The sequence below is a fragment of the Cupressus sempervirens genome, chromosome 3, assembly GCF_028749045.1.
Source record: "Cupressus sempervirens isolate cs-2001-9-10 chromosome 3, ASM2874904v1, whole genome shotgun sequence".
Classification (NCBI taxonomy): domain Eukaryota; kingdom Viridiplantae; phylum Streptophyta; class Pinopsida; order Cupressales; family Cupressaceae; genus Cupressus; species Cupressus sempervirens.
The window spans coordinates 288297534-288369622 of NC_143120.1; the positions used below are offsets into that span (position 1 = coordinate 288297534).

Below are 72089 nucleotides of genomic sequence, written 5' to 3' on the forward strand. Positions count from 1 at the left end.
TATCAATGGTACTTCTTCTAAATTTTTTAAACCATCCAAAAGTTTAAGACAAGGAGCTCCCCTTATCAATGGTAGAATGTCCAATGGTAAGATTATGGGCTTAAAACCACCATTGGAAAAACTTGTGTGTTCACATGAGCAATTTTTTCATGATATGGTGATGATGGGAGAATATCTCGATGTCTACACTAAAGATTTGGGCTAGCTCATCAACTGGGAAAAGAAATTTCTTTATTTCATAAACATCTTAGTCCATAGACAAGATAGGATTGCAATTATATTGGATTGAAAAGTTAATAATTTTCCATAATCCTATTTTGGGTTACCCTTAGTCCTTAAGCCCCCAGATTCATTCTAGTCATCTTTGACACACAAGGTTAATCATAAATTGGCTAGTCGATAAGGGAAATTACTTAGCTAGGTTGGTAAACATTTGTAAATCAAGTCAACTCTTCAAAATCTCTTGATTTATGTTTTGAGTTTTTTAGGATACTTGGAAATTTTGTGGATACTTGGAAATTTTGTGGAAGCCATCAGGAGAAATTCCAAAGTAATTTCCTCTAGATTAGAGGGGAGGATAAAAATTATTGGCCTTATTTTCTAGGGATAAAGTTTGTACAACTAAATCCAATGGAGGTTTGGGTATTCAATCCATTAGAATGATGAATGCTACTCTCCTAGCAAAGAAAATATGGTAAATTTTTTTATGATAAAAAATACTAGAATAAGATAATTAAGAGAAAATATTTATTTGGTAATCGAAGCTTAGGGGATTTTTTGGGTTCAATTTTTTTTAGGGGTTGAGTTTCTTGAATTGCATCCACTAAGAAATGTCACCTAACAAATTACAAGCCATAAGGAAAGTTGGCAATGTTCAAAGCATCAAATTCTGCGAGGATAAGATGCTTTTTGAGTATTGTATTTCTACCTATTTTTAATTTTCCCCCTTTAAGGAGAGATGCATAGATTTTTTTGGGAGTTTAGTGTGTAACTATTTGCAAAATGACAAATGGGTTAACATTTCATTGATTGATGTGATGTTTTCCCAAGTAATGATTGTGCTCAACTCTATAGTTATTAGAAGTGCATAAGTTGATCAACTTATCTAAGATTACAATGCTAGTGGTAAGTTTTTAGTGGCATAAATAGTTGTGGTTCTCCAAGGTTCAATTTTGTTCTCCTCTATTATGGATTCTATTTGGGATAAGATTCTTATACCAAAAAAGCATCTTCCAATGGTTGGCTATTTAGATCAAAATCTTGATTCTAGACAATTTGGGAAAAAGAGGTATGTTTTTTACTAAGAGTTATTTTCTTTGTGAAGGAGATTTGAAATTAGTGGAACAAATTTTCCTACAATCACCTTTTACGTGGAAATCTCAATGTCTAACCTTCAAAGTTGAAATCTATGTTGGACACTACTAGGGAAGACAACAATTTTTTGGGTGATGTGGAAATTCCATAAATTTCTTGTGGATAGGAACCCATGGTTATTTCTTTCCCTCACATAATATTGAATTTGTGAAAGGAGTGGAACAATAGGGTGTTTAGGGATGTTACTTGTTTGCTTGCATTGCTGGCTGAAAGAATAAAAATGAATGTAGTTAAGAATTTCCAAAGTACTCTTTAGGGGAAACATTTTTATTTTTTTATGAGGGGGAACTAGAAGGAATCAAAATAAACAAAAATAAGTTAAACATAGATAAATTTAATACTTTAATATGGAACTACCCACCTCAAGGTATGCTTAAGATGAATTTTTATGGAAAAACCAAGGGGAACCGAGGGGTTGCTAGTTGTGGTGTGAAAGCAAAAAAAAAGACAGGCAAAAAAGAAACTCCAAGATTTAAGACTAGTGTAAAAATGTGGTAGTAAATGGTTATCAATTGAGAGAGATTCCTAAAATATTATAAAAGGTTATTACTTTGTGGACTATAAACAATATTATTTAGGAGGCTAAAATTATTATTAATAAAATGGACAATGTTATATTAGCCACTTGTATATAGACAATCCAACAGGATCATCAACATGTTAGATAATGTGGTGGTTGTTAATAACTCTTCCATACATTTGAATGATAACATGGAGAGTTTCAAAATTCTAAAAGTGCTCATGGATCATGACAAGACACTCAATACAATTTTTGGTATCACGGATATTTCTAAATTTGAAAGATAGTTTAAGGGACATGATTTTTAATGAGTGTGGTACTTTCATAAGTGTGAATCATATGAATTGGAGACATTACAATGATTTGTGGGTATTTTATTTGCTTCTAGTTTATCTCGAATATTTCTTCTCTGATGCATTTTATGAGCTAAGTGCTATTCTTCAAACAATTTTTTATAGTGACAAAATCATGGGTGGTTCTTTGAAGATGTGTGAACTAGGGAATTGTGATAAGTGGAAAACCAAGTTGGGAGTCTTGGAGAAGCTTGAAAATGGTGGTTTGGTGTTGTTTCTATAGAGAATTAAATGCTCAAACCCTAAAATTATGGAGGGATTTATCTATGGCTAGGAGGAGGGGACTAATGGTTGGAAGATGTCCCAAGATGAGCATAGATATAATGACAACTATCACTAGTCTTTAAACTAAAGGTATGAATTTTTACTGTAACAAAGATATCTTTGGAGGAGTTAAAAAAATATTGAAAATGAGGATGTGGTTTTAGTTAAAGAAAAAGTTAGGGTTTGTACAATTTTGTCCATTAAAACCCTATGGAAGAAGGTCCTCAAGGTCACGAGTTAGTAAATAATGCTAGGTAAATGTTATGATAGAGCCCGTAGGGTAAAAGTACAAACACATGTCAGCCTTTTATGAAGGAAAAGGCTAAGAATAATAAAATGTTAAACTTCAATGATGTAAAAGTGATATTTTTGTTTTGAATTTTCGGTTGGTGTAAACTGATGAAGTGTATATAAATGGATGAAGTTTGTGTCTCCTATTAAAAAAATTAAAATAAAAAATTTAAAGTATTATTTTGTTTTAATTTTCAATGACCTTTTTTGACTATCTAAAAAATTCAACAAATTAGGGGTCATAGTTCCCACCAAAAACTTAAATACAAATAAATGTTTTTGCATCTAATTTTAAAAAATATTTTTGATGACATATGTACCTAGAACTATCAAAAGGAAATATTAAAAAATATTATATATTTTATCTAGCATAGCTATTAAAAGAATGACTTTTCAAATTTAACTATTTTTTGTTCCCACCATCTTTTCCCTAACAAATCTATGTTAATATATAAAAAAGTTACATATTGTTAGAGAGGACTTTGTCCTCTAGAACAATTGATCATTTAAAAAAAAAAATCAGTATTGGCCACTAAATTTTATCTTCTTTCTGAATATGCATCATCTTCAATGTTGAAATGCCTTCTTACAATATTTTTTAATTATTGTAAATGATATAGAGTCACCTTTAAATATTTTTATATGTGTATAATCTTGACTCTAAGAGCTCTATCTAGAGATATTTTTCCTTTTTTTGAAACCCTAATTTTGATGTTGAAATTGGTCTCTAAAGTATTTTTAAATTTTTTTTTACAAAAACCATGGGAGAAACTATCACATAGGATGACATAGAGACAGATTAAGCTGAATTGGATCCAGTCAAACTGAGTCCGACCCAATTGGTTTTTACTAGAACTGCACAGGAAATAGAAGGTCACATGTGTGACCTATCACTTAGAAAATTTTAAATTTTTTTGATTGATTTAAATCAATTATATTGTAGACATTTTTCTATATTAGGTTTTTAAAATTATTTCTGTATTGAAATCAATTAATTAAATTTATTATTTACTTCAAATTTGTTATTTTATTTGATTTAATTCAGTGTGTTTGATTTAACTCACTTATTGGATTTAATTTAATTATTTTAAAGATTTATTAAAATTAAAGAAGTATCAAATAATTAAATTAATTAATATATTTAATCTTTTTCTAAATTTAAATTTAGCAACACTTTAATGTAATTATTTAATCTCAAGATTTTCTAGTTTTATAGAAAGTCAAATATAACAAGCTTCTAAACTTGATAGTTTTTTCCTAAATCATCTATGATCTATATTATTCTTTATGTAGGTGAATTTGGAAGTCTTTTGTATGTAGGTGATTTGAAGCTCTCTATTTTAGGATTTTGTGTGATGGGGAATAAAACAAAAAGAGCAATAAGAGATGAGTAGAAGAAAGGATGGACAAAACATAATATAGAGACACCAATGGAAGATCCATTAATTGAAGTTGAAGATGATCATGTTGAATATGTAGAAACTAGTAGGAAATTTAGAAATTTTCTTTAGGGTTAGAAAATTTGATGGAGATGGATGAAGAATCTATTTTTAAAGAAATTGAATCATCTGAACACATGATGCTTGAAAGTACAATCAAGATACGTCTCAAAACTATGTGGAAAAAATGTTTTAAAAACAAATATCTGATTGGTAAAGCACAACTATTTTTCAAATTATTTAGGAAAAGAGAAATGAGTCCTATTCTAGAGTTGTTAGTTGTGACAATTAAGAAAAAATATGAAGATCATGTAAAGGAAACAATAGTTTAGAATTTGATAGATGCATTAAATGCTATTGATAATAAAAGTCTAGTAGTTGACTTAAGTGCTACATGGAGAGAATTGATGACCATGATTACCAAAATTGATTTTTCATAGAAAAAGAAAGTTCAAACAATTTCTAAATTGCTGAATTTATATAGAAGAACTATTCAAAGATATATAAAAAGGAGGAATTTGCTAGATGGGAACATTAAAAATAGTTGGGTTAGTATTGCATACTTCGTTGAAAAGATAGAATTTTTGAAGATGTTAGAAGATATGTTGTTGAATATTGGACCAGCTACTCACTTGTTTCTTCTAATAGAAGAGACACTATACAGATGAAAGATGAAGTGACAGGTGTGAAAATTGCACATCCAAAATGCTTTGTGGACACAACACAAAGTGAATTGTTTAAAGCTTTCAAAAATTACTTTTCAAATGAAAAAATGCTAGAGAATGTTTGAGAGGTTGCAACCTTTTTTTTGTGCACATAAATAATGTACGTGAATCTTGTTATTGTAGAAATCATGTTAAGTTTCATCTTTATTTGTAATCATAAAGAAAAGTTATGGTAACACTTAAGCCATGTGTAATAATTCCTAGAAGTACAACATAGTTTATCAAGTCTATGTCATGTGATATTATGAAGAGTTAGATTAATTCAATGTATAATGCATTTAAATAATGCATGCACAAATTTTGGAGAGTTACAAAAATTTCCCATTGAAATGGACAATATTAATGTTTCAACACTAGTTGTGTGGAATATATTTGAGTCTAAGATATATTGAAAAAAGAATGGAGATGAATCTAAAAAACTAACATTGAAGGAGAGAAATTTTCCATATGGTGTGCTTATGGACCAATTCAAGACTATGATTTATCCACACATCTAGAATTGTCATGGTGCAAGATGACAAGCTAAACTGTTTAGAGATTCAAAAAATTATTTCCCACTAGGATGCATTTTGTCAATTGTAGACTTTTTTGAAAATTTTACATTTTCCTCAATCTGAAATTCAAGCTAAATAGTATTACTCTACTCAAATTGCAATTTTTGTACAAGTTACCTGTTGAGATGTACAATTTGATGTGAATGGGGTAGAAAGTATTGTTCCGAATGAACACATTATCATCAAGGAGGTCTATTTTTGTATCAATGATGATAGGGTTCACAATAGGAGCTATGTAGCTCATTATTTTGGAATGTACCTTGATGATCTTGCAAATCATGGGATAAATGCTTCAGAAAAATGGATTTGGTTTGATGGTTGTGTAGGTACGTGTATTTGAAAGTTAAATTTTAAAATAACATTTACATATTTAATTAAATGAACAATTATGTACATATATTTGATTACTAATAAATTTTTAAAATTTTTTTTCATGGGGAAATTTAAGTCTATAAAAGCATTGAATTGGCTTGCAACACAACATGCTAGACACAATGTTAAGTTTATTTGGAACTTCTTTGAAAGTTGTCATGGAAAAGGAGAGCATGATGGAGTGCCAACATGAACTTTTAGGTATAATAATGATATGTACTAATCAAATTTGATGCATACGAGAATCTTGTATAATTATTTTATATTTTGTTAATATTCATACAATTTTCTTTCCTACACAACCACAAAGATAAAGAAAGAAAATTAATTTATTGAATGGTGCAAATATCATTTTTCTCCTCAAGAGCCAACATATAATAAAAAAAAATTTAGGAAGTGAAAGGTAAACTTGATATTTTGATTTCATCTAATTTTTTTCAATATTTTGAATTAAAAGTAAGATTATTGACATAGAGATTTACAAATTTAATGTGTTACAAATATTGATCAATAAAATCCTTACAATTCTCAACCAATTTTTAGAATTAGAAGATTGTATCAATGGATGGCTAAAGGACAACACAAACCTCCAGTAGTTCAAGTAAGAGAGAAAACATATTTTTGTGATGTCTGCATTTAGAGCAATGCAAGAATATTGCAAATGGGTATGTATCAAAATATAAGTGGAAAGAGATAATTAGAAGTTATGCTTATGAAGAAGATGACAATGACATAAACAATCATAATCCTATGTATCTAGGTGATATGAGCACATTTTTAATTTAGTTGTTCTAGGTTTATTTTTACATACATGTTTCATTTTAATATTTAATTGTCTTCATATTTATTTATTTGTACTTTCTATTTTTTTTTACATCTCTAGGTGACATCTTTTCTATGCATGTGGATCCTAAAAATGTGGAAGTTGTAGATTATTATGTACTAAGATGCACATAGGTGAAATTTAAGTTGATTTAACCAACTAGAGATGATGATAACAAGTCATATCCAATTGGTTTAGTTGTTATTGAAGGTATAAATCATCCTTTTATCAAATCTATACAAGTAAAATTTAGATAGAGAGATTAATTATGAATATTTATTTCTTTTGTATATTATTAATAATATTTAATGAAGTCAATCTTATTTTGTAGGAACCTATTATCTACAAAAAAATTTGGACCACAATGGTGTTCAATTTGTTGAATACATGTCCAACAAGAAAGTTTTACATTACATCCACTTGATTATAGTTGCAAAGATTCAATTTGATTAAGTGCTAAAAAAAGGATGTAGCAAACAAAGGTGGAGGTTAGATATTGAGGAGCATAAAAAGTTGTTGAAGATAATTAAAGATCTGGAGAGGATCCATACCATATGTATTAGGATCTTTATGTTAAGAAGAAGTGGTTATATTACATTACTTTAATATTTTTCTTATATATCTGTAGTACTTTGATCTACACATGTACATGTTACCTATACTCATGTACATGCATTTAAGCATTATACATGTTAATCTCATTACTTATTCAATATATACACATGTTTATATATTTTTATATATTTCAATATGTATTCTCAATAATTTTTATGTTTATATAAGTGTACATACATACACATTTCATTTCTTTATCTGAAATAGTTATATGTAGGTACATATGAATATTTCAAATATATATATATATATATATATATATATGTGCGTACTTTTCTTATTTATATATATGTATGTGTTTATATATGTATTTCAAATTTATATATGTGTGTATGTTTATATATGTAATTTTAGACTTTACTTAAGGGTATGTGTAGGATCATGGTGTGCCAAAAAGTGGTGATTTGAAAAATCTGTAGTTTTGAAATATCTCAAACCATTTCAAAATCTATTCCAACTTTTTTCTCACCCACCCTGATACTAAATGAAAATAATTAATATCTTTATAAGGTCTACTATATCTTTTGATACCAAACCTATATGGTCAACTTTAAAAACATCCTAAAAATGTACTTTTGGCCTATTTTTATTTGATTTTTACTTCAAACATGTAGTTGATGACTTTTTTTTCACCAAAATTTGATGAAATGAAAAGGGTTTCTTAAGAATGTTCTTATCTCTCCATAAATATAAGGTTTTTTAAATTATGAGTTTGGTAAGTAATTATTACTTATTTTCTAATGGAGTTACATATAAAGTGTTAACTGACACACTACTTGAAAAACAACTATAACTTTCAAATGATACAACATTTTTTAAATCCAAAAGATGCATCACATTCTATGTTTCTTCTACTATAAGGAAAAATATTGAAAAATTGAATTTTGCAGAGTTTTGAATTAGTTAAGGTGGTTAGACACGAGAGTTTTTTTATTCCAAAAATACTAAAGTCAAAAATTAATTATTAATTATTTATTTAGGATAAAAATACCTAAAAATATGTGTCACATCTAGGCATGAGTCTACTACTTATATCTAGAATATTATTAAAAAAATATTATCATTCGATTTTGATTAAGGTGGTCAGACATACATCTACTTCTTATTTTTGTTCTAAAATTTTTGTAATATTGCATTAAAATTCAAAATTTTGACCAATCAATTTTTTTTTTGAGATAAGTCCTACTAGTTTAGAAACTAGATTCAATTTTCTAGAGATTCTTTCCTCTCAAATTTTTGATATAATTTTAATAGCAAGTAGAAAATTGCATTTCAAGTTGATATAACCCTAATTTTTTGATTTTTTATTGCCACTTAAAAGCATAGTTTGGTTGACCATGATCCTGCACATACACTTAATTGTAAATTTATCACACACAAATTTATCTAAAATATTTTCTATACAAATTTCCAACACATGTAAATTTATCTAAAGCATTTGTATACAACTTTCTAACACATGTAAATTTATGGAAAACATTTTCTATAAAAATTTCTTACACACATGTAAGTTTATCTAAAAAAATTTCTATACAAATTTCAAACACACACATAAAATTATATAAAACACATTATGATACATTTCTACAACATGTAAATTTTTCAGACATTAAAAATTATCTATGAATTTCTAAAATATTATTACAAATGTATAAATTTCTAAGACATGTAAATTTATATGTAAAACATATTCTATACAAATTTGTAAAATATATGTAATTAAAATTTAAATATCTAATCCAACAGGTACATAAAAAATGAATATCAAATATGTCAATTATAAATGTAAATTATGGTCACATAACTCATGCAAATATCAAACATGCCAATTATGAGCACTAGAAATATAAAATATCCCATAAAAGGTGTGTCTATATGAGATATAAAAAAAAACAAGTACTATAAATCTAAATGATCTTATGGCAAATGAATATCAAACATCTAAAACATGTGTTCCAAAGTCATGTATATGACATGTATAACTATCAAACATGATCTTGTCGTGATCCATGATGTGATTGATCACCACAAGATCTCAAACGCTACATGCAATATAAGAAATAATGTATCATGTACATGTGTATATAGACAATAAATGAAATGTACTCCATTCTTTATAAATGCTAACTTACACACAGACAAATTTACCTATGATTTAGAATGACTTGGTTGGATAGGCCTCTCTACATCTCCACCCTCCTAAGCTGCAAATGCAACCTATATGTGATAGAAGAAACAAATATGTGTAAAGTTTTAAAATTTATCTACTATTTTTAATATTGTCTAAAGTTTACTAAAATGAAATATATTTTTTCTAACTTGTCTAATATTACACAAATCTAAAATAAAATATTACACATACTAATTTAAAAAAGAAATTAAAAAAATATATATTATACAACCAATTTATAACTAAGAAAATATAAAATATAAAATAAAACATAAAACACACTAAACTATTGAAAAAATATTGATGCACCCAATCTAGCCAAAATGCTCTTGTAGCCCATCCCCATTCCATAATCCTTGGAAATTATTTCATACAAATGAGAGGTGCACTACTCGTTTCACTATTTATATAATTTTTTTGGGTTTCAGCTAAAAAAGTTTTTGTTGGAAGCCACCTCTAAATGTACATGTCATGTGGCACCTAATCAGCACCACACAAATGTGACCTAACTCCTTTCAGCTGAAAATAATCCGGTCAGATTCATTCAACTAGATCAGTCAAGTTAGCTGAAAGGGTGACATAGACCTGTGCTTTCACCCCATAACTATCATTTTATTCTTTTAAACCATTTTATGCGTAAGAAATGAATTTCATTTCATTTATATTTTGTTTGTTCTTTGTTTCCCAATATCAAGGCTTATAGAGAGAAGCTGAATAAACCTATTCTACACAAATGGTTGATTGTTTTAATCTTTGAGTATATGGTGGAAAATGTAAAAAGAATCCCACCCAAGGACTATGATGATATAAAAGGAAAATAGCCTTAAGAGCCTTGCTAGTAGGAAATATCAGGGAAAATGTATGATTGTAGAACAACATGATGTTAATCTAATGAATCAATTAAAAGGAAGAAGAAATATGTGAGTTAAAAGGAAATGGAAATGGACTTAGAAGGAGAGGGTGAGAAGGATGTAAAGAGTTTGGAGATGGTGGAAGAAGTGGAGAGTGAGTATTCTGGTGGTTTGGTGGAAAAAATATACAAGTCTTCTTGTAATTTCCCTTCACCTATTTTAACTTACTCATATGATAAAAAAAGTCTTCCTTACAATGACATGGAAGAGGAAGAAAAAGAGGTTAATGAGGAGGAAAATATAGAGGAATATGATAAAGAGGATCCTTGTCTTGATGATTTTATTAAAACAATAGATCACAATATGCACATTTCTAGGAATGTCTCAATCTAGAAAAATGTGACTAAATATTTTCATAGTTAGGGTAAGGATGATGACAAAAGGAACTTTCCTATGACCAATACAATGGATATATATGAGGTAAATGTAAAGTTGGTTGAAGATAATCACAAGGATTTAAGTGTCAAACCTCCCTTTAGTGTTTTGTAGACCATGAAGACCATTCCTCTATACTCTTTTTGCATAGGAAAATGGTCCTTCAATGCCATCAAACACTTGGATATTACCAATAGATCCTTTCATGCTAAGATGGTTAAAATTCTAAGCAAGTTTCCTGTTATATTTGAGAAAGAAAAACAAGGGAGCCTAATGAAAATGATAATGCCATTCTGACTCTAATTGAGAGAATTGAGGAATTGGAAAATTCCATGAATGATATGACCAAAATTTTCTAGGGGATAATGGAGTATAGCATTGAATGTTTGAATAAACTTGTGGGAAATGTGGATCATAATGTTGATAAGTTGCTAGTTCTTGACTTAGAGAACCCTAAGTATATAGAGGAATCCCTAGGGAATATGCAAAGAACTAGAGAGAGCATAATGAAATCAAAGGCTATGTATAAGGATCCAAACAAGGAGGACATCAAGGTGGGCATCAAAAAATTCAAGGAAATGAAGGAGGAATTGGTCAAACATAATATTTGTTATGTAGATTATTTCTACTTCATGTTGTCTTATTCTTTTTTCTTTATTTATAGTCTTAGTTTTCTTGCAATGTTTCTCAAGTGTTGGTCTTTTCTTTTTGCAGCTATTTCTATTTTGGGGGTGTCGGTCTTGTACACCAATATTTCTTTTTAGAACTTTAATGACTTTTATGCTGTAATAATTTTCGGGATTTGTGTTCCCTATAAAAAACATGTTTTAACCCTTGATATTAAATACATGGAAAAATAATCTTTGTAACACATAGTAAAATAGAGGTATAAATCCCAATGGAATTTATAATGAAAAATAATAATGAGGTATTTAATCTATAAGTTTGTAACTTCACTATATTTGGTGTATTGCTCACGAACTACACGTTCATCAAGAAGGAATTAGTTGCTTAAATTTTTAGTACATCAAATAAAAAAGATTCATAAAATATGTACCAATCATTAGTTTCTCTAGGTGACATCTTGAGGATTTAGCACTAAAACATAAAAATTAGTATATTCATAATTTTTTATTGATATTTAATCTAGTTTGGAAATAAAATTGTATAAATAATACTTGAATATTTTGAGGTTTAAGCCATATCACCATATGATTTATGTTATTAGTACTCAATGCAAAATAAATACAATATAAAGAATGACATAGTTTATATTTTCTTGACCATATTCTTAAAGGATCCCATGCCATAAACATTTGGGTTAAAACATATTGATTGGTTAGGAATATTTACATCTAGTATTTTTTTTGAATTTTCTCATGGATTTTCACAATTGCAATAGGAAGTTTGTCTTCCTTTTATGTATCATAGAAATAACCAATATATCAACATCTTCAATGAGGAGTAATAAGATTCAAAAGGAATTGGAAGTAAGGGCTATTGATCAAATCTAATATCATGACATCTCACGAGATGCATTGCATTCTTAAACTGTTGATGGATTATTTTTCAAAAAAGATGCCAATGTGAAGGAATACATTTAATCCTATTTAAGTAAACACTTTGATGTCATAGTCATTAAATAAAGATAAAGTGATCGATATAAATGATCAATAACACTACTTGGTTGATCAAGGCCAAATCATGAGAAGACCAAACATGTTGTCATGGAATATAGAAAGTTAGAACATCTTTATAACAATAGAGCTATAAATCCCAATAGAATTTATAATGAAAAATAATAATGAGTTAGTTAATCTATAAGTTTGTAAGTTTTCTACATTTGGTGCATCATTGAGAAGGAATTAGTTGCTTTGATTTTTAGTACATCCAATAAGAAAATTCATAAAATATGTACCAACAGATCATTGGTTTCTCTAGGTGACATCTAGAGGATTTATCATTGAAATATAAAAATTAGTATATTCATAATTCTTTATTGATATAATCTAGTTTGAAAATATAAATTATATAAATAATACTTGAATATATAGAGGTTTGAGGAATATCACCATATGATTTATGTTTTTAGTACTCAATGCAAAAAAAAATACAATCTAAAGAATCATATAGTTTATATTTTCTTGACCATATTCTTAAAGGATCCCATGCCATAAACATTTGAGTTAAAACATATCGATTGGTTTTTAATATTTGCATCTAATAATTGTTTTGAAGTTTCTCATGGATTTTCACGATCATAGTATGAAGTTTGTGAACCTTTTATGTATCATAGAAATAACCAATATATCAACATCTTAAATGAGGAGTAATAAGATTTAGCAAGAATTGGAAGTAAGGGATATTGATCAAATCTAATATCATGACATCTTGCAAGATGCACTATGGTCTTAAAATGTTGATGGATTATTTTTTCAAAAAAGATGCCAATGTGAAGGAATGCATTTAATCCCATTTAAGTAAACTCTTTGGTGTCATAGTCATTAAATAGAGATAAAGTGATTGATGTAAATGATCAATAATAGGTCACTTGGTTGATCAAGGCCAAATCATAGAAGAACTAACCTATTGTAATGGTATATAAAAAATTAGAACATATTTAAATTTTATTTCCAAAAAAATTTAATGCATGATTGTTAAAAATATTAATACTAAATTAGGCAATATTTTAAGATAGTGCATTGCAAATAAACTATATCATGTTATGTGTACTAACAAGAGAGGAATGTAATAATGACTAATTGATCCATGACATGACTTGGTCAATTAAGGGTAAATTGCAAGAAGCTATGAATATATTATGCACATATACATTTATAAAGCGTAACCATGCACAAATATCTTTTATTTAGAGTACATGTTCTCAATCATTAAAATTGTTCATGATTATGTGCATGTTGTATAAAGTAATTTTAAGAACCTTTCAAAAGATCTACAAGAACATGTTAGCGACATGTAACTATGGAAGTGCATATTCACCTAGATAGAGATCCATAGTATGGTTTGTTAGAAAACCTTATATTGTAGGGTTACAAGAACATGTGTGCAACTAAAAAAGACTAGAAATTTTTAGTCTCTATTTGTTCTCAATGCTTCTCAGTGCATTTATAATATTGGTTTTCCTATTTGTGTAGATTTTTATTAAGAATAACAATATTTTATTAAAAGTTATAATATTAATTTTCCCACTTATATAGATTTTTATTAAGAATAATGATTTTTAATTAAAAGCTATGGCTATTTTCATGATCATTTAGCTTATCCTCCATACACAATAATTTGGAGAACTGGAATTACATTATTTAGTAGCATATCTCTAACTTAACTTAGATTTGAGAAAAGAATATAATATTTTCTAGAATCTATAAAACTTCTATTGAGAAAAGAATACATTTCACTTAAATAAACCTTTCAAACATAAGATAGTGAACATTGTCATTTATTTGTCTATTGTAGATCCCTATACAATTCTCTATGCACATATAAAAAGAAATATAAAGTTTTTAATCTATTCTTACTTGGACCTTTTTGAATGATCACTTATTTTCTTCAGTCTATTGGTAAACAGATTTGTCACTTTAGAAAATACATGATTTAGCCCAATGGATTATGTGACAAGTCAATTTCTCCAACAGTTGGATAGGTTCTTGATATCTAGCTTTCCTCTATGTTTAGGGGGCAGCTCCCTCATAAGATATAATTTGGGTTATCAAATAAAGATGATTATAACATATAATATAGAAAGGAAACTATCGATGATGAATGCACCACACGACTTCAATACCTCCATAAAGTTGATGTAAACTACTAATGAAAAGAAACAAGGAGTATGTTTGAAAGCTATCATTAACACCTTGCCAATTCAACAATTCATGAATATTTATACAATACAATGAAAATACTCATTATAGGGAATCAACATAAAAAAAATTTAGAAGTATGGAAATGGAACCCAAATGCATGTTCCTTTATTTCCTTACACCAAGAACAAAAACAAAAACTTTGATTACAAAGACAACCTCTATACACACTTTCCAAAAATTGTCTTATCACCAAACTCTAACATAAATCTTCCCTTACTCCAAAATCAAAAAAGTCCTCTATTACATTGAAATTCATGAATTTATAGCTATTCCAAAATAGCCAACTTTTTGGGTTCATAACTACTCAAAAAATTAGAGTTTGGACTACTCTGAAGATATTTCATAACCAATTCTAACTTTCAATGCTTAATTACAGTTAGAAAAGGTTAACACATTGACCAAAACCAAAATTTATTCTAAATTTGACCTCTTTAAAAAATATATAAACATAAATTTGAGAGAACTTTAGACACGTCCACTTCCAACTTTCAACTGTGATCACTGATATATCCTGTGCTTGCTCTTTGATCTGTAGTTGTTGTGAGTAGTTGAGTTAGGTTTGGCTTTTATGATCTAAATTATTTAATTACTTGTTCTAAAGACTTGTTTTTGATGATATTAAACTCTATATTTTCAGCTTGCATAAATCGTGTCTCTTTCTAACTTCATCAATCTCTAGGATGTAACCTAGTCAGTTTTGAATATAGGAGTCTAATGCCATTGAGAGACTACTTAATCTCATCATAAAGTTATCATCTAAACCTTGTTTACCACCAAGTTTGGTGTTGATCTTTACCTCTATGCTTTCCAAAATGGAAGATATGTCTAAATCTTGAGTGTGTTCACTAATAGGGATACCTTCTACCATCATTGGTATATTCCCCAATGCCTTCTTTTTTAGTAGTTTGCAAGAGTTGAAGAATTGTTCTCCTTCATCCAATTGTTGATTCATTCTATCCTTCTTCAATCTAATGTTTTCTAGCCATCTTTCAGTTTGCTTTTATTCTCCACTAGTGACAAACTTCAATGATTTGACTATATCACTGTCCATTGCTTTAATCTCTAATAAATTAGCATCAATTTCTCTCTAGAATGTTTGTTGTTCCTTGAGAGTTGTTAACTCTTTTTGAATATTTCTTTGTATGTGGTCTACCTTAGCATATGTAACCTTGACTTCTTGAAATAGGCTTGATGCTCATTCATTCATGCATTTTATCCATGTTTTCACCATCTTAGCATAAATTTGGCATTCTACTACATCTTGAATGGCTTATTCATTAAACATCTTCTTTGGATCTCCTATTATCTCTATAGATTAACTAGGATCTGAAAAGGAATCACCAACCATCAATCAGATGCATGAAGAAAGGGCTTGAACTTGATACTTGAGTTTATTCTTAGTTTGCTTATCTCTCCTTAACTATTCCATTAGGAAAACAACTAACATTTGGAAATTAAGCTCTCTTCCTTTGTGAGTGGTCCAACATAGATATACTTTAGTTATGCTAAAATTAGCTTCATCCACCTCATTTATGTTCTTCTCAATGACTAGTTATGTAATTTCAACAAATAGGTTTCTTGAGATAGGATTCACCGCTAGTCTAGAATCTATTCTAGTTTTCTTTACCTTCATACCTTTATGCACTAGATCAGCTGCAACATCCAGATTTTGTGTTACCAATTGGATCATTATTTTCTTCTTTCTCTCCAAACTTTGTTAGAACCAAGATGTTGAGATATTGGTAGATGAGTTGATTACTAAAGGAACTTGTAGGACTATATATGATAAATCCAAGTTATTTGCATTCTCTACCACTAGCACCTCTTGAGTTGCTTCCACACTTTCAAGAGACAATGAGAGTGTAGGGGATGCTATGGATTGAATCATCTCATCTACAAATATTTATGGTAAAGAATTCATCTTGGGAGCTTCATCTATCATTTTCTAGATTGGTTTTAAAGTCTTCTCTTTGGGTTTTGATCTTTTCTTCTTGGTGACTATGTTAAGCTCGCATGTTGAAACCAAATCAATTCTTGTATTTGGATCTTTTCCATCATCTCCACTTTGTGTGCTATGTAAAGAACTAGAAGAAGTAGGAATAGGAGATGGAATGACTAAAATAGATGTACCTTCCTAGGAATTATTACTTTTCTTTGCACTACCTCATCTTGTTGATCTAGTAGCCATGGCTTCTTTTAATTTATTCTTTAACCAATTCTCAGTACATTGAATCACAAAGAAGGTTCTTTCCTTAAGGTCTTTCAATTTTGATAGAGACCAATTAATGTATGGCAATTCTAATAGTCATATCTACTCAAAGAGGAAAGGATTAATTAGGTTCGATCCATCTTCTTTTATGCCTATCACATCCCATCCCATTTAGCAATTAATATTTTTCTACACTGTGAATCTCATTCTCACTTCAAAGTCATTTTCACAGTTCCCCTATAATCTTCCACTATAAGAAAATGGAGATAGTCAGGTCCTAGTGTCAAGTTGGTTTTAACATACCCATTGCCATGAAATTTGAAATGACTATGGAAAGAGTATAAAGTCATCTTCTGTTGGAAATATAAGAGAAGTAACTAAGAGGGGAGGGGTGAATCAGTTACAACAAAAATAAATCTAGATCCCTTAAATTTTAGTATAAAACAATTTTGTCAAAACTTAATTCTATTGATGCTTGGTGAACAAAGAAATGCTATAACTCAATAAACACTTAGCACAAAAAAATTATATGTTATCTGTGATTACTTTAACTTTAACTTAGTTGCAAACATATAAAGAAAATAGCATGAACACATTTGACACCAAGATTTAATGTGGAAAACCAGTTTGGGAAAAACCACCAATTACAACTAGTTATTACTTTTTACTCTTTTGAAGTTTTCCTTGTTACGAGCCAACTCTATTAAAGGTTACAAAACACACTATTAGGTGTAACCCTATTAGAGGATTTAATCACCCTGTTAGAAGTGGCCTTGTTAGAGGTCTTTAGACAATTCAATAGAACTGCCACCTTGTTAGAGGATTTATAGATAATTGTTAAGCCAACTCTATTAAGAGATTTAAATCACTACTACAATGGTTAGAAAGTAACAATTACATGACCTGATTTGAATGCAACTAAATTGTTGATTATCAATCTCAATTATGGCTTGTACTTGATGCTTCCTAATCGAACGTATCCTTTCAACTTCATGAGGATATTCTATTTATCCTTTTATTTCACTTCCCTTTTGCATCATTAAATCTTCAAAAATCTTCCATGTATTCACACTTATAACTTTCTAGACCACAACTTGACCTTTTATTTTGTCAAGTCAGCTCAAATATAACTTAGGCTAATTAATATTTATCTTCTCAATCGGCTAGAACCAACAAACAAATCATTTGAACTCAATATACCAAAACAAGAAAATCCTTAGTTAGTTGACCCTGCTCAGTAGATACTAACTCAGAAATGATTTTCCTATGTTAACCAAGTGAACTCCATTAACACTGGATATATGCAAAGTTCCTTTGGTAACCAAGTGAGCTTGGTTAACACTAGTTTCATTTAACATTTCCTTTATTAACTGAGTGAGCTCAATTAACAGTCATCTTCTGCAAACTTTCCTTTGATGCCCAAGTGAACTTGGTAGAAACTGCCTTCTGAACTAGGCAAATTTTGGAATGCTCAATAGATGCAAAAAAATATCTTTATAGCCTAAGTGAGCTTAGAATACACTAACTAATAATGATATGACATTTGTGTAACATCAAAGATAATACACAATTAATCAATTGTATCCAAAAATCTCCCTCTTTAGCATTGATGGCAACACAACATGTCATAGCACATTGAATTTTTGAACTAGGAACATATCTTTATTTTCATTTTGATTCTCATTCATGAGAACTCCCTATATCAGTGTGACCTCTTTCTATCTTTGGTATCTCCCTCTATTAGAACAATTTTGTCCATAACAACTTTTGCCAAGTTCATTCTCCCTCTTTAGACAACTCTTCTCTTCTAATCTCCCTCTTGGACATCTCTTCACTATGACAGCTCAAACTTCTCCTTCATTACAACTAAAATTTCTATGAGATATGGCGATATAATTCTCCCTCTTTGATTACATATGCCAAATATAATACTTGGTGAATATCAATGTACCTCAAGTACTAATTCATTTGCAATAAGCCCTTGTCAATTTTGCATCAATTGATTGATCTTCAATAATGCTCTAGTTGATGCATCACTAAACTTCATTTAATGAGCTTCATATAGGGGAATAACCCCTAGCTTACTTCTTAGATACATAAATGCATGCTTAGGTAATGGCTTGGTGAATATGTCTACAATTTGTTCTTTTGCATTTACATATTCCAATCAAACTTCTTTATCTTGCACCAACTCTCTTAAGAAATGATATTTTATAGCTATGTGTTTTGTTTTGGTATGCATCACTAGATTCTTTGATATATTGACTGCACTGGTGTTATCACAACATATGACTATTGGATCCTTGATCTCTATCTTCATTCTTGCCATCAGTTGTTTGAACCAAACAATGTTAGAATAATTAACTATTGCTACCACATATTTTGCCTCTACTATGGATTGAGAGATACAATTTTGTTTCTTGCTTTTCCAAGACACTAGTCTTTTACCAAGGAAGAATGCTCCACCACTAGTGCTTTTCCTTTCATCAATACTTCCTACCAAATTAGCATCTGTAAATACTTTTAAGTCCAAATTGCCTCCTATTTTGTATCATAAACCATAGTCTTCAGTACCTTTCAAATATCTAATGATTCTCTTGATTTCCATCATGTGATTTTCTTTGGAATTTGCTGAGAATCTTGCCGCCATACCAACTGCTAATGCAATATCAAGCCTTGTATGCACTACATACTATATTTTTTTAATCATTGATCTATATGTGGTTTGATCTACCTCTTTAGAATCATCATTTTTTGAAAGACTATTTCTAGTAGAAATAGGGGTTCCAAGTGGTCTTGAATGTTCCATTCCAAATTTCTTTATTATTTCCTTGATGTACTTAGATTGATTAATGTAGATACCATTTTTGTTTTGCTAAATCTATAGTACAACAAAGAATTTTATCTCACCAAACATAGACATTTCAAATTCTTTACTCATTTCTAATAAAAATGCCTTGCACAAGTCATCACTTCCCATGAATAAAGTATCATCAACAAATATTTCTACTAGCACAATCTTCTTGTCTGGTCCCTCTTTGATATATAGGCTACTATTATCATTTGTTCTTTGGAAACCAATCTATACCGAGTAGTTATGTACTCTTTCATACCAAGCTTTGGAAGCTTGCTTGAGACTATATAATTCCTTGTGTAATTTGCAAACCATGTCCTTTTTGCTAGGATCTACAAAACCTTTTGGTTGTTTAATGTAGGCTTCCTCATCAAGAATTCCATTCAAGAATGTAGATTTTATATCCATTTGATAAAATTTAAATCCTCTCTGTACTCCATATGCTAGCAATGTTCTAACACCTTCTAGTCTTGCAATAGGAGAAAAAGTTTCACCATAGCCAATACCTTCTTCTTGAGAATAGCCTTTACATACTAACCTTGCTTTGTTTTTGGAAACTTATCCATCATCATTCAACTTGATTCCAAATACCCACTTTGTGCCAATTACATTTTTGTCCTTGGGTCTAGGAATAAGAGTCCAAGTTTTGTTCTTCTCTATCTATTCTATTTCTTCATTCATTGGTTCAATCCAACTTTCATTATCTAATGCATCTTTAATATTTCTAGGTTCAAATTCAACAAGTAAACATGTACCTTTCAATTTGCTTCATGTCATTATTCCATCTGATTTGTCTCCAATGATTTGATCAGGTGTATGATTTCTTTTGACATATCTTGTTAAAATAGGTTCTTTAGATTTGGAATAAGTTTCGTTGATTTCATCATGAATTTTAGTACCAAGCTCAGGTCCCATTGTTTGTGACTTGGGTCCATTAGACTCAGTTTGCTCTAGCTCGGTAGCCTCTAACTATGACTCAGGTCCTTTAGATTGTGACTCCATAGCTATTAAAGATTTTGGGGACTTGGGAGGTGAAGCCACCTTTCTTTTAGATAGCTTTGGCAAGGTAGCAGGTTCATAGTAAACAAATCTTCTGTAATCCTCTAGCTCTTTGTTGCTTTCTTCTTCACACTTTTCTACAAACTCATCAATTCTCACATGTGCACTTTCTATGATTTTATGAGTACACAAATTCAAACATTTATGTGCTTTACTTCTGTAGTCCATATCCTAGAAATATGCCTTCATCACCTTTGACAATAAATTTTCCTTTTCTACATTCTTTCAAGACATAACATTTTCTACCAAATACTTTCAAGTAACTTACATTAGGTTTGTAGCCATACCATAGTTCATAAGGAGTTTGATTTGAATCTTTCTTTAGTTGTACTCTATTCAAGGTATGAACTGCACTACTGATAGCTTCCTTCCACTATTTGATTGTAACATTCTTTTCTATCATTCAGGTTCTTGCACAATCCATGATGGATCTATTCCTTCTTTCATCTATACCATTCTGCTAAGGTGTACTAGGGGCCGATACTTGTCTTTTGTCCTTGTGGTCCTTGTAGTTTTTGAATGCCTTCTTTCCTTTTTACTTTTAACTTTTCTTTTCATCCTTGATTTCTCTATTTGGGCATCTAGCAGCAATGTGACCAACTTCTTGACAAGAACAATAGATTAGAGGAATCTTACATTTGTACTTTCCTCTGCTTTTGGAATATTTTCTTGCAAGTAGAGTTTCAACAACTTCAAAATCACTATCAAAACTTTCTTCAATTTCTTCTTCACTTCTTGATTGATTGGTCTTTGATTTCTTACTTTTTTATTTTAGTGAGGGTTTGGCTTCAAATGTAGACTCAATATTTTTGGAACTAGGTGTTAGATTCTGTTGACTGATTAGGAAAGTACTATACATACTTCATAATTAGTGGAGTCCAGGGTATCACCCTGAAATTATTAGTTTTTGGTACTATTTGCCAATTGTTTTGGTACTATTCTCCATTCGTAGATTCACCACTAAAGTTATGGCTAATTATGGCTGACATGTTATAACCCTAAAGTGATTTAATACTTGTATAAAAGGGTTTAGGGTTGGGTATTTTTCATTATGTTGTGATGCAAAATTGGTTCTTGTGGCGGTACTGAGTTGTAAGGGATTATGGATTGTAATTAGGTTGTAATCACTGGATTGTAATAAGATCGAACTTGCTATTTGGTGGACGTAGCCCAGGGATTGGGTGAACCACGTTAAATCTTGGTGCCTTGTGTTCATTTCTATGTGATCTATTATTTTCTATTATTGGTTATATTTGCATGTAGTTTTTATTTCTATCTGTGGTTTACCCTAACACTAGGAACATAGTTATCATAGTTATCCAATTCAAAAGCTATCAATCTTCTAACTAGAGCATCCAAAGTTATTTTGTTATTTGGATCACATCTCATTTCTTAAATAGTAGACACTCTAATTTCATAAATGGGAAAAGAGTCCTGAGTACCTTGCTTACAATTATTTTTTCATCAATGTCTCCTCTAGATGCTTTGATTGCGCTCACACTTGCATTGATTCTTTTCACATATTTTGCAATGTTTTTATCTTCTCTCATTTTCATATGATCAAATTGACCTCTAAGACTTTCTACTTTCGTGCTTCTCACATTGTCATATCCTCTATAAATGTCTTTCAATTTAGTCCACATTGCATGAGTTGTTTTGAAATCTTTTACATCATCAAATTTAGCATAACTAAGAGTAGATGCAATATCAATCATGATGATGTTATGATTTTTCTTTTCAGTAATATATTCAACTAATAATGCTCTAGTGGGAGTCTTGTATTCATCATCAAGATATTTGGAACCTGAATCACTAATGTTTGTTAGATGTAACCTCATAAGTCCTTTCCATGCTATAAAGTTGTCTCTGTTCAGCCTAGGAATCTCTCTTCTATAAGACATCCTGATCTTTAGCTTAGGTCCTTAAAACCTTCTTTGCAAGAACCAAGAGCTCTAATACCAATTTTTGGAAATATAAGAGGAGTAACTGAGAGGGTAGGGGTGAGTTAGTTACTACAAAAATAAATCTAGATCCCTTAGATGTCAATAAAAGACAATTCTATCAAAACTTAATTATGTTGATGCTCGGTGAACAAACAAATGTTGTAACTCAAAAAACATTGTAATTAATTGGTAAACACTTAACATGAAAATTTTAGATACTATCTATGATTATTTTAACTTTAACTTAGTTGCAAACATATAAAGGAAATAGCACAAACATATTTCACACCAAGATTTAAGGTAGAAACAAAATTTGGGAAAAACCACCAATTATAACTAGTTATTGCTTTTTACTCTTTTGAAAAGCCCTGTTAGGAGCCAAACCTATTAAAGGTTACAAAATACACTATTGGGTGACCTTATTAGAGGATTTAATCACCCTGTTAGGAGTGGCCTTGTTCAAGGTCTTTAGACAATTCAATAGAACTGCCACCTTGTTAGAGGATTTACAAATAGCTGTTAAGCCAACTCTATTAAGAGATTTAGATCACTACTACAATGGTTAGAGAGTAACAATGAAATGACCTAATTTGAATGCAACTGAATTGTTAATTATAGATCTCAATTCTAGCTTTTACTTGATCCTTCTTGATCAAATGTATCTTTTCAGCTTCACAAGGATATTCTTCTTATCCTTTTCATTCACTTCCCTTTTGCATCATTAGATCTTCAAAAAATCTTCTATGCATTCACACATACTTTTCACTTTCTAGCCCACAACTTGACCTTTTATTTATACCTTTATTTTGTCAAGTCAGCTCAAATACAACTTAGAATAATTAATAATTATCTTCTCAGTCAGCTAGAACCAACAAGTAAATCAATTGAACTTAATATGCCAAAACAAGAAAATCCTTCATTAGCCAATCCTACTCAGTAGATACTAACTCACAAATGATTTTCCTATGTTAACCAAGTGTCAAACTCAGTTAACACTACATATATGCAAAGTTCCTTTGGTAAATGAGTGAGCTTAGTTAACGCTCATCTTCCATAGACTATCCTTTGATGCTTGAGTGAACTTGGTAGATGCTACCTTCTAAACTAGGCAAACTATGGAATGCTTAGTAGACACAAAAAATTGTCTTTACTGCCCAAGTGAGCTCAGCATACATTGATTGATAATGATATGACATTTGTGTAACATCAAAGACAATACACAATTAATCAATTGTATCTAACAATATTCACCATGGATCTCTTGATATTTTGAGAATCTGAAGAAGAAAGACATCCATAGTGCCCAATAATGATTGGGAAAGGAATTGATTCTTTGTTCCTATAGTTCTTGTTTACTTGACCAATCTACTTGCAAAATTTTGAAAGAAAAATTTTGTTTACATAGGAGGACAATCTTGAAAATCTCCAATGTAGATGTAGGTAAATCGGGGGTACTATATGAAAAAGCTACCATAAATACTGATTAGACTGGCTACCTTAGAAGAAATTTGGAGTCCTATATCTCCTTGTAGCTCTCTGGCTATAAGCATAGAAAAAAATCCTTCACCCTACAAAAGTGTGTGTTTCTTTGTTTTAATTGGAACTAGGGGTAATAACTATCAATTTGCATGGTTATGTTATACTCCCTATAAGGATTAAGACCAGGCCATGACTTCATACTAGCAATTGCATACATTAGGTACAAGGACATGTAAAACCCCTAATTTGCATTAAATTCAGTTAACTGATGATGACGGGAATCACTAATCATTTCTCCCCAATCTATAATTTTTTTTCCAGTGGTGGTGATACTGATGTACAAAAACATCCAATCCTACTATCCTATTAAGGAGAACTATCATATTAAAAATGTCTTCATTAAAGATATTTATACACAATGTTCTTGGTAACTATAACTGTTGTCTTCTAGGTTGATCTAGCCAACTCTTAGAAATAACATTCAAACATGTCATCTTATTCTAATGGAAGTAACCTTGAGCACCTTTTTTAGATATTTCTATGAATTCTTCTCTTACTAGCAATCTGAATGTGATGGAGATAGACACTGGATCTAGCCTCACCATGATATTACCTCCTAAGGTCTTGATGTCTCTAGAATTTTGGTCATATGCATTGATACATTCCAAAACTAGTTTTGCACACTAAACTGCAAGTGGATGTCCTCCTGCACGGGCTAGACAACTGTCCAATGTTCGTTGTGCTAGAGGTAGTCTACCTTCTCTACTCATCATCTACCAAAATTTTGTAATTTCCATATATCCCATCTTTAATCAGATATCTTGAGAAGCATGCTTGTTAATATTGCAGGAGGCTCCTTGCCTTGGAATTTTTACCTCACAGTATTTCTTACCAAATTCCTTGATCAATGTTCTTTTAACTTTTTATTTTCAAACTATTGGCTTCAAAGCACACTCAAAATCTCAACTTTGTGTGTTGGTTCTAAAAATTCACCTGAAGTATCCTATCTTGAACAATTCACATGCCTTTCTTTCTTTGGTTCAAATTCACTACTTGATTCGAGAAACCACTTTAACTAACATTTTTTTCTTCACATCTTAGTATTTGATAACTAATTGGTTATAATTGTGGTTGAGCTAACAACTACATATTTCCAATTCACCTTCTGCCAACAAGCTTGCAGTACATCTTTTCCTCAAACTTTGTCAAAGTTCTTATCTAGATGCATACCTTTGACCAATGTATCTTCCTTGCACATATTTATTTCCACTCAAAATTTCATTAACAGTCTTCAATATATAATTTACAATTTCTAGTTGCGTTTGATCAAGAATTTTTGTCAAACAGTTTGAGTGCTTGTCATCATACCCTATTCACATTAATTTGACATTTGGTCATTCACTTGAGTAGAAATGTCTATGTTTCAAAGCACTCATGGGTTGCTGAGGAACCATTAGTGCTTAGCAAGATAATATCAATGCTTCACCAAAACTATCTTTATCAAAATGGACCATCCATGTCATAAGAAGTTAATATGACTTAGGTTGGGGATGTGAGAATGTGGAAGGCATTATGTCAAACAATTCATGTACTTGTCTATGTTTGACATATCTTCTTCCAGGTCATCACACATGGGATTGATGATTCATCAATACCATTCTCTCAAACCTAATGCTTGCACTTGACAACTTGGATCCCACACTACTACCAAACAACTCATGTGCCCTGTCTTGGCTCTCAAAGTGGTGGAATATGAGTGTGAGGCCTCCCCCTAACCCTTTGTAGCCTTAGCTTTTACTTTATCATTTTGATACTCACAACTCGAGATGTCGAGACATTATATGATGCTTTAAACATACTATATTATTTCATGTTGTGTGATGTTGCTTTCAGATATATTTGATGATTGTCATTTAATGTTTCATGTATATGTATGTTGATGAAATTAGTAAATGTAGGATTGATACTTTGATTTATGAGATTTTAATAGTTAAGAAATGAGAGAAACCCTTATTGATGTATGCTTCAACTTATGTGAATTTCTGATATGTATATACGTATGTGCATGTGATTTTTATGGGACTACTGATGTGTGCAATGAGTGTGTAGATATTTTAGCCGAGACAACTGATGGAGGAACAAAACTAATCCCTATGTGCTAATTTTGGAAACCTTGTTGTTCGTAATTCAAGTATGTTAAATTGAGTTATGGTCAGTAAATGTTAATGTTCGTAACTGTGTTCTTTTGGTGTCACTTGACACTCGTAAATTGTTTATGTTCTTCAGTGTGCTAATTAGGGTTAGTTGTGTAACCTTTAGACCCAAGTTGGTTTAAGTTAGTTTCATTTTGCTAATTTGGTTCTTAATCGAGGTTAGTCATCCCTTAATCTGAATTAGTGCTTAATCTACATTTTAGAGTTGTTAGTTGGTCCTAATTATTTCCTAGCTTTTGTTTGGTTCTAAACCTATTCCTAAGGCTTAAAACATGAAATATTTATACCCAAGGGGTATGGGTATGGGTTGGGGGTCTTTTCCAACCCCTAAGCCTCTTTTTTTGACTTATGAGGCCACTTAAAAAGTCTCTTTTTTCTTTTGTACGAAATTTGAGTATGGCTACCATGAGTTCTCTTACCCCACCTCCACTTAGTGGTTAACCATAGTATGGGTTGAGTTAGGAGTTTCTAGAATTGTAAGTGGGTGGGAGAAGTTATTGATCCCTTGGGTGGTTGAGTTTGAGGCTTATTTAGAGTCCCTTCTTGGTCTAGTAGAGGCTGTTACCCAATCTCTACATTTAGAGAGGAGTCTTGGAAGATTGAAGCAAGGAAGGGAAAAGCTCTACTCAAACTTGTTCATTTGCCATTACCTCTTTGTGAAGGTAGGAATTCTCACCTCCCTTGTTCAGATTTCATGTTTGTTTCATGCTTATGCTACCTTGTTGTTGTTTGAATGTTTGTATGTTTGTGGGTATGTTGGAAAGCTTTGAAAATCATGTTATTTTTTTGAATGTTTTCCTTTCATGTTTATGTTGGAATTTTGAGATTTTCTTGCATGGGTGTTTTGGCATTACTCACTCTTGGAGAGGGAAGAAGTGGCCAATTTCGGGAAAGGGCATTTTAGTTGGACTCCAACAGTGTAGAGTCTCTTCTCAGGACGAGAAGAGGGAGAGAGGGTAGGGTGTTATGGGCCCCTACCTGTCAGCACAAAACACATATGAGTTTTGGCATGTAAGAATGGAAGAATGGAAGTCTTGATTTATAGCCCCGATTGGGCACCTGGTTTGGTGTTGTGTCTGACATCTCCTGTTGGAAAAATCCACCTTTCCCTAGTTTTGATTCATTGTGAATCCTATTGTGAAAACCTTGTATGAATATGCATTTTTGAATTGTTTCTTGGTCATGCTTGTTGTCACCTGATCAGATTTTGTTTCCTCCATAGTTTGTAGAAAGGTGCTGCAAAATTTGTTATGAATCCCTTGATGAGGGTCATGAAGAAAATTTGATTAAAATTGTTGTAATTTTGGGATTGTAAATCCTATGTAATTGTATTTCAAAACTTTGTTTTAATGGCAATGAAGTAGGGTTTTCTTCCTGGTTCTTTCTCGGCTGAGCCTTTGAATCAGGTTTACCAATAAAATTGGAGTTTGAGTATAATTGTTTATCATGTGATTTAATCATAATTTTAATTTAGATGGATGCACATCAAAAATAGGATGAAATGATGATGGTTTAGTTAAGCAAAATTTTTAAGTTTTCCTTATATGTTAAATACGAAAACTATGTTGAGGAAAGGGGAAAAAAAAGGATATAGTTGATATATTTCAATTTCAATTTTGTTAGAAGATCAATTAATCATGTTTTATTGTGACACAATTATTAATTCCATGTTTTTAATCCATTCAAATAATATACCCTTGAAAAAAAATGTATTTATATACTTTGCTTTGTAATCTACACTTAGAAAGAATTTTGTCAAAAAAAAAATTTCCCCCAACAGCAAAATGCTCTCTGGATTTTGCATGGAGGAAGGAAATTAATTTATTTGTGGAACAAAGAATATTCTTTGTTCATTCCCTATTTCAAATTTAAATTCAAAATAAATAATCCATAAATTAAATATGAATAACTAAAGTAACATAATAATAATATCTAAAATCCTAAATATCTAATTTGCTACCCATAAAACTTTATAACATCAATGCCTTATCTCCTTCCTTGGACATTAGTGTGGAGGGAAGAATTAAAAATGTTTTAAAATTTTGCAAAGTCTTTGGTCATCACATGGATGATGTCACCCTTTGTCCCCTCTATCATTGTTGGCTAACCATGAAAAGGATTAAAGTTTGTTTAAAATCCTTTGCAAGTTGGTCACCTTCCCTTTCAAGTTAGGACTTGCGCATGTTTTAAGGCCTTAGTCTGTGAGCTCAGTAAATGGGTTGGGCAGAGCGCTGCCCATGATGAAGGGGTAGGGGGGTATGTAGGGTGGGGTTTAGGGGTAGCTTAGGGATGGGAGAAAGTTAGGTATTAGGTTAGATGTTAGGTATAGGGTTAATGTTAGCTTAGTTTATTTTGTTAGTTAAGTTAAGATAGTTTAATTTAATAAAGATTTAAGTTAGTTTTTATTATGTTGTTAGATTTAGTTAATATGTTATTTTAGTTTAGTTTTTTAGATTATTATTATTTTTTTGTTTGTTAATAATTTTAGTTAGGTGTTAGTTTATTTTGTTTTGTCATTTGTTAATAGTGTTAGTTTTTAAGTTGTTATTTTAAGTTAGTTTATTATTAAGTTTTTTGATTGTTAGTTTAGTTTGGTTTAGTTATAGTCTTTTTAAATTAAAGTTTTAGAATATGTTATGTAATGATTTGAATAGTTGTCATTTTAATATAGTGTTGTAACAATAAGTTTAGTTAGTTTTTATATTATGTTAATTTAGTTGTTTAATTAATTTAGAAAGCTTTAAATTAGTTAAAAGTTAGTTAATTGTTAATTGATTTTAGTAGAGTTTTGATAGTTAATTATTATGTTAAAGTAGTCGAAATATTTAAAGTTAATAAATTATATATATTCTGTTTTAATTCTAGTTAATTGCTTTTCTTAAAGTGATTTTTCAATATCGATTATTTTGTCAATCGATAATTGTCTAAGAGATTTATAATTGAACTTGATCTAGTAGAACTTGATTAAATTTTTTTTTTTTAATGTTAACTTTATATGAGATGAAAGATGCTATGTAATAAATGTTAAATCTATCTTTAATTATATTGTTATAGAGGAAATTTAAATCTATTGTTTTAAGATTAATATGGAACGAAATAAACGTCGATATTATTTTAATAACGAGAGCTTCTATTTAACGATGTATTCCTCCACAAGAGTTTATAAACTTATGATGTTATGAAGAGAATCTTTTCTTGAAATGTGATCACAAACTTATCAACGTGAGCATTATAATAATTATTAATTAAAAAAAAAAAATTGTGTGTGTTTTTGCCCCGTAGTTTGGGCATGACAACGAGGAAATATTTGGTCAAACAATTTGTAAATTTTTTAATGCAACTATGTTGGCTTGGAACATAGTACCAAACAACTCACATGCTTGGTTCTACAGTTAATGACTGCATACATGTATAGGCACTTCTTATTCTAATTTAGAAATATTATCAAAATAGTTCACATTTCTTGGAATTTGCAAATATTTGAACTTATTTGGAAACTTTAACATTTCCTTGTCTTGGTGGATTTTGTGAGAAAAGCATTCAAGCATCCATATTTTACGTGCACTCCACCACAACTTTCCACAATCCACATTTTCATTTCTTTCTGCCACTTTAGTTATAAGGCATGAGAAAACACTCAGATGTCTTGACAATACAACTCTATGTATCTTTCTAGGAACTTCTCTTTACACAATCAAAGGTTAACAACAACCTCCAACCTATATATTTTGATTGGAGACACAACCCTAAACCCGAACCTCTTTCTAGCAGTTTGAGTGTGTAGAGGGAGGTAGTACATAGAGAGAGGTAGTACATAGTGAGAGAAATATTTGAATACGTAGTGAGAGAATAACTCATCCTTAACCTATTCCTTGCTTAGAAACTAAAACTTTGTTTTAAACCCTCTTAGGCATTTATCAAGGTAATAGTTGGCTCTAACTAGGGACAAGGACTATGCAAGTCATTGAATGAACCCAAACTTAAAAAAGAGTAGTTCTTAATCACAAGGGCTATAGAATCACCTAAAAAAGGAAGTAGATACATGATATTGGGAATACACACACCAAAATTGGGAACACAACCAAAAAGAAGGGAAAGAAAAGCACAACAAAACTCCTAACTAATAAATGTACAAGTTAGAAGATGCATACACTATTGATGATAATGCTTCAAATGTTGCTCATTGTAAGGCAAGGGCAATTGAGTACCACTTAAGGATGATAAGATGACCACTTTAATTTGGAATGGGCCTCTCCATAAGGAGTCAAACTTTTCATGTAAACCCTTTGGTTCTCTGCACTTGTCCCAAAGTAGGACAAGATAACCTTCCTGGAATACGGTCCTTTGTTTAGATTTCTTATCAAACAAGTTTTTAACTTAGGATTGATGCTCCTATATCCTTTCTATAAACACATCTCTCTCCTCTTCTAGTTTAGTCAAATATAATATTTCTTTTCAAGAGCATCTTTGAATTCATGATTTTCAATATCATTTTGCAACTTGAAAGTAGATAACTCAAGTGCAAGAGGGAAAAATGCTTTAGTACCATATAGAATCTCAAAGGGAGACAACTGTTAGAATTTGAAAAGATTAATAACCCAGAAAACTCGTGCAAAGAATAAATATCTAAACTATGAATGCAAATGATACAAAATCAAAATAGCATCATAGAGTTAGTCTCCAAGAGAGTAATGCAAATGCTGGAAGCAAAATAGCATTAAGAGGATGCAAAAGCAAGAGATGCAAATACAAGCCAGGTAGCATGCTTATATAGGCTAGGAAGAGGGAGGAGGTGGCAACACCAACCAATGAGGAGTAACCATCTATCAGACTAAAGATAGGAAAGTATCTTCCCAAGATAGCTAATGGGTGCTCACATGTAGGAAGGTGACACCTCACAACCATTCACCTAATAAGACATGCTTTATTAACCTAAGTGAGATTATTAAAAGTGTAGGAAAAACCTAGCAAAATAGGAAAAATAAAAAACTACACTAACACCCCCCCATAAGTGAAGCTTAGGTGGATGTAGAAATGGGTCTCGACAAGTCAAGCCTAATGAGGTACCCATGTACATAAAATTCCCCCAAAAGAGAGAGAAAAGAGACTCCCCAAAGAAAATTAGGACTCCAAGTGAGAGGAAGAGGCCCCCCCAAAAGATGAAGCATCCCGCACCCCCAATAAAGCTTGCAAATTTTGTCTGGTAGATCCACTTACATCAAACAAGTTTTCTTCCCTTAGGAAAAGGGACAAGATCTCAAGTGTGGTTCCTCATCAAGGAACTATACTCTTCCTGCATAGCTATATCCCACTCAAAAATACCAGAGGCCTCATGGAGGGACTATGGATTTGAGGCAGTAGCAATTAAGATATGTAGAGCATCCTAGAATTATGAATGAGTCTGCTTGGTGTGTGATGGATCCCCAACCCAATCACCTGCAAACTGCAAGGTTTGTCTAGCCCAAAGTGGACCAAAAGATGGAGAATCTAGAGGAGAATCATCAACCTGTGAACGATGACTAGGAGAGGAAGGAGGTGAGTCCTCTGAATCACTCTCTGCATCAAAAGTGGAGGTAGAAGACTGCTCAAGTGAATCTAACCCATCAGAAGATCTATCATGTATTCCAAGTGACTCCAATGTCAAAGTAGAAGGCAACCCTGTGACCATGCTCTGTTGGTTAAGCTGATGCAAGTAGTGGAAGTTAAGATGACCAAACCACTCATGCCATAATCTGCTCACATCATTAGAGTGAGTGAGTGAAACAGTCAAAGGAGGATCAAGAACAAAGTGAGAAAACATATAGAGTCATGACTGATGATCTGCTCTCCCAATAGCAACTGTAGAATCATTGTACAACTCATGTATCTCCAATGAATCAGGAATGAACTCAACTTGCTTGCCTAAACCTATGTGAGTGATCTGGTATACTGATAGGAGATTAGTTGACAATGAGGGTACACAAGGAACATCATGGAATGTGCCATCCCCCACATCAACAGACCCTCTCCCACACACCTCAACAAGAGTGTTATCACCCATCAAAATAGAAGGCATAGTTCATGGCTCCAAGGATGCAAGTTCTTCCTTAGATGAAGCCATGTGGTGTGAAGCACCCAAATCAAGAACCCAAGTGGATGGTGAGGAAGCAACTACAAAAAGGGCCTTGCCCTTTCCTTTCCCCTTGCTATTTTCTTTTTCCTTGTTAGACCCTTCATTAGAACTTTGTTTGATAGACTCAGGAACACTGATATTATTCTCCTCAAGAATGTATGTCAAGTGATCAAGTTGTTTCTACAAACATTTGTGTTCATCATGACCAGGTCTTTTACAATAGGCACATTTGACCTTTTCTTTCTTAGGCTTATCGCCCTTGGAAGATGGTGTATCAATAGTTGTTTTTGAAGAAACTGGTATCTGATCCTTCTTCTCCTTGCTATTCTTTTATTTCTTGTCCTTACTATTGTTGTTACTACTTTGTCCTTGTTGTTCTTTTGTGCCTTGGTTGGCTACTAAGGCATGTGACTTAGAGGACTTAAGAGTGCCCATCTAGATTAGCTTGTCCTGTTCTCAAGTGAGATTGACAGCAAAATCATCTAGAGATAGCATGGTGAATTGAGTACCAAGTGCACCCTTAGTAACATAGAAGGTAGAGACAAAAATAGAATATTTTGAACTTAGCTTAGAGAGAATACTAAGAATCAGTTGTTCATCTTTCTTTTCAATTCCACATTGTTTTAACTGTAGCCTTAGTGATTTTAATTTGGTGAAGAAATCTTGGATTGTGTTGAAATTTCCTGGACTTAAACTAATTAATTCATTTTCCAACATATGACCCCTCATTGAATCTTGTGTGCCAAATAGTGTTTCTAGCTTTGTCCATACTTCATTTGGTGTATCCAAAGACTCAATGTGAAATAGCAAGTCAGGAGAAATAGACAAACACAATGTTCCATATGCCTCATCACATTTGTTAAACCACTTAGGCTTATCTTCATCTTTAGTAGGTTCAGTTTCAAGTCCCATAGTTATCTTATTTAATACAGCTTTCCTTAAGTGAATTGTCATGCATGATTTCCACTCAAAGTAATTGTATGGAGTTAGGATGGGCATATTTGTTTCATCCATGATGAAGAAATGCAGAGAAAAAATGCTAAAAAGAAGAGAACCCAACCACAACAATGCCTCCCCCTTTTTACTCAATCAAAGAACCCCCCAAAGAAATATGATTTGGCACTTTATTTTAGTGCGTTTACAACTACTACTACAAAAAAAATTTAGTGGTCTTGATTTCAATGCATTACAAACCCTCATGAAGAGCATATGCTGAAAGTGAAACTTAGGCACAATAATCAAGGAAATAAATAGCACCACTATGATCTACTCAAAAAATTATGCACTTTCAAAAAAGAATCGCCTTGATATGAGGTTGTATGAGAAAGTTATGATCCTCTGAAGTTTCCAAAATGAGAACTGTGCACAGTCATGGCCAAGAATCTGCAATTTCTGAAGAATTTATGCATGAAAATCAAAAAACAACTCCACTAGTGGATAGAGCACAAAAAAATAGCTAAGTTCATAACAAGAATCAGACATTTGAGCAAGAATGAGACATTTGAAAACTACGTTCAAATCTGTGACTACCAATGGAGAGGGGTATGGCTGTAGCTTTTCATGCTCAATTCTACAAAATATATAGCTTGGATGCAAAAACTAAAAGATACTCAGATGATTTTTCAGGGCTGCGAACAAAACCCAGAAAGCATTTTTCTTGCCTGATGTACAAAAGATGTTACGGTAGTGTAAATCAGACACCTTTAACAGTAAAAAATGGCTCCAAAAATCAAAAAATGACCCCAATAACTAGAATATGACATGCAAATGCTAGATCAGCTTCCTAAGTCCATCAATGGCATGCTAGAACCTGCAAAACTGATTGAAAATTCCAAATATGCAAGCTGGTTGTCAGATTTAAGATTGAAACCCTAGAGAAAAACCATTTTTGTCAAAACTTTTTTGATTCTCAAGATCATACAAAGATGCAAGAGAAGAGCATACTAGAGCATACTTCATTTTTCAAAAAATTACAATAAAGTTTATTAGCCCCCCCGAATCTCTCAAATAAGGAAACTAAAATCTACTCTTGCACATAGAAAAGCTCTAATACCATGTTAGAATCTGAAAAGATTAATAACCTAGAAAACTAGTGCAAAGTATAAATATCTAAACTATGAATGCAAATGATACAAAATCAAAATAGCATCATAGAGTTAGTCTCCAAGAGAGTAATGCAAATACTGGAAGTAAAATAGCATTAAGAGGATGCAAAAACAAGAGATGCAAATACAAGCCAGGTAGCATGCTTATATAGGCTAGGAAGAGGGAGGAGGTGGCAACACCAATCAATGAGGAGCAACCATCTATCAGACTAAAGATAGCAAAGTATCTTCCCAAGATAGCTAATGGATGCTCACATGTAGGAAGGTGACACCTCACAACCATTCACCTAATAAGACATGCTTTATTAACCTAAGCGAGATTATTAAAAGTGTAGGAAAAACCTAGCAAAATAGGAAAAATAAAAAACTACACTAACAATTTTCCCTCTTCTTAGTTGTATGATTTTCCCATAGTGCATCATACAAGTGTTTTTGCCAAGATCTCTGATTGACTTCTATCAATTTTCGCACAATGGATATAATATTTTTATTGCTTGATTCTTCTTGACCATTTCCTTGTGTGAAATAATCTAAGGAATGAGAGAGTATGATTCCATATTGATATTAGAAGACTAACATTTCTCTAGATGAGAAGTTTGTAGCATTGTTAGCAACAATCTTGTTAGGAACCCTGAACCTAACCAAAATATTCTTCTTAATAAAACTGCACACCACTTTTGAAGTTCTTTTCTTGATTGGAATGGCCTCCATCCACTTAGTAAAATAATCAGTCACCATTAGAATGTGAGTATGTCTAGTGGTGAATGAAGGATGGATAGGACCAATAAAGTCCAGACCCCATTGTTGAAAGGGTTCTTTGATCACCACTAGTTTCAATTGGAGTGCTGCTAATTAAACTCTCCCTTTAATATATTGACAAGATTCACATCTCTTGACCCATTCTTTTGCATCTTTGAACATTCTATGCTAGTAAAAATAGTTTCTCAAATTTTTATAGGCCATTACAAATGCTGAGTAATGGCCTCCACATGATTCATTTTGAGACAATTGAAACAACTCCTTTCTTCGATCCAAATCCACACATCTCAAGAAGGTACCATCTATTCCCTTGTACAACATATCACCCTAGATAATGTACTTCAAAATTTTCAATTATAGGGTTCTCTTTTCTTTGGGTGATAGATGTGTTGGACATTCTCTATATGTTAGAAAATAGGCAATATTGGAAAAGCAAGTATCAATATTATCAATGAAGAGAACTAATGGTATTTCTTTCTCTATCTCTTCTTCATTTTTGGGAGATCCTTCTATAATACCTTTAGACAAACCCTTCCCTTTGATGAGATTTTTTAGGTTTGTTATCAAGATCATGTTCTTTTACTTTAGCCATCTAGGAAGCTCTTTTGTTCACACCAATCTCATGCTGTGCTAGAATAATCTTCACCACTGAATCAAGAACAATTACCTTAGAGTGAGAGTTTACTTGATGTAAAACCTAAATTGTTTCAGTACTTTGACTAGAGAATATGCATTATTTTTTATCAAATGATATTTTAATTCATGTTTTTGAAGAGGGAAACCCATGAATGCTATTAGGGCATCAACATTATCTTTGTTAGGTTGAGTGAGTATAGCAGATAAAGTGTTTTTAGATGCATAACAATACAAATGATTTTTTAAAGAAAAATCTAGATAAGAAAGGGTAGGGACATTAGTAATCATGGCCCTAATTTATTCAAATGCAACCGTACTTTCTTTTTTCCATTTAAAACTTATATTCCCTTTCATCATATCCACAATTGACTTGCTAATTTTAGAGAAGTTTGGCAAAAACCTCCTTATGAAATTTATCTGCTCAAAGAAAGACCTAACTCTTGGTTTACTCATGGGAAGTGACAATTGTTGGATAGCTTTAACCCTCTCAAGGTTTATTCGAATACCCTCTTTGGAGACAATGTGTTCAAGTAGTTTTCCTTCTATCACTCTAAAGATAGACTTCTTAGGATTTAGTGAGATGCCTTGGATTCAAAATTGATGCAAGATAGATTCCAAATGATGCAAATGATCTCTTCTCTATTTAGAAAACATTTTAAGGTCATCAAGGTACATGATGATGATCTTATTCCTGAGATCTATAAAAGAATGATCCATTTTGGTAGGATTAAACCAAGGATAGAAAATAACAATTACATGAAAATATAACCAATAATAGAAAATAATAGATCACACAGAAAAGAACACAAGGCACCAAGATTTAACATGGTTCATCCAATCCTTGGGCTATGTCCATCAAATAGCAAGTCTAATCTTATTACAATCCAGTGATTACAACCTAATTATAATCCATAATCCCTTACCTTCTTCATAACTTTAGGCTACTCCTAAAGAGTGAACATCCACACCAACTCATAGATAGATAATTTATTAAAGCATGAATTGATGCAAAATGCATCTTTCTCTAATGAACATTAGATAGAAAAGTGACCCCTTTTTTTACCTCTCAGGTACTCAAAAGTATCCTTAGGTAATAGCTTGGTGAATATATTAACAATGCACTCTTTGGATTTTACATATTCTAGATTTACTTGATTCTCCTATACCTATTCTCTTAAATAGTGATACTTTATTGATATATGCTTTGCCTTGGAATGAATCATATGGTTCTTTGAGATGTTCATAGAACTAGTACTATCACAATAGATATTCATAAGAGAATTTACTTCCTCTTGTATCCCTTCAAGTAACTATTGTTGAAAATAATTATTTAATTGTATATTTTCATTGATGTTACACAAATGTCACACTCTAACAAAGTACTACTAGTAATAACCTAGCTTAGAAGACTCCAATATCAGCTAAGAAAAAGTTAAGAAGAAATCAAGTTCAAAGATCTAGTATAAAATGAGTTAGGTCAATCAATAAAGTATTCTAGTATAAACCAAGTCAGGTTGGTTACCAAAGGAGTTCAGTGTAAACAAAGTTAGCTCGATTACCAAAGGAACTTAGTGTTAATCTAGTGACCTAGTTTTAGTGTCAACCAAGTGACAACATAATACTTTTGTTTATTATTTGGTTTATTCAAGTTGACCTAGTGTACGTTAATTGTTTGTTTGAAAGGATATTTAAGCTAACTTGACATTGGGTTTCATATTTATGAAAGGTCAAGTTTTTTTTTGAAATATATAAGAAGTGAAAGATAATAATTTGTGAATAAAGAAGGATATCTAATTAAGGGTAGAACATCCAAGGATCCAAAAAGAGTATTTTGATCAAGGAGGATCAAGAGGATAAACCATAATAGTGATATGAATATGCAAATTAGTTGCTTCATCAATTAGGTCAATCATTGTTACTCTCTAACAATTGTAGTAGTGAAGAAATCTCTTAACAGAGTTGACTTAATAGTCATTTTGTAAATCCTCTAACAAGGCCACTCCTAACAAGGTGATTCAAATCCTTTAATAGGGTCACACCTAATAGTGTGTTTTGTAACCTTTAACAAGGTTTTCTCCTAACAATGCTCACTTCAGAAGAGTGAAAAGTTGTAACTAGTTGTATTGGTGGTTTTACCAAATTGGGTTTCCATGTTAATCTTGGTGTCTCATGTGTTCATGTTATTTTCTTATCACTTTATCTTTCTACAACTAAGTTACTAGAGATTAACACACATCACTATCTTAAGATTTTTTTGTTAATGGAGCTATAGTTCTAATAGAGCTGCACAAGGATTTAGATCAATAAGTTTGTATTGACATTTAAGGGATTTGGAATTGTTTTTGAGGTAACTAATTCACCCCTCCCTTCTCAGTCACTCCTCTTATATTTCCAACAATTGGTATAAGAGATATTGGTGCTTGTGGAAAGGTTTCAACGATCTAAGCCAAATATCAAAGATGTATTATAGAAGAGAGATCCCTAAGTTAAATAGAGAAAACTTTAAAGCATGACAAGAACTCATGAAGCTTGATTTGGGAACTATTGGAGATATAGGCCTAAACTTCTTGGAGAACCAATATGTGACACCTCCAAATCCTTTGACCATGGATTAGATGGTGGATAAAGGAATCACAACATAATGCTGATTGATATTGCTTCTACTCCTAACTATTCTAAATGTGATGAAGTCAAAGACTGCCCTACTAGCTTTGATATGTGGAACAAACTAGAGAAGATCTATGGAGGAGATGACAATGTGAAAAGAGCCAAAGTAGAAAGTCTAAGAGGTCAGTTTGATCATATGAGAATGAAAGAAGATGAAAATATTGCAAAATACATTGAAAGAATCAAAGCAAGTGTGAGAGAAATCAGAGCTATAGGAGGAACAATAGATAATGTGACATTAGTCAGCAAGGAATTAAGAACTCTTCTTCCTATTTACACAATTAGAGTTTCATCTATTCATGAGATGAGATGTGATCCCAAAAATAACATAACCTTGGATGCACTAGTAGGAAGATTAACAACCTTTGAATTGGATAACTTTGATAACTATCTTCCCAACTCTCATAACATAAAATCAACATTCAAAGAAAAACTAACTCTTGGTAAAAAGGGAGGAAACTCAAAAGGAAAACATATTGATAGTGAAGAAGAAGAAGAATCAAATGATGACCTTGAAGCTATTGAAGCCTTGCTTGCAAGAAGGTTACCAAAAGACAAAGGCAAATATAAAGACAAAATTCTATTAATTTTTTTCTCTTGTGAAGAAATTGGTCACATTGTTGAAAGGTTTCCAAATAAAGATGATAGAATATTCAACAAGTTCAAAGGAAAGAAAGATTTCAAGAGCTACATAGACTACAAAGACAAAGGTAAGAAATATTGTTATATTAATAAAGACTCTAACAATGATGATGAAGATGAAATGGTGTATATTTCTATTAAAGATGAAACAAATGATGAGGATAATGAAAAGATGGCAAAAAAATTGGCAATAAAGAAGAAGAAGAATTAGATGATGACCTTGAAGCTATTGAAGTCCTGCTTGCAAGAAGGTTACCAAAGAAAAAGATAAATATAAAGGCAAAATTCTATTGATTTGTTTCTATTGTGAAGAAGTTGGTTACATTTTTGCAAGGTGTCCAAATAAAGAAAACAAAGATGATAGAAATTTCAAAATGTTCAAAGACAAGAAAGATCTCAAGAGCTACAAAGACTACAAAGAAAAAGGTAAGAAATCTTGTTATGTTGCTAAAGACTCTAACTGTGATGATGAAGATGAAATGATGTATATTGCTATTAAAGATTAATCAGATGATGAGGATAATGAAAATATGGAATTTATTTCTCATGTTAGCAGGAATGACACATGGATAATAGACATTGGCTATTCTCATCACATGATTGGTGATAAAACTAAGTTTGAACACTTGGAGCACTATGATGGTGGAAGTTTCATATTTATAAATAATGAACCATGTTATGTGAAGAGAAAATGATGCATTGCATCGACTAATGAACTCAAATGTGACAATGCTTACTGGGTTTAAGGACTAAGACATAATATTCTAAGTGTGGCACAACTAAACAACATTGGATACAAGGTAGAATTCATGAATAGGAAAAACAAGTTATTGTATGCTAAAGGAAACCTAGTTGGAACTAGCAATTATACAAAAGGTAATCTATTCTATCTAGATCTCATTAAAGTTCACACTTTTTGATACAAGTAGAGGAAAGTTGGCTCTGACATAAAAGAATGTATCATGTAAATTTTGATGATTTGGTTACCATAAGTAAGAAAATAAGAGTAAGAGGTATGCCAAATTTGAAGAAACCATTGGATTAATAATTTTTTTTAAAAAATTAATTAAATCATATTGATTTAATTATTAAGTCACTTATTATCTCTAGTTTACTTAAGCTAAACTTTATGCATATAATAATTAATTATTTTATTAATTATTATCATGCAACCTAGGTTTTACCTATTAGGATTTTGATCTCCTTTCATAAGGATTAATATATTTGTAATTTATTAATTCACTTTTGATAATGGCAATTTCTTTTTTTTCTCATCAAGAATGTCTCATCTATGGATCTAAGAATTCTAGCCTCCATAGCTTTTGCTTCTCTCTTTCTATGATAGGTGTTTTCATGCAAGTGATTCTTAGGAGTTGCAGGGTTGATCTTTCATCAACTTCAACATGGTATTAGAGCTCTAGATCTTCATGCCTCTATTCTATTTATGAGAAGTTAGGCTTGGCTTTCAGATATGTGCTTTTTTCTTTTAGAGGGTTTCATTTTTTAAAGTTATTTTGTATTGAATCTGGGGGGTCACTAATTTTTGGTGCACTTTGAGCCCAAATAGACATCAATGTTGAGGTCAGAGCACACTCTGAACCCTTACTTACTCAAAGTACATCAAAGAGATATTGAAGACTTTTAGAATGGATGATTCCAAACTAGTTGGAACACCTATGACTACTGGACACAAACTATCCAAGAATGATGATTCAAAGGAGGTAAATCAAGCTACCTACATATCCATGATTGGGAAACTTTAGTATATGGTTCAAACAAGGCTTGATATTGCATTAGTAGTTGGTATAGTTGCAATATTTTTTGCAAATCCTAGATAAAATCATATGATAGTAGTCAAAAGGATCATGATATATCTAAAAGGAACTCAAGACTATGGTCTATGGTACAAGAAAGGAGGAAACATTTAGTTGAAACCCTTTACTAATGCTAATTGGGTAGGGAGCATTGATGAGAGGATAAACACTAGTGGAGGAGCATTCTTTCTTGGAAAGAGGTTAGTATTGGGAACATGCAATAAGTAGAATTGCATCTCTTAGTCTACATTAGAGGAAAAATATGTTGTTGCAACAATTAATTGTTCCAACATAATTTGGTTCAAGCAATGTTTGTTGAATGAAGGAAGAAATCAAGGATCTAGTTGTGATAGCACAAGTGCAATTAACATATCCAAGAATCTAGTGATGCACACCAAGACAAAACACATTCCAATCAAGTATCATTTTCTAAGAGAGTTAGTTCAAGATAAAGAAGTTAGATAAGAACATGTAAACACAAAGGAGCAAGTTGTTGACATATTTACCAAGCCATTACCTAAGGATGTATTTTTGTATCTAAGAGGTACGATAGGGGTCATTCCCCTATCCGATTCTCACTAGAGTACACATTAGTGATGCATCAACCAAATTAAATTGAAGATCTATCAAGTTGATGCAATAATTTTAGAATTAATTGCATATGAAGTAGTACATTAGGTAAATTATAAACTCATTGCATAAAGTCTTTGGCATTTGATGTCAAAGAGGGAGAGATTAAAACATGTCATGTTCATATCAAGAAAAGAGGGAGAGATTGATGTCATGTCAAAGAATTTGAAGAGGAAGAGATTTGTATAAGAGCAAGAGGGAGAATTTTTTCCAACAGAGTATGAAGATAAGATGCCAAAGGGAGAATCTCAGAGGGAGTTCTCATGGATGAAGAATCAAAATCAAAATAAGGATATTTTCTCCAAAGCTTTCTTTTCATAATGACATGTTGTGTTGTCATCAATGCCAAAGAGGGAGATTGTTGAAAATAATTATTCAATTGTATATTGTCATTGATGTTACAAAAATGTCACACTCTAACAGAACATTGCTAGTAGTAACTGAGCTCAGAAGACTCTAGTATCAACCAAGCAAAAGTTTAGAAGTAACCAAGTTTAGAGATTCAACATAAACTGAGTTAGGTCAATGAATAAAGGCTTCAAGTATAAATTGAGTTAGATTAGTTACGAAAGGAGTTTAGTGTAAATTGATTTAGGTTGGTTACCAAAGGAGCTCATTGTTGACTGAGTGACTCAATTTTAGTGTCAGCCAAGTGACAACATAATACTTTTGTTTATTATTTGGTTTATGCAAGCTAACCTAGTGGATTTTAATTGTTTATTTGAAAGGGTATTCAAGCCGACTTGACATTCAGTTTCATATATATGAATAGTCAAGTTGTGGATTGAAATATATAAGAAGTGAAAGACAATAACATACAAATAAAAAAGGATATCTAATCAAGGGCAAAACATCCAAGGAGCCATAAAGAATATTATGATCAAGGAGTAGTAGTAAAAAAAAAACAATATGTGACTAAACAAACCACTAAAAATTGTATATATGTGACTAAAATTAGTCAAGTGACTAACATTAGTTAATATCCAGTCATCTATAACACTACTAAATATACTACTAAAAAAAACAATATGTGACTAAGCAAACCACTAAAAATTGTATATATGTGACTAAAATTAGTCAAGTGACTAACATTAGTTAATATCCAGTCATCTATAACACTACTAAATATACTACTAAGCAATTTTAGTCACTGATTTTGATCTGTGGCTAAAATATTCTATTAAATAAATTTAGTCACTTGACTAATTTTCACTAGTATATTTTAGTCACAAATCAAAATTAGTGCCTAAAAATGCTTAGTAGTATATTTAGTAGTGTTATAAATAACTGGGTATTAACTACTATTAGTCACTTGACTGATTTTAGTCACTAATTTCAATCATTGATTTAGTCACACATTTAGTCATATAATTAATAGTATATTTAATCACATATTTAGTTATAAATTTGAAAGTTGATTTAGTCATATATTTAGTGTTATATATAGTGATCTATTTGGTCACATAATTAGTATATTTATTAGCATATTTAGTTATAATAGGGAATGATGTAATTAAACCACCATCCTCCTACTTTAAAAGCAAGTGCTCTTCCATTGAGCTAATACCATTTGAAGAATAATCATACAATGTGTAATCATAAAATAACAAAATAATATCTCTAAAACCAACTTGGAGTTGAAGAATGATGAATTAAGTTTATTTTAATATTATTTTGGCAACTAGCCTTTAAGTATATTAGAGGATCCATTAGGGAATGTAAAAATTGGCAATAAACCCTTATTTTGAAAGTTATGACAGTGTTTTGATAATACTTTTTTTTTATGTAATGATTGTAAACAATGTTGGACAAGATGAAATGATTGAAAAAGGATCAATAAACATAATTGGTGTTGATTCTACAATTTTCAAAGGTTCTAATATTGGTTTGGAACTTATTTAAAATGTCACACTAGGACAATATAATTATAACTTAGGTATATATTAATTTAGGACTCTATAATTATAATATAGGTGCTATAATTCAAACATATAACAGTGCAATAATAGTTCAAAAGACTAGTAGAAATATATTAATCTAGTGACTTAAATAGAGATATCAATACTAAACCAAAGATATAGCATCAATCCGTTTCATAATTTTATACCAAGAGTAAATAATCACTATGGAAAATAGAAAGAACTAGAAAAAGATGAAAAATAATAATTCATATTTTTCTATTTCTACTCACCACTCTTTATATGGGAATTCTATGCAATGAAAATCCTTAAAAGAATGAACTAACTATTTATTGCCACATATATTATGTCCTATTGATTTTGAAACTAGCATAGAGCACTTTACAAAAATAAAGCATAAAAACTTCAAACCCAGATTTACATATGGACCTAGAGATACACTATAGCTACTTTACAAGAAATAACTTGCAATGAGATGCTTCAAGCACTAGTAGAATTTTGGCAAATAAATAACTACATGACTAAAATATTTAGTTAGAAGACTAAACATTTTAGTCACATGACTAAAAGTGATCAAATTCTTGTAATATTTTGTAATTTTGATGCAGGAGCATCTTGCATGGAAAAATTAAATTATTAGAAAAAAAAAAAAGAGGAAAAAAAAGAAAAAGGAAAAAAAAAAGAAAAAAAAAAAAAAATTGTGGAGGAGAGAGAAAGTGACAAAAATTAGAGGAGAAATAATAAAAAAATAAAAAGGAGAAAAGAAAGGAAAAGGAGATTTCTATTTTCGAGGCACATAGGTGGCGTAAAAAGAAAAATAGTAAAAATAGTTGTCATTCCATTAATCAAGGTGTATAGGTGGCAATTTAGAAGTTTGTGGAAAGATCCTTAAATCATGTATTTAATATTTGTTGGGTGCTTAGTTGTATTTGGGTGGGAATTTAATATTTATTTAAAGGTAGTTGTATTTACCTTTTATCCCACATTGGTTGTGTTTGTAATGTCTTAGGTTAGAAGTGCCTATTTAAGAAAGGCCTATTATCATTTGTAATCAAGTTGAAGGAATGGAAGCTCTTCTAATGGAAGTTGGAGAAATAGAAGCTCTTCAAGACAAGCTCTTCAAGTAGAAGCTCTTCGGATGTAATTTCTTGTAGAAGCTCTTAGCGAGCAATCTCTTATATTGTAAGAATTTGGAGTTTTTCCATTTGGTGAATATTCTAATAAATTTCAAGTATTAATGGAAGTTTTATGAATCATTTTGTCATCTCTCTTGTCTCCATATTATTGCATTTTTGGTTATGAGTTGGTATGGGTGGTGTGGCCCGTCATCAGTGGTATCAGAGCGGGTTTTCCTGAGTGTGTAGACAGAGCGCCGACTGTGAGGCAGTTTGCACCAGGACCTTGAGTTGGTTGAAGTTTGTCAAGAAGTTCTTGATTGTGTAGATAGATCGTCGATTGTGAGGCAGTTTGCACAAGGTTCTTGTGTTGCATGAGATTTGTCTTCTAAAGACTTGATTATGGAGAAGAGAAAGAAGAAGATGAATTTTTTGATTGGATGGATTCTGAGGATTCCTCGACTTGAGAAATTTAGAGCAAGAAATCAACAATCATTGCTAGTTGATTTGCAGAAGCAAGTGAATGAATTAGAAGCTGAGTTGCGGAAACAAAGAGCATGTCACCAGAAAAGAGATGTTGATAATTCCTTGGATGTGGAAAAGGAAGATGATCCAATGGAAGAGCAAGTAGATGAAGAGGAAATCATTTTTGAACCTAAAGTTGAAGAAGATGAACGAGAAGAGGAAGAGCATAAAGATGACAAGACTTACGAACCTGAAGTAGATCAAGATGATTTGAAGATTGCAGCAATGGAGGCAAAGTATAGTGCCTTAGTTGGAGATCAAGCAAGTGGAGTAGTTATGTGCATTGTTGATGACATAAAAGAGGCAAGCAAAGATGAAGATGTCAAACAGGTAAATTCTTATGAATCATGGGATGTTGTCTTTGATATGAGTTCAAAAGATATTAATGATGGTTTGCATGAGGATCTTGTTCATGATGTATGGTATGCAAAGGAAGATTGGTATGGTGTTGCTAGATTTATTAAAGGTGTGATTAATTCAACAAGATTGAATGAGGATGAGATTTATACTTGGATAGAGTTCACGGCAAAGAAGGAAATATATCGGCATCGGATACTTGTTCCAGCTATGTGTTGGAGGAAAAGAAAAAAAAAAAAAACTTTCAACAATGGCTACTTCATTTTGTGAATCCATATTCACAAAAATTTTCCTACCATGGGAGTCGGATGCAGGAGCATCATGCATCAGCAAAAAAATAAAATGTGAAAGATTTGTATGTTGGTTTTCTTGTCCCTATTGAGGTGGAAGCTTGTGGTGAAGATGAAAATGGTTCTATATCTTTCTTTTGACATCAAAGTTTGGGACACACTTTTCTATCTACCAAGGGAGTCTGATGCAGGAGCATCTTGCATGGAAAAATTAAATTATTAGAAAAAAAAAAAAGAGGAAAAAAAAAAAAGGAAAAAAAAAAAAAAAAAAAAAATTGTGGAGGAGAGAGAAAGTGACGAAAATTAGAGGAGAAATAATAAAAAAATAAAAAGGAGAAAAGAAAGGAAAAGGAGATTTCTATTTTCGAGGTGCATAGGTGGCGTAAAAAGAAAAATAGTAAAAATAGTTGTCATTCCATTAATCAAGGTGTATAGGTGGCAATTTAGAAGTTTGTGGAAAGATCCTTAAATCATGTATTTAATATTTGTTGGGTGCTTAGTTGTATTTGGGTGGGAATTTAATATTTATTTAAAGGTAGTTGTATTTACATTTTATCCCACATTGGTTGTGTTTGTAATGTCTTGTGTTAGAAGTGCCTATTTAAGAAAGGCCTATTATCATTTGTAATCAAGTTGAAGGAATGGAAGCTCTTCTAATGGAAGTTGGAGAAATAGAAGCTCTTCAAGACAAGCTCTTCAAGTAGAAGCTCTTCGGATGTAATTTCTTGTAGAAGCTCTTAGCGAGCAATCTCTTATATTGTAAGAATTTGGAGTTTTTCCATTTGGTGAATATTCTAATGAATTTCAAGTATTAATGGAAGTTTTATGAATCATTTTGTCATCTCTCTTGTCTCCAGATTATTGCATTTTTGGTTGTGAGTTGGTACGGGTGATGTGGCTCGTCATCAAATTTATAAGTATAAGTGACTAAATAAACACTAATTTGGTCACTGGGTAAAATCAAAAGGATGAAAAGAGATAAGTGATTAAATAAATGATCAAATAAATGAATATATAATTGGTCAATAATAATTAGTCACCCAAAAAAATTATTAAATGAATGATTTACGATTTGTTTTATTATATTAATACATTCTTTAATCATTTTTATAACTTTTACTACTCACCAATGGAGTTATTGTCCTATCAATACATCGTTCTTAGTTAACTTCCTCTCATATCCTCTCAACTAATATTGAGCTAGAAATAAATTCAAAATCACCCCAGTCTCCACTCAAACTTGTTGAAAACAACCCTCCATGCACTCAAAAGAAAACTCCAACTCTCTCTTTGCATATTAAAATGATTAATTATCAATTAAGTATTTTACTATCTCAATAAATAATTTCTATTAATCATATTAGTATCATGTAATAACTATATTTATAATTAGCCTTTTCTTAAGATGATCAGTTAGAGGTAACACATGATTATAAAGTTCTCCATCTTTGATCCACAAACCTTAGTTGTGGCATGCCACCGATTAGTTTTCAAGTTCATACATATTCATATTCTTGAATTTTTCTAATTTGAGTTGAGTTTTTGTTGACCTTTTGTAATAAATTAAAAATGTTCTATCACTAAAATAATTTTTTATCTTGTGATTCTTCTTGCTTAACTCTCTCATGATGGCTCAAGACATTCAATTTTATTGTGTTTCATTAAATATTTTTTGTGAACAACCTCTAATTATTTTATTATATGTTATGTATAATAATACAAATATTTTAGAATAAATTTAATTATGTATTATTTTATTAATATTTTAAGTAATATATGTAATATATAAATTTAAACAAATTGCCTAAAATATTAAGAAAAATTATTTAAAATAATCTAATATATATACACATAAACCAATAAGGGTGCTCCCCTTAATACCACAAACACATAACAAAAATAAATAAACAAGAACAATTTGAAAGAATAAAATATGGGCTTCTTATTATAATCACAAATGTGGAATTATAAAAATTTGAAATAAAATATGCAAACCCATGTGGCTGCCTTACAATAATCTACAAGTCAAAGCTGCAAACTATCACCCAAAGTTGTCTTAGACAATATACGAGCCTTTCTCATATAGGCATTTTTACATGTCCCTGAAAGTTTCTAGACATCAAACCCTAACACTTGAGACTAACTAACCTTAAAATTGCATATAGAGTTGGCTAAAATCAATTATGACAATTATTTTGGAAATTTTGGTTGCCTTAAATTTAGAATGCCATAACTTGCAAACTATTGGCCCAGTTGACTATCATAACCCCATTCCAAAATCCCCATCTTTTGATCTACAAGGCCGAACTTGTACAAGCTCTAGTTAACCCCATTTTAGAGCCCATCTGGGGCCTCTAAGGCCTTCAAAACTAAGCCTAAAGTTTTTATACAAAAATTGTACACCAAAAATATGTAATAACTTCACAAATACTCATGATATGACATTGAGCCTCAACTGGAAGGTTGATATATCCAAGATGAACATCCACCTTTGAAATAAGGACATTTTGAGCTCGTATGACTAACTGACTAAAGCAACAAGGCTTTGCAAACAACAACTCTACACTCAGACAACACTTATTCAACAAACATATATGAATTTTTTTTGGGTGATGCAAGATTTCTCTTCACCCACGATTCTCCTACATCACAAACTATTTTAGGTGCAACATACACACACACACACACACAATTTAGAATTAAAAAGGTTAGAGTATACAATCAACTTATCTTTATAGAATGGAAGAATATGCATCGCTATATTAAAGTAACAAGAAATTTTTTTTGAACCATTGAACTATTCAAACCTAACACTTTTTGGAGTGACCCACATCAATGAGATACATGTTATCACAATAACCACTTACTAAAGTAGAATTTTTACTTTATAGAGGGAAAGTGTATTTTCTTTAATTAGGTTGCATATTGTAGAGTTATAACTTATAATTTAAATATTTAGGTATCTGTTATATGCACATATTAATTGTAAATATGAGTTTAATATTTTACGTTATGTCATTTGATTAAAATATTTGAATGATTTGAGTTCTATTAATTAGTATTATTAAGATTGTATGACAATGATAGAATATCATATTGTTTAACAATCAATCAAGAATAATTTTGTCTTTGATTTGTATTGAAAATGATAATCAATTATCTTAATTTTGTAGTTAGCTATTTGTGTGTGTGTGTGTGTGTGTGTGTGCCTAAGAGAGAGATTTACATTCACTACAAAATTTATCTACCACTCTTTTACGTATGGCCAATCATTTAAAACTATACAAAATAAAGAATATTCCTCCAACTTTCATAGCTGGTCTACTTGGACTTTATCTCTTAAGTAATTGTTACTAAAATTAAAAATATTTCATTTGATTAGTATGACTTAATCTCATTTCACTACTTTCGAAACACGATAAAATATATAAAATTGTGTTAATATATAGCATTGATGGCTCTCTTTATCATTGCAACCAATTAGAGGCACATAAGTAATGCCTAATCATTTACTTCACAAGTCCTAATATTCTTTTGTTTTATGCTGCAATCACTCAAGCAATGTGTTGCAATAGTCATAATATTATTAAATTATTTTTAAATATAATTAAGTTATTTTTAGATTTTAATATAATCAAATATAATGAAAAATAGACAATTATTATTATTATTAAATATTATAATCTTTCAAGATAATAGATGAAAAAAATCTAAGTCATGCAAAAATGAATTAAATGATAAATAATTTATATTAATTTTTTAAAGACAATTTCTAGTTTATTAAAATATATTTAATTTTTTTTGGAACTCTTTATCTACTATTTTAAAGATTATACTATTCAATAATATTTGATCATTTACTTTTCATTATATTCTATTATATTAAAATCTAAAAATAACTCAATTATCTAACAACATAACTGTATCAAAATTGCTATATCCATTTCTTCTTGGAAAAAAATAGTAAAAATTGGAAGTGGGCATAGTTCAATGTCATCACCTCCCCCAACCTACTCTGTATATGCGCAAGTAACCTATTTTCACATTCAAACCCTATTTTCTTCTCCAAGCTTCTCCAAGAATATATGACATAGATCCTTTTGTAACACTGGAGGTGGTGTCCAGTAAACCTATAGTATCAAATTGAAAATTTTTAGTGTTAAGGTAAGATTTGTTTCTCCCTACTAGATTTTCTAATTTTCGTCACTTCATATGTGTTACTTATTTCTCAAATTAAATTATAACTAATATGATTTTGTTCTATTGTTTACAATCATAGAAAAATACCCAAGCTTTGCTCTAGTTCAAAACCCTAAATCATAGCAATTCTTCTTGGTGCTAGAGAATTGATAAGGTGCCTTGTCAACTCTGGTTTACTATGAGGTTTGAGCTTATCTAGTTACCAAGTCTATGGAGGGATTTAAAACTTTCATGGCATATTTTGTCTCAAGCTCCTAATTCAAAAAACACTAAATTTTTTGGTCTAGCTTAAACACATGGAAAATCCCCCTTTCTTCTGATTTTGTCCACCACTTTGATTTTGCAAGGTTCTCTATAATGGAGTCTATGGCCAACGATACCACTAAATAAGACAAAAAAAACCCATCTATTTTGAAGATTGAACTTGTGTCATTTGGGAAATTTGGGCAATATCTGGCCAAGAGAATGAGCAGGCAAGGCCATTCCCTTATTGCTATTTCACGCTTGGGCTTTTGTGATGTTTATCAGGCTCTGGGAGTCAATTTTTTTATGGATCCTTAAGAGATCTGCAAAGAGCACTTGGATGTTATATTGATATGCACAACCATTCTAGTGATAGAATCCACTCTAAATTCTCTTACATTCTAGGAGTTTAACACTTCTAATACCCTCTTTGTAGAGGTTCCCAAGAAATCTATTTTCAAAGGTTTTGTCTAAGAAATAAGCTCCTATTCACTCATCCAATATTTGGACCAGAGAGTAGGAAAGATAGTTGGTCAAGTCTTCCCTTTGTCTAAGATAAAGTCCGTGTTAGCAAAGAGAGGAACTATGCACAAAGGTGTAATGATTTTCTCTCAATATTTGAATATGACAGATGTAAAATGGTGGAGATTTCATTGTTAAAACTCAGAATTTGACCCATATTGTGGGAATAATATTGACACATATGAACTTAGAGCCCACACTCATTGATACAAAAAGCTATAAGACACTCAAGAAATTGAATGAGACTATGTCTGGGCATAGCATGGATCTTTACAATGAGTTGTTTCTATGCGATGTTAATAGCAAGGAGCAAATAGAGAAACTAAAGAAAGACTTATCTCTTATAGATAAGTCCCAATATCTGTCCCAATTTCCATAAGTACATATATGTCATCCAATAAAAAAGACATTGACTATTTTTAGATAGAAAGAAAGCCAACTTCAAATTTTATTGACTATTGTTAGATAAGAAATGCTACAAGCAATTTTTTATCACAACTACTTTGCCTTGAAATAAACCCTATTCTATTATTGGAAAACCTATTGAAATATTAGTTTGCACCTTCTATGTGAGGCTATTAAAATTAATAAATGCAATTATATTAGAGTTGTTGCAACATAACCTTGTTCTTCAGTAACTACCAAACTGTTACAAAGTGCTTCTACAAAAGCTATGTGACTGATATGAAACAACTTCTATAGAATCTATGTGATTATTGAACACCTTTTGCAATAATTACTTGACTATCTATATTTATGCAATCACTAGTTTATAATATTAATTAAAAATATAATTCTTAGCAAATGTAAATGGTGAGACTCGTCTAAAGCCTCAGATAAGATCAATCAGGTATAATGGAGATTTTTTTTGCATACTTATGTTTCTATGGTTTAATATGCATATTAGCTAGAATTCACTAAATGTTAGATTTAATAGATCATACCTTGATAGGAAAACATGAGAAAGCTTTAGGGTCATATCCTATTTATAGGTACAAAGGCATTATAAAATTTTAATATAATTAAAAGGTGAAAGATCAAAATGTTTACTCTTATTATTAGTTCCTACCATAGTAGAGAGCTATTACCTAGGGACCAACCTTAAACTTTGATTAATATTTATTTCCTCTCCCAATGAGAAATGGACTTTCATTCTTATTACTTTAAATTTCAAAGTAGAGCAATACAAAGTTGCTCGCTAGATAACGAAAAAGAAATATGTTATTCTTTGATTGACTTCTAAGAATATGTAGGAGGCAGTGGCAGTCCCCGGTGCAAGAGAAGGTGGGGATTTCCAAGTTTTAAATTAATGCTCTCTGCAATGTTGGGAGCTTGATATTTGTCTAGCCATTTAACAATTATATTTTATTTCATTACATCACACATCTGGCACATGGAGTGGAACATGGCATTTCAAGCAAATTAGCATGCATTCACCCCAACACAATGATATTAGTGCATTCCCTTATGTTGGAGACTGAATACTTGCACATCTTATTTAATTCTAATTACATTTTTCCAGAAAGCTTGGGATTAATATTTGGGGTAGAAAATGTGCAAGTTGAACTTATGCACATTGTATAAAAGGAAAAATTAAACTATAATTAAATTCTAATGGGTTGATTGTAATGAAAATTCATCATCTACTGTACCTGCACAAGGAAAGCAACAGCCCTATCACACAAATTTTGAGATGAATAGTGACTCAAGTTCCCCTCATACCCCATTACAACCATTTTATAATCAACCCAACAACTCTACCTCAAAATTACAAATCCATAGACTGGAAAACACACGGTCTCGCTAGAACTATAGAAATATGTTGGAGGTGAAGAAGAACACTTATTATCTATGAAATCATTTATTTTGCATGCTAATATAGAGGTGAATTTATGTTTCAAGACTAAATGACAGATTTGAGGGAATAGTCCACGTGCCTTGTTTGTCTTTCTACATTATGAATGTATTATGGACTGAGCCATTATGAAGATAACAAGATAATAGTCAAGATTAAATTTCCATGATCTTACTGTAAAATTTTCCCACCACAAAATCCCTCTCTTTAGGCAAGGTTGTATTGATAAGTATGAGATAATTTCTACAGCAAGTCAAATTGTGATATTGCTATCAAGTTAATTTCAACATATTGCTATCAAGTTAATTTTCACATCAAGGTTGTATTGTTTTGCAATACTGATGATAGTATTGATTATTTCTATGTCTTTCCCACTATCCTTAAGTGATTGAAAAGAATATATAATCTCACTTCACTATTTCAAATGCTTATACAATTCAACATCCTTTGCTGGAGGTGTTAAGTAAGTAATGGTCTTAGCATAGCTCTGATATTTTTTCTATGGTAGCCTCAGAGGGCTTGTTGGAAGCATAGTAGTAATGGTCTTATCATGAATTGCATCTTCAATAAGTAATTCATGAGTATCTGGCAAGTCTTTTGCATTCTAACCATCTTTTTGTAGATCCCACATAACATAGAAAATTGAAAAGAACACATTGATATAAGTTGTAGTGCCTACATTTCCTTTATCACGTGGAAAGATGAATAAGGTGATAGAAACTTTATTTTCCTCTTGCAAACATGTAATAATTCATGAGATCCATTTAGGCTTCCATATGAACCAAGAAAGCACTAGACCTATTCTGAGCAATTATGGTAAAATGATTTCCCATCATTAAATATAACTAGCACTTGTATCCTATAGGTCCAAGGGTCAATCTGATTGTCAAACCAAAAATCCAATAACTATTAAATTTTTCATCATAAGAATAATTGTAGTTTAACTATTACCACTGAGATACTAAATGTGTTTCTCTTCTAGCCTCTACAAGGGTTAAGATTGTAACTATTGCAAATGGAAAGAAAGACATATGTGGTGTTAAACTCAATATAAAGAGTGGTCAGCAAAATCCATTTCAATCAAGCTCAAAGGATTACTCACTTTTCAGCTCCACATGTGTTTCCAATGATCTCTCATTTTTCCTTAATGTTAGAAGAGACTCTATAAGATATGGAGGCCATGTATCCAATGATAAAAGCGACAAAAAAAGTTCCTCATTTTTGAATAACTGTAAACCAAGAAATATATCATAGTTATCCAATGATAATGTTCAAAGGAATAAACTACAAATGCATCATGTTGAAATATCTAAATTTGTACAACATATACTATTTTAATAGTGAACAATCCCTCACTTCTTTCAGGACTAATTAGTCTCATTTATGGGTTTTCCTATGTGAATAAACCTTTCCCAATTTCTACAAAAGTTTTTGGGGTTTCCTTTGTGACTAAATTATTCCCAACAACTACATAGATCACCTGGCATGCATCCTTATCAACTAGAATCAACTTAGAATTCTTATGATTTGAAGAGTATTTGTATACAAATGAAGAAAAAAGATCTCATTTGAGAGATTAAATCTTCTTTTAGTTCCATGCATATTTATTTAGTATTCATCTATGCATTAAGATATTGTTTGTGGGTTCATGTACATACCAAAACTTTATAAACAAAGTTGAGTAGATTCTAGAGAAGAGTAATGTGTCATTAAAAATCAGTTTTAGAATGCAATTCCACATTAATAAGAGAAACAAGTTAAATTGGTAAATTCCCTACTTAATTATAAGCCTTACATCAAATTCAAGTTATTTCAAACTTGTGTCACTTGATTGTTGACTTAAGATTGCTTCCTTAGACTTATTTATTCTTATTCATTGCTACGTGACTAGCAATCCATTTTGTTCATGATAAGAGTTTCTTATTGAGGTGGTGCTATGACAATATTTTCAATTTGTTGTTGTAAGTTAAACAAATCTAATTTGATGTCATTTTCCTATTGAATGTTGATTTCTGCTCTTTCAATGAGTGCTTATGTAGATTGGTTCGATCTAGATGTTTGATTGCTGAAGAGTAATATCAGTGGATTATTATCCTTCTTTTTCTTCTATGCTTTACCTCTGTCCAACATATTGATTAGAGATTTTATATCCAAGGGCTTAGAATATTGGTAAAGAAAATATTTTAAGTTTAAGCGATTAGAAGAGAAGCAAAATATTTCTTCCTTTTTGTTGTTTGGAGAATGGAGATAGAGAGTGGAATAGAAATTGATTCTCTTAGAAAGAATTTTCAGAGTAGAGATGGTAGAGTTCCTTTGTCTCTTGTAGAAAATGCTGGCAAAATCATCACTTGCAAAGGTAAGATATCATCTTTAATTTTGAAATTCATATTTCTTGTCAATTTTCATGCCTCAAGATTCATGGGTTTTCTAACGAATTAGTCCCATTGTTGTTCTTTCTCTGGATTGTTTAGTTACGGTAGGATGGAGGGATAATGATCATTTGGTAATACAAGATGTTTAGGCTAACACCTTTTTAACTGTCCCTAATATTTGTATTAGGCTAATAATGATTTAACCAAGGTTTTGAATGTTTTCTTGGAAAATCTTGCATTTCTTGTACCTCTTTTTGTCATTTTGTTTTTTAATGAACCCTATTTACTCCTAACCGTGTTGAATAGAATTCAAGATTTTGTTCATATAGAGTGTAAATACGATGTTAATATTTTATTTTCTTGATTATATTTTCTATTCTACCACATATAGTTCCAATTTCTTTGACAAAATTAATTGGGCCAAAGGTTCAATAGATGTTATTCAACACATTCACGTCTCGACTATTGTAATGGGTTTGGACTTGTCTAACAATGGAATTGCAGGGAAAATAAATTTGGTTGCATTGTCATTCTTGGAGTTGAAGCATGTTGGATCAATTTTTTTGGTAGTCTTTTGTTTTTTCCTCAGAAATGTTTCATCCCAAAAAATAGTCTCTTCGATCATGGCAAGAATTGGCATAGTTCAATGTGTCCTCTATATATCCATCGTACATGGCTTTTGCATACTCTTGACATTGGTATTATTATGGTGATTACATTTTGTCATTACAACAAGTGACTCTATTTTTACAATTCATGCAAGTTAGTCTCAATTATTGCAAAGACTGAAAAGAAAAAAAAAGATGGTTTGATGTGATTTTTTAATGGGGTTTGATGTTTTTATTTAAAGCAAAGGTCTATTTTCTTGACATAAATTGCATAATCATTTGTATATTTTTCTGAGAAGTTAGCACAAGAAACAATACTTGTGTGTGGCCAAAGTGCTCTAAATTATATTTTATAAGAGTCTATCATTACAATAATTTAGAGAAGTGTAATTGACATGAAATATAATTTTAAAATTCTTGAACAAAAGAATTTAAAATTGTTGAATTCTTATTGATAAAGATTTAGATTATTGTTTATCGTAATAACTAAAATTTGTGCTCTTTGAGAAGAGTATGTATTGTTACAGTGACCATGATCATGGTAGATCTAACATTGGGAAGATAACTTTGTCAAATTTTTGGATTATTCTTTAAAGGGTACTAGCTCAATGGAAGAGCACCTGCTTTATAAGTAGGAGGATGGTGGTTCAATTCCATCGTGCCCTAATATGAGTAAATTAATGATTAAATAAACTACCAAATATGTTACCAAATATAGGACCACATATACTACAAAATATATTACCAAATATACTACCAAATATACTACCATATATACTACCCAAAAAATTACCAAATATACTACCAAATATACTACCAAAATTACCAAATAAACTACTCTATAAACTACCAAGTAGCAACAATAAATGACTAAATCAATGATTAAAATAGTCTAGTCATAAATTTGGTTGGGAGATAAATGTCTGGCAATAAACTACCATTGGTCACATGATCAAAATTAGTCACATATCTACAATTTTTAGTAGTTTATTTAGTAATAGATTGTTGTTTTTGTACTAGTGAAGTATCTATAAAGAAAGGAGCAACTGGGACATCCATGAAAGCCAGAGCCAGTGAGGTATGTGGTCCAAGTACTTGTCAAATACTTTTCCCATAGGCTCATTTGATGTGTCAAAGTGTAGTAAGTATAAAACATGATCCAAATGACTTCTAATGCTTGATACACCATGATTAATACTTTGAAGAAAGAAATTACTACATATTATAGATAGATATCTTTATTCATCTCTTGAATAACCTACACTCATAATCAAAACATCACTTCACTTGAGATACCTCTATAAGAAGCCTCATAGACTTTGTGTCACATTAAAAATGGGATCATGGATAGGGGAGAAAATGACATACCTTATCACAATAATTGCTTCATCTTATCCATCATTTTGATAAATTCTTTAAGAGAGTGATTGCATTGGAATAGATGATATTAACACTTCCCCTCACCCATTTTTTGCAAAAAATTTCCCTTAAAGCAAAAGTCCTTTGCATTACATTTAATAGGAAATATTACAGATTGGTATTGCATATCAAGTTGATACCATTCACTAATTCACCTCTCATTTCCAATAGGCTTTTTATTGCTCTCTTAGCTTCACAAATGCTTCTTACAAATATATTTGAAAGGCCATGATCTTGGAGATATTGGAACTAAAAAATTGATAAAAATACTCTACAACACTTTGAAACATGATAAACAAATAATATATATGATACTTCAAACTCACTTGAACTCCCATGGTTGCATAACCATTCATATTTTTGAGAACAACTACATAGAATTAAAAAAATCCTTTCTTGCAGGCAACATGAGAAAGCTTGTTGACACTCCATGCCTTACCTTGATATCCAAGTTGATGAAGATGATGGTTGGTATTTGAAAAATATTTGAATGCACTACCCACAATGTTGCACATGTGATTCCTTTCCTACAAAAAATCATACCAGAAATAAAGATTATCCCACTGATTAGATATCCTTTCTCTGAGCTTCATAAATATCTTTAAGGTCCACATAGCTACTATGAACCCCTCTAGGTGGAGTAACAACAAATTTTTCTTCTTGTGATTACCAATTTCTACAAGAACTCTCATAGATTCTTGAAGTTCTACCAATTACTAGATCGAATGAAAATTATTAGGCAGTGGTATCATATATTGAGAGTCAACAAGTAGTACATGAAGGTTTCCATTAAAGGGTAATGAAAGTTGTACTAGTAAAATAGAGGTTTTGACATAGAATTTTTAGTAAAAAAATCCAATTCAGAATATGCTCCCCAACACCTTCATATAGAGTATAGTATTTTGACAAGTATTGCTTGCAATAGCACAATTCAAGGGTATAGAGTTCCACAATTTAAAAACTAGAGAGCATTTACATCAAACCATATAAGAATGTATAAAAGAAATTATAAATGTGAATCTTGGAGACTATGAATCTTAAGCAACAATGCTTAATATGTATGATATCCATGTTTGAATATTTCAAGAGCTTTGTTAATATCAATTCTCAAATACGACAGAGAAACTATCATTACAAGCACCAACATCTTCAATGTATTTAGCATCGATGTTTGAGTCCAATTATGGAAGCTTGAATACATCATCCATTCTGAATGAAAAGAGATTGAGATCATATCTAATGATAGGAGAAAATTATTCTAGGAGGAAGCCACAAACCATATTTATTAATTGTTCATGTCAATTTTTTGATGATTTATATGTGATGATGTTCTATACTTATTATAGGTCTAGAGAAAATCAGGCACTCCAATATGGTGATTAATACTGAGGATGGCCATCAAATTTGGAAATTTAGAGATGAGCGGACTCAGATGTAGGGTTATAAAGATATTATGGTGATGATTTTTTCAAATGTCAACATTAGTATTTATGAATGCACGATAGAAAAGTAGTAGATTATCAAATATCAGTTTGAACCATGACCTAAAAGATATCACTTTAATCTATAAATGTTTTATTCTACATGGGAACAACCATTCAAGTATTGTGGAACAACTATGAAGATGAAAGAAAAATGAGCTACAAGAGAGACTCAACTATCTCCATCTCTAGCAATGCATTCTGAGCTTCTATTGAAATGAATGGAGTTTCATATAAACAAGAAGAAAATACATGGATGGCATCATATAAAGGAGGACATCTGCCAAATGAGGCCCACATATCCAATTTTCCATCACAATTACACCTTGACAAGTATGAGAAATATCTTTAGTTGTCATCCATGCTAGCATCCAGTGGCCAATTTCAATACAATCTCATGGCTCTCAATCTTGCAACCATTGATACTATAATAATGGAGTCCCAACTCCTATGATCTAAAAAAACATGTCAGGAAACCCTAGTGCATCTAATGGCCTCATGTCACTAGACTACTCATTTGTCCCTTCCTCCACTTGACTATCTACTATAGGTAATCCTTATGCACATCTTTTCAATGGAAATTTGAATGGAACAAAAAAGATATTAGGCATTGAAAACATGTTTGAGAAGTTCTTAGGTCATTTAGGACCTCATGGGTTTGAAACTCAAATGGCCCATGCTTAGTAGGATGACATTTTTTGCTCTGGCTTTAGAGCCCAGGGTTGCATGAAGTAGTATGAAGTTGTTAGAATAATCCAAAACTTATATTGTCTGATGTAGAGTCTTTTTCCTCTACTAGTATTGTATTTAGAAAAATATTGTGTTTGGTTTTTAAGGCTACAATTTTGTGTCCATTTCCACCAATAAACTGAATTTTGTTATAGGCTATTTCAATGAAACCATCAGGTATCATCTTGGGTTTAGTTATCTTTTTTGATTGGTGGATTATAGAATTTAATTCAAATGATGACAATATAAACATATACATAGTTAACTACAAAAGAAAAATTGTGAGGTCATCAACTTATTCATATGGTGGTCGAAAAAACCCTCTAAAAAATTATCATATGTTATAATTGTCTTTGTCACTAATGCTACATTCCCATTCAATGCCATGGAATGGGCATGTTGTATAGATGGGTCAGGTGGTTGCATTTATGTTACAACTTAGAGTAGATAGAAAGTCATCCTGAAAAGATTGGTGCCAATTGAGCTGCTCAAATGTGACAAGGATTACAATGTTCTTAGGGCATAATTGATTGTGTTTTTTCACATATTTTTGTGGTTTCAAGGGATACACATACTTTTTCTACATAGATTTTATTGAATCTTGTATATCAATCTAGTTTATGAATTATTTTCTAGTTTTATTTTGGATCTTTGGCTAATTGTATGATTTTATTTCTTTGGGATCATTGTATAATGGTTTATTGCATGGAAAAGGAATAATTATGATTTTCTTCATTCTCCAAAATCACATACTTTTGAGGAAATTCTTCCTTAATAGTTTTGTCATAGTTTACTTCCTAGGCTAAAGGTTATTATAATCTATTGCTTGACATGTTTTACAAGAAATAAATGAAACATCATTGCTGATGAAACTTACCAATAATTTTAGGTGGATAATCATATAGCTAAGTCCAATGGTAAGTTTGCAACTATAATTTCCCTAACAACACAACCTCAATCATTCTCAACACACTTCAATATATGTTCATGGCTAGGATTTTTCAACTTGAAATCCAATTCACTAGAATTTGTGATGTGATTTAAAAAAAAAAAAGGGTATCTAGATTTAATAATACCATATAGTACATAGGAACCTAACTTTTCAATAGAGATTGTATTTTGAACACTGTGGACTTAATAGCAGGAAGAGAAAACTAATGAAGCCAACATTGATATCTCCCATGACATGAGACCCTAAATTATTGATAAGGCAAGGATTTAAGGGCAGTTAAATGTGTTCTAGAAAAATGAAAAAATTGAAGAAAAATACTTGCATGGGCATTTTTTTTTATGCCATGCCATTATAATGACAAGTATTTCTTCTTTGCCAACTGTGTGTATACCACTTGATTTTCTTTGAAGGATTTCATTTTTTTCTCTATCAAGTTTTGTTATTGTTTCAAATTTCTCTTTTTGTCAATAGATGAGGAATTTCTTACATCTTGTGTGTTCACTTTATCTATACCCTCACCACTTAGTTGATGGACTATAAATAAGAGTAGAGTGTGCTGTGTGTCTACAAATAAACATCATCAAATGTGGTTGGATTGACTTTAAATTATTTCTTTTAAAAAGATCATAAAGATTATTCTAGGAAGTTTTACCATTCTTGGTCTTAATGTGGGGGAAGATTTAAAATATAAGTTAAAATTCATATTGGTTCATGTTCTCCTTAATTGAATCAGCTTCCTTATAATCCAGCTTGGAGCATTTTTTATGAATCTGGCTGAGAGATCAAAGGGATTTTGTGGATATTGTTGGTCAACCCTCTATAACTAGGTTCTTAGTGAGAGTTTGCATATTTCTTGATTTGAAACCATTTAAATTATTCAACTTGAGTAGATTAGGTGAAAGGGAATATAGTCAAATTTTTATAGATTTTTTCTGGACAACATGTGATTCAAAGAGAGCACACCACTTCCATCACACAACAAAATAGTGTTCCTAAAAGGAGAATAAGAATACTATTGACCCATAATAGACTCTTATATGTTAGAAAAATTATTCAAGGATAAAACTTTGTTATCAATTGAAAAAAAGGTTAGGCTTATGCAAGATTTTTAGTTGGATAACAAAGGACTACACTAAACACAATTAGATAGAATACTTAGATTGCGGATTCAAAAAAGAGAATATCTTGTAATACCTAAGTATTAGAATGATTCACAACCCAATACAAGATTAGTTGAATAGTTTAATGCACATAATTGGTTCACTACAAGGTAGACAATTGATAAGGGGATCTATGCTTGCCTTGAACATGATGTCAAATTTTCCACCTTTTGCACAACTTGATATCAATGTATAGATTGAACCCATTTTCTTGCCCAAGGGTAACACTTGAAATGCATCTAAATGTCAACATGATAAAGAAATATTTGAAAAAGAAGGTAGTTCATAGAGGCAAATGATAACCATATATATGAAATTAATGTACAAAATAAATTTTAGAGTCACATTCTACATCTTCTACACTAGTACATACTACAAGAAGAATTTTGAAAGTACTAAGCATTGGATTTTCAATTAGTTAAAAAAATTAAAAAGCCTGTTGTGCAACCTTCTTTCCTCTACAAATCTCTAAGAAATTTGCATGGTACACTTGGAGATTGAGAACTTTAAGTTACATGTCATTAAACAAGGTATGCAAAACAATAAAAATGTTTATAAACTTCTTGAAAGATGATGGGTCTAACAAAATTAGCATTCTAGAAACTAGAGTCACTAGGATGGCTAAGCGATTGGAGAGGATGGAGTCCACTCTTCATAGTTTGGCTAACCAGAGCCTTAATATTATCAAAGGATTAAATGATACTATTAAAGAAATGCAAGAGATGATGGAGGTTGGTATAGATGGGAAAGTTGACATGGTAAGTGAGGAAAATAGGGCTCCTAAAGTGGATGCCACCCCCTGGTGTTAGATTGTGGTGACTAATAAGGAAAGTACTATAAATACTTCATAAATTCTTTGGGGTTTGGGGCATTGGCCCAAAAAAAAATTTAGGGTCATGGCTGACATTGTAGCTGATATATGGCCGACATGTTGTAACCCTAAAATGGCATAAAGTACTTGTATAAAAGGGTTTAGGGTTAGGTATTTTCATTAAGTTGTGATGCAAAATTGGTTCTTGCGGTGGTATTGAGCTATAAGGGATTACAGATTGTAATTAGGTTGTAATCACTGGATTGTAATAAGATCAAATTGTAGTTTGGTGGACATAGCCTAAGGATTGGGTGAACCATGTTAAATCTTGGTGCCTTGTGTTCATTTCTATGTGATCTATTATTTTCTATTATTGGTTATATTTGCATGTAATTGTTATTTTTGTCCATGGTTTTATCCTAACAAGTGGTATTAGAGTGAGGTTGTCTTTCAGTTATCCTCTGTAGGAAAGTCTTATGGTTAAGTGGGAGTCTCATAGTTGAGTGGGAGTGATGGTAGATGAGGGTAAGCTGAGGGTTGATAGGTTTAATGGGCAGAACTTCTAGTTATGGAAGATGCAAATGGAAGGCTATCTTTATGAGAAGGATTTATGGAAGCCATTGGAAGGCAAAGCCAAGAATTAGGGATCTATGTCAAATGATGAATGTGATCTTTTGGATAGAAAGGCACTTGGAAGCATTTGATTATGCCTAGCACCATCAGTGGCATTTAATATTACAAAAAAAAAAAGATGATAGAAGAGTTGATGAAAACCCTAGCGAGACTATGAAAAGCCCTCCACTTCAAACAAGGTATTTCTCATGAAGCATTTATTTAATATGAAAATGGAAGAAGGTGGATCTATTGCAGATCATTTAAATGAGTTCAATACTATTACTAGTCAGTTATCTTCTATGGGTATCAATTTTGATGAAGAAATTAGGGCTCTCTTGATTTTTTGTTCATTGCCTGAAAGTTTGAATGGCTTGGTAATGGTAGTGAGTAATTCTATTCTTGGATCTAGTACACTAAAATATGATGATGTGATCAGTGTTGTTTTGAGTGAGGAAACTTGTAAGAAATCCTCAGGTGGGTCTACATCAAGAAGTGCTTTGAATGCACAAAGTAGGGACAGAATGACTGAGAGAGGAAGTAACTCTAGAAATTGTGAGAAATCAAGAGGAAAGTCAAAGGGGAAGAGGTCTCAATCAAGAGGACCGAACAACTACTGGTACTATGGAAAACTAGGTCATAAAAAGAAAGATTGCTAGAATCAAAAGAAAAATGAATGAGATAAATCAGATGGAGACAAGGAGGCAAATGTGGTAAGTAACAAATCTAACAAGGATGCTTTTCTTTTATCTTTGGAAAGTGTTGATGATTCATGGGTTTTAGATTCTACTGCTTCATTTCATGCTACACCTCATATAGGTTATTTCATTGATTATGTGCAAGGGGATTTTGTGCTTATTTATTTGGGGGATAATGAACCCTATTAGATTGTTGGAAAGGGAAAAATAAAGATTAAGTTGCAGAATGGGAATCATTGGCTACTACATGAGGTAAGACATGTTTTAAGGCTGAGTAGGAATTTAGTTCAGTAGGGTAACTTGGTGATGAGGGTTGTGTACTTACTTTTAATGATAAAAATTGGAAGGTTTCAAAAGGTTCCCTTGTAGTAGCAAAAGGTGTGAAAGTAGGCACCTTATATCTTTGTATAGGTCATATTGTTCCTTCTACTTTGATTGTTTTAGAGAAAAATGAATGTTTAGGAAGAAGTGCTACAGTTGAGTAGGGAGAACAAATAGCTGCTATAGATTCTGATACAGTGTTGTGGCACAACAGACTTGGGCACATGAGTGAGAAAGGTATGAAAGTAATTCATTCAAAGAAAGTTTTACCAGGTTTAAAATGTGTTAATATAGATTTTTGTGAAAGTTGTGTGTATGGAAAACAAAAGAGAGTGAGTTTTGTAAAGGCTGGGAAGGAAAACAAAAAGGAAAATTAGAGCTTGTGCATACCGATGTATGGGGACCAACTTAGGTATCTTCAATTGGTGGCTCTCATTATTATGTTACATTTATTGATGATGCAACTAGAAAAGTATGGGTTTATTTCATTAGATAGAAATATGATGTATTTTAAACTTTTAAAAAAATGGAAATGCTTGGTTGAAAATGAGATTGGTAAGAAATTGAAATGTCTCAGATCCGATAATGGTGGTGAGTATTGCAGTCATGAATTTGAATATTATTGCTCCACTAATGGAATTCATAGACAAAAAACTATTCCAAGGACTCCACAGGAAAATGGAGTGGCTAAATGCATGAACAAGACTATAATGGAATGTGCAAGGAGCATGAGGTTGCATGTTGGGTTGCCCTTACACATGTGGGTGCAGGCTATGAATATTGTTGTATATTTTATTAATAGAGGTCCCTCTACTCCTTTGGGCTATGTTATTCCAGAGGAAGCATGGACTGGTAAGAAGGTGAGTTATTCTTTTCTCAAGACCTTCGGCTATGAAGCTTTTGCTCATATAGACTCTAAAAATAGAACCAAGCTAGAAGCTAAGTCAAAGAAATGTATATTTTTTAGATATGGAATTAATGAATTTGGTTATAGGCTTTGGGATTTTTAAAATCATAAAATTTTAAGAAGTAGGGATGTCATATTCAATGAGAAAATGTTATACAAAGATCTATTGCAGCAACATGAGAAGAAAGCAAATGATTATGTAGTGCTGGATGATACTCCAAAAGCTGATGTTCCAGCCATTCCTCATGATGTGCAACAACCACAAGAAAAAATACCACACACACTGGTGAATGTTAAATAGTCAACAAGGAAAATTATACCTCCACAAAGATTTTCTCCCTCTTTGTATTCTATTTTACTTACTAATTTTGGTGAACCTGAAAGTTATGATGAAGCTGTGTAGGTGGATACAAATATTCAATAGGAGTCTGCAATCAAAGATGAAATGGACTCTTTGCTAAAGAATAAGGCATGGGATTTGTGCAAGTTGCCTATAGGTAAAAAAAACTTTACAGAATAAGTGGGTTTATAGGTTGAAAGAAGAGGAAGAAGGTAAGAAAATATTTAAAGCTAGGTTAGTTGTCAAAGGATTTGCATAAAAAAAAGGAAATTGATTTTGATGAGATATTTTCTCCCGTTATCAAAATTACTTCTATCCATATTATTTTAAGTCTTATGGCTACTGAAGATCTACATTTAGATTAGCTGGATGTTAAAACAACCTTTCTTCATGGAGATTTGGATGAAGAGATATATATGGCTCAGCCACAAGGATTTGTGGTCAAAGGTAAGGAGAACTTAGTGTGCAAATTGAAGAAAATTTTGTATGGCTTGAAGCAAGCACCTCGGCAATGGTATCTAAAATTTGACAATTTTATGCATGAGCATGGTTATAGTAGGTGTCATTTAGATCATTGTGTCTACTTTAAGAGATTAGATGATGATAGCTACATTATTTTATGTTTATATGTTGATGATATTCTTGTAGTTGGGTCTAACATGGATCATATTAAGGGGCCAAAATGCCAGTTAGCACATGCATTTGCTATGAAGGATTTGGGGGCAGAAAAAAAAAATCCTTATTATGAAGATTTGCAAAGATAGAAAGAAGAAAACATTGATGCTATCATAGGCTGATTATGTGGAGAAGGTGGAGCAACATTTTTCTATGGAGAATGCTAAAGCTATCAGTACACCTTTACTAGGTCATTTGAAGTTGACTAAGGAGATGTATCCTAAGACACAGGAAGAGGAGGATAAGATGTCCAAGGTACCTTATGCTTTAGCTATAGGAAGCTTGATGTATGCTATGGTATGTACTAGGCCAGATATTGCACATGCAATGGGAGTCATTAGCAGGTATATGAGTCATCCAAGAATTGACCATTGGAATGCAGTCAAATGGATTCTCAGATATTTGAGAGCAACCTCCAATAAGTGTTTACACTTTAGGGGCTCTACTACTAATTTACATGGCTATGTTGACTTAAATTTGGTAGGGGATATTGATACCAGGCAGAGTACTACAAGTTACATTTTTACTATTGGTGGGGCAATTATGAGTTGGGTTTCTTGGTTATAGAAGGTTAATGCTTTATCCACTATAGAGTCAAAGTATGCAGCTAGTACAAAGGTAGCCAAGGATATGATATGGCTTTAGTTCTTCTTGAAAGAGTTGGGACATCCTTAGAAGGATAATTATTTGTTCACAAATAATTAGAGTGCCATTCATCTTGCAAAGAATTCACCTCTGCATTCAATGACCAAACACATACTATTGTGGTACCATTTCATTTGATCAGTTTTGGAGGATGGACATTTAAAGCTGGAGAAGAGACATACAAATGATAATCTAGTAAATATGTTGACAAAGGTAATAACAAGGGAGAAGCTAAATTCTTCTTTAGCTTTGGTTGGTCTTGTAGACTGAACATGAATAAAAGAACAACATAGTCTAGGGTGGTTTGATCGAGTGGGAGACCCATGTATTAGTGGTATTGCTATGTGACTAGTCTCCAAGTGGGAGATTGTTAGATTATGGTGACTAATCAAGAAAGTACTATACATACTTCATAAATTCTTTGGGGTTCAGGCATTGCCCCAAAATTTTTTTTTTGGGTTGTGGCATACATTGTAGCTGACATATGGCCGACATGTTGTAACCCTAAAATGACATAAAATACTTGAATAAAAGGGCTTAGGGTTACGTATTTTTCATTATGTTGTGATGTGAAATTGGTTCTTATTGTGGTATTGAGCTGTAAGGGATTATAGATTGTAATCAAGTTGTAATCACTAGATTGTAATAAGATCAGACTTGCTATTTGGTGGATGTAGCCCAAGGATTGGGTGAACCATGTTAAATCTTGATGCCTTGTGTTCTTTTCTGTGTGATTTATTATTTTCTATTATTGGTTATATTTGCATGTAATTGTTATTTTTTGTTCATGGTTTAATCCTAACACATTTCCCATTGAAAGGTGGATCTGATATTTATCAAACCAAAAGGCATATGATTATAGGTAAACATACCCCATGGAGTGATAAAAGTTATTTTATGTTGATCTTTTGGTGCCTTGTGTTCTTTTCTATGTGATTTATTATTTTCTATTATTGGTTATATTTGCGTGTAATTGTTATTTTTTGTTCATGGTTTAATCCTAACACATTTCCCATTGAAAGGTGGATATGATATTTATCAAACCAAAAGGCATATGATTATAGGTAAACATACCCCATGGAGTGATAAAAGTTATTTTATGTTGATCTCTTGGTGCAATGTTGATCTAATTATAACTAGAGAAACCATCTAACATTGACATGAGCTCACAACCATAAACCAACTAAAAAATATGATCCATGCTAGGAAGTGTGTAATTATCTTTAAGTGATGTCTGATTCAAATTTCAGAAGTTGGCACATATCCTTATCTCACCATTCTTCTTCTTGACAGGGACAATATTGACTACCCATGTTGAATGGTGGATAGGGTAGATAACCTTTCTTTAAGCATTTTATCAACTTCATTGAATATATCATCAACAACCTTTAGATTGAATTGCCTTTGTTTTTGTTGGAAGAGAGTTGAACTAGGTTTCAAAGAAATATGATGTTTAAATTTCCCATTCATCTATTCCTTCAAATATGCATAACCCCAAGCAAAAACATCTTAATAAAGCTTCAACAAATTGATGAATTTTTTTTTTCTTCTAATGACAAATCTTTCCCTATTACGACCATCTTTGGAATTTCTTCAGAATCAATATTTACTTTCTCATGACCCAAGGAATTAGAAGATTTTGTATCTTTGACTTTCCCTTTGCTTTTATCTTCTTTATCAAATTTCAAGGGTGACTAATTCTCTTGGAATAAAATTACCTTATAGTTGAGTAATTTCAAGGTTATCTCCTCATGTCTCATTAGGGTTCTTTATCTTAGCACTATATGATCCTAGAAAATTTAGATCTGCAAATGGAGCTCATCCATCAAGAAATGTAATGATTTGACCATCATCATCAAATACTTGACAACGTTGATCATTAGTCAACACACTAGTCCTATGAATCATTTCCACTATGTAGATATCTTTGTTAAACTCATGATGAGGAATAAGGAGAGAGGTAGAGACTATGAGAGAATCTACTTTGGAATTTTGTTCACAAGGAATAGCTAATAAAGAAAAGCATCAAAATGCTCAATCTCATCCCACACCGTATTTCTATAGGCCTTTAGTATTGCATTCTTTATTTGGTATCATCTTTGGACCTTGTTGACAAATAGTTCTACATCTCCTAAAACCTTGAGTTTTTTTATCCCTTTTTCTCTAGCATATTTGAGGCCAAGTAGAAGAGCTTCATATTCCACAGTATTATTGGTGGTCTCAAAAGCCAACTTATAAGCTTTCAACAAATTTTCTCCTTTAGGTGACATCAAAACTATCCCAATACCTGAACGAGAAGAAGAACTTCCATCAAACTACATCAACCATAATTCATTGGTTATGTCAGGCATAAGAGGCCCAGTTACATCCTCTTCAATAGATGTCATCATATATGGTTCATTCCTAGTATCAACATACAATATTTCATCCCTTCCAATTAGATTTCAAGACTCTGTATTTAGCTTTATGCTTAGGATTGAGTTTGACATTTTTATCTCAAATTAGGATGAGGGAATGAGACATGTCCATCTTGATTTCCCGACTAAGATCTCTACATAAACTTCTTCTCAATAGCATACCATAACTAGCTGGGATATCAATGACCAAGATATTTAATTTTAACTTCTTTTCTGGATGTGCTGCAAGAGCTACTTGACCATCTTTTAACTTTTTTTTCCATAAAATACACTCTTCCTAATGGTTTATTTAGAGAGAGTCCTAGGGCATGGGCCACCTTTGAAGGCATAACATTATCGGATGCACCAGAATCAATAATACAATTTCTTAACTTACAACCAACTATATAGAGGGAAACATAGAATGGATTAGGTTTATCTGTTAAACAAGTTGCAACAAATAATTCTTCCTCAGTCATGAGGCCTTCCATATTTTACTCTTCTAGAGTAGTCCCTGACTCATGATTGATAGTAATTTTACGCAAACCTTTTCCTTTTGCAATACATTGAATTAACCTATCTAACTAATGTAGATTAGCTTTTAGGTACTCAAATCAAGAAATCTATACTTTAGTCTTCTTACAATGATCAATAAAATCAAAATAATCTTCAACAATGGGGGAAGACTTCTATTTATCTATCTCATTCACTTGTGAAGGCTCTTCAAGAGTATTTTTATGAGATAAAATTCACTTAGGAGTTTCATCAGTGGCTTTATCTTTTTCTTCTTTACCTCACTTCTCTTCTAATCTTTGTCTCAAATTTGGTGTAGATGCATTGCAAGAATGGTTGTTAATATCTCCGACCTTCTTTTCGTCTGATTCATATTCTAGAAAGTTTATGGAAGAGGTCCCAAAGGTAGGTTCTGTTGTATCTTTAAGGGCCACATATTCTTCTTTTCTCTCTCTTTTCAAATGCATTTGCATGAATCTATCCATCTTGGGGTAACTTGCAAGATCATGATTTGTCATCATGTGGAAATCACACATAACATCTTGATTGCTAGATGATGCAAGATGTTCGATGCCTAATATTTGTGTTGGCTAGGGTAGACATTTAGATTGTTTGTTCTCCTGATATGGTATATAATTCCTCCTTGGAATATCTTGATATAAAGGTGGAGGATTGTGGGGCAACTGCTTCTTGATTTATAGCACATCATTAGCCAATTTTTGATATAAAGGGTTACTGGTAGTGATGGGATTTTTCTAACCTTTCCCTTTTTGTAGATTGTGACTCCATTTACCTAAAATAAGAAAGTCAAACTCCACCTCAATGGATAAAGTTTGTGTGGCTTCTAGATTCGCAACTCTCGCTCTTCATATTTGAAAGCTTACATCAAAAGGTTGACCACTGATAAAGAAGTTCAATTGATTTTCTTTAGTGGGTCTTTTGTTGATAGGAACATGGTTCATCATCTGGTTAAAACAACCAATGAATTCTCACATTGGCTCATGTATCTCTTTCTTCATTTGAGTTAACTAGGAGAGAAGAAAATGTTCATCTTCAATAGTTTTGAATCTCCTCTCAAAAGCTTGAATCAATGTTTTCCATGAAGTAATTGATTCAGTTGGTAGCTAATCAAACCATTTAGTCATGACTTCTATGAGTGTTTCCACAAAGAGACAAACATAAACATCTTTATCCTAAATGGCAAGAACCCCACTCGGTGGTGAATTTTCCATCTCCAAAAAAATTAGGAAGAATTTTTTGCGATCCAACAAGTATGTCATGCAATTAAATCCCTAAAACTAAAGGACCAATAGTGGCTCCCCATGGGACTAGTAATTGCGGTGCTTGATGTGCCATGGCTAGGAGAATGATGTTCAAAGGTCATCAATTGATGGCTATAGGGACCAGGGTACCTGGTAGGATCAGAGCTTGGAAGGTCACAACAAAAATAGTAGCCTTTGGTGGAGAAGATGGCCTACTAACTAAGTTGGTCTTTCTCTTCCTCTTAGGAGTAATTGGCTTGAAATCAAACTTTTAAAGAGCTTTGAAATCTTCATCTAGTAGACCTTTATGTCTATCCACCTAAGTGTATGGATTTTAAGCTAACTTATTGGTTATTTTTTATTTGATCTTGTATGTGACCAAGATTTTGTCTATTTCTTCTTGGAATATAAATAACTCTTTCAAAAATCACAACATTTTGATGAATAGGAGCTCTTTGCAACATTTTCCTAAATTCTTCTTCTTCTTCTAGAACTTGATTTACTTGGTGATATTGTTGAGCACTTTGTCTACACCTCCAAGAAAGCATGTTCAAATCTAAAATGATGGCTTCTTGGGTATCATGGAAGGCAAGATTTGGTTGGAGAACTGGAAACAAGTTCTCATGTGGTAGCACCATCTTGCTTCATCACAGGTGACTATCAGTCTTTCTTATTCAGTCTCCCCAATCAAGTCACCAAAAAATAGGTGATTTAGCTAAAGATTATGTGAAAATTCAATTTCTCCAATAGTTGGATAGGCCCTTGATATTCGGCCTTCCTCTACATTTAGAGGGATAGCTCCCTCATAAGATATAATTTTGGTTTTCAAATAAAGATGATTACAACTTAGAATACAGAAAGGAAACTATTGATTACAAATGAACCACATGACTTCAATACATCCATAAACTTAATGTAAACTACTAATGAAAAAAAAAAAGAATTATGCTTGAAAGCTATCATCAACACCCTGCTAATTCAATGATTCATGAATATTTACACAATACAATGAAAATAGTTATTATAGAGAATCAACACTTTAACAATTTAGAAGTATGGAAAAAGAACCCAAATGCACGTTCCATTATTTCCTTGCATCAAGAACAAAAAAAAAAAACTTTGATTACAAAGACAACCTCGATACACACTTTCCAAAAAAAATATTATTAACAAACTCTAACATAATTGATCCCTTACTCTAAAATCCAAAAATTCCTCTATTACATTGAGATTCATGAATTTATAGCTATTCTAGAATAACCAACTTTTTAGGATCATAACTACTCAAAAAGTTAGAGTTTTGACTACTCTAAGATAGTTTGTAACAAACTCAAACTTTTAATGCTTAACTATAGTTATAAAAAGTTAAC

At 31.6% G+C, this 72089-nt stretch overlaps 1 pseudogene; it reads left to right on the forward strand.

Annotated features, from left to right (window-relative positions):
* The first annotated feature begins 10435 nt into the window (after positions 1–10435).
* Positions 10436–51342, forward strand: LOC149566084 (arogenate dehydrogenase 2, chloroplastic pseudogene; annotated as a pseudogene).
* Positions 51343–72089: the final 20747 nt, after the last annotated feature.